Genomic DNA, 68942 nt, shown 5'->3' with positions numbered 1-68942 from the left:
CGTCCTGCTCCGCTGCCGGTTAAGCATAGCTCCTTCGCGAAGGCAACTTTCTTCTTCGTCGGAAAACGGGATCCAGCCTGCTTGCAACCGTTCCTGACAGTAGCTACGTGTTTCAAACGTCTCAATGACGCAATACGTACTTTGCCTCTACAAGCGACCGCTCGAGAAGCGGTGAAAGTTGAAGTGCTGCTACCAGCCACAACCACTACCTGTACTGCGACAACCGCGACAGCAGCGCCAGCGCCGTCTCCGCCACCGCCCGTCAACACTTGTTATGGGTGCGGTACGCCAGGCGTTGTTAGGAGCAGTTGCCCGAAGTGTGCAGTAGCTAAACACTACGGAACGCACCTACAGTCTTATGGAAGAGGGGGAGACCCAGAGACTACCCCTGTACCAGCAACCGGAAATGAACGCGGACGTGCTCCCACACTGACTACAACTCAACGTCGACTTTCCTGTCACTGCGCCGGGTCGACTGCAGTTCCAGAGGGGGAGACTGTAACGCGAACATTTACCAAAACGTATAAACTCAGTGCAAACAAGCTTAGTTTAACGGGCCGCTACTAGATGGCGCCACCGGTACTGGTTTTCCGAGTGAACTTAGCAAATATTTAAGTGTTCCCGTACTCTTAAAATTCTAAAACCTAGTGCAACATGTGTTAACGGGTGCCTAGAATTTTATAGTAATCATGTCAATACGTACCTCTTAGATAAAATTCCTCAAAATTGTTAGTTTGGCCGTCCGTCAACAGATGGCGCCACGGGTACCAATATTGTGATATTGAACTTCGGTGTTTAAATATTTAAAACATGGAACACGGTTCCCGTAACTTGTATATTTTACTGAAGTAATTAGTAAATGTAAAGATTGTAAATAAGTAAACAAACATGTAAAAAACAAACAACAATGTTAGTACTAAGATCAACTTGTCTGTTACACACAAAGCTCAATAGATGTCGCTGTGCTGTGGCGCATTTCAAAGTTAGTTGTCGCTATTAAGATTTTTCCTGGGATAACGACCTCATGTACTGAACAATGTTTTATTTGAGAATTAGCTAGGAGTCAATTGCGCACACATAGTGTACCGTTTGGGACCTTTGTAAAGCCATTTGATTACGTCTACCACGCTCCCCTTTGCGCTCGTCGGTTGTCCTCAAGGACGCTGTACGGCCTTTGGAACCTCGATAGAATAGGTATTTAGCAATTTTAGCATAGTGTTGGCTGAATAAACGCCTAAGACTGCTACACGCCGCCTTTTCCTTCGCTCACGCGCACGCCCCACCCCTCTTCGGATTTTCACCCTCTACAATAGTATATTTATTTTTATCCGAGTATTAATTCGTTTTAATCAATAGGCAACCCTATCGTCCGACGCTGCGCACGTGCGGCTCGTTTCTTTGTTAGATTTTGTAGGCATTTAAAAAGGCGGCATTTCGTGAACATCAAAGCAGTGGGCCTTCTGTACTTGTAGTATTATATATTCTATGGTAACACATATATGCGATGGTGTCAATTGGCCCAAAATCGAATAGGTATAACATTTGAGAGTTAGGGGCGTGGCTATATGAGGACGAGTGGTGGGGGTAAATAGCTTCTATAAATACAATCGTAATCATAAATTTGCACACATTTCTCTCTGACGTGTCAGACAGACAGTTTCAGTTGCAGATCATAATCGATAGTTCAATTTCTTTGAAAAATGTCTTCTGATATAATTCAAACGCGTAACACAGTGCCCCGTAAGCGGGGAAGACCCGCAGGAAGAGGTCGAGTTTCTCTTACTTTAGTAAGTTTTCACTATTTTATTTTTAATCTTTATTAATATGTGTATATATTATACTTAATGTGATTTTCTATATTTGTTACAGTATGAAAAACGAGCTCTCAATGCGTCGTATGAGAAGGAGAGAAGAGCTGCTATGAACGAAGCTCTAGAAAATTTGGCGAAAGAGGACGGTGTGCAGAGTACTGTAAGTGTCTATTTGTTTTTTGTTGTCTTATTTTTTTTTTGTATTTTTGATTTTCTAATAATTCTTGTGTTTGTTTCAGTTGTCTGTTCCGGACCTGCTAGCGGAGGTCTCGACGCTTCTACAAAAGTCGATGAAGCGCGACAAATACTGGGACGCTGAGAGACTGCGGAAAGCCAATGAGGACCTGGAATCTGAAAGTAAGTTGCCCCGCTAATGAAATAGTTTACTAAACTTAGTGTTTTCACTTAGCATTGTTCTCATGTTTTTTTCTTCCACAGTAGAAATGTTGGAGTACTGTTTTCCGACGGAAACAGAGCCTAAGAGGACATGTCCAACGAAGAGAAAAGTTGCTGATTGTGGCTGGCCGAGTCCTCCCAGCAAGCGGGTCTCGACAAGTCCATCTCAGGAGCCTGTGCCGGTTTCGACATGTCAGCGAGTGCTGCCACGACTAGTTCGGCGCGCTTCTGCACCGGACACGGGTTCCCAGCAATCCCAGCTACAGACACGCCAAGAAGAGTCCTATGCTTTCCCGTTGGCTTGTGTGGAGGAACATCTTTCACCACATTTCCCCGAAGGCGTTGGATGTTCATCTTTGGATTCTGCGCCGTCTCCAGTATACTGCAGCATTGTGGAGCCAAGTGCGAAGAATGAAAACCTGGCTGAGGTGGCCAATTTTGGTACTATAGATGCAACTGCAGGTGCACGGGTCTCCTTGAGTCAGTTCGACTTTTGGGCGACGGAAGAAGACATCGTCTCGCTTTATTTTTAAGTTGTAATTAGTATAGGATGTAAAGTTAATAGTTAAGGATGATTTTATTATTTAGTGAATAAACTATGTTTCATTTACATATTTTTTTGATTCAATCTCTTAAATCTTCACCTGTTTAGTTCTTCACTATTTAGTTCGATAAAATTTATCGCATCAGTGCATCCCTATCGCTCATATAAATAGTGTGACATGGACGGCCCTTGTATTGTTTTATTTAAATATTATAAGGTTTATTTTAACATTAAGACTAAACTAGCTGACTGTTTGTTTGGAGGGAATCATTTAGGGTAGGTAATAGTTTCCTAAATAATAGGGTACAGTTCAGTACACTCCCGTGCCCCCAGATACATAATTATGTGAGGTATGTTAATTGTGAATCTTGCTATTAAAAAAATTTTAAAACAGGTAAATGCTTTTATTATTTTTGTAATTTATCCAACTCCTGTCCTTACCGACCCATAAGCGGCAACCCACACTCAGGCGACGCACGTCGTAAGACGCGGTTTTTTTTAAATTACACTCGGGCGGCGCGTCGCTGGCGTCCGTTCCGCGTCTTACGACGTGCGTCGCCTCGCCTGTGTGTAGATAGTCCCTTAGATGACAATTAAAATCAAAACAATTAGAATATAAGTACCTCAAAACGTTAAAATGGCACATATCGCCACTACTTTTAAAAAAACTTGTATCTTCGTCTGTCAATGAAAAGAAAATTGTAGTAAGTATGTATGGAATGCATATAGGCTTACTGCGTTTTAACTTTGAGGAGCAGCGTGAGATACTAGATTTTTTCAAAGTAGTGACGATATTTGGGATTTGATCGAGATAGTTGTCATGCGAATCTTTATCAAAATACTACTTTCAATGGAAATATCTACTTAGAATAATGAACCTAAATATCAAGTTCAAAACAATTTTCCTAGAAATTCTTTATAAAGTTCTACTTTTGTGATTTTTTTCATATTTTTTAAACATATGGTTCAAAAGTTAGAGGGGGGGACGCACTTTTTTTTCCTTTAGGAGCGATTATTTGGTATATCTTTTGAGTATTATATATGCGCGGGTATTTTATAAGTATTAGTGCAATTACTTTGATATTTGGCAGGTAGCTTCTTATTATTATTTTGTTATCAGAAGAATGTGCAAGCGCAGATTACCTCCACTGTTGATAACGGGTGGGGGCGTAGCTTGCAGCGATAACGCGATGCTATTGGGCGAGATAAAAAGGGAAAGTTGCATAATTTAGTTATTATTAATAGTTATTCATTGCCACAGGTAGGCAGACAGACTTGTCAAGCCTAAAAGTTATTATTATATAACACTCCGTCGGTTTTGCATCGGAAGTTGAAAACAAGAAACTTCCTTCAAAACTATAATAAAACTGTGGGGATACACATAATATACATATACATAGATTGACATGTGTAGTGCAGTCCTTGAAACAGTACTGTTCTGACAAGAACAGTGATGTTAGTTATCGATTGTGAAACATTGAAGTTTGCTCTGAGAAGAACAGTTTTGAAGTTGCTCTGAGAAGAGCATTTTTTGGATTGCCCTGAAAAGGACAGTTTATCATCGTCCTGACAAGGACAAGACATTCATCGGAGCCTGCAGCATCCTCGTCGTGTCTTCATCTTCAGCGGAGAAACACGCAGCGGAGCGAGGCACGGCGCGCGACGACGCGATGCGCACTCCACGGCAGCCGGCGGCGAAAAGGATTCGCGCCCGGAACGAACGAGTCTTCATCGATGTGCCTCAGATGAGGTCATCGGTGGCCTTCCCATCCTTGGTTTTGGATTTTTGGCGGTTTTTGCCGCCGCCCACGACAGTGGGCGGGTCTTTTCATTGCCCTCGTTGAGAGCTGTGGCTTCTGCGAGATTGCGTCTAGCCCGTCTGACCGGGACAGGCCTGACGCAAGCTCAGTGGGTGGAGCGGGTGCCTTCTAGGCGTGGCTTCTTGTACTGGCCGCCGTTGGTGTTGGTGGCCAGTCTGCGGCTGTCAGGTGGCCTGTCAGCGGCGTAGTGGGGGCGATGGGTGCTCCATTTCCGTCGTCCTTGTGGGGTGGCTGGTGTCCTCTAGGCTTGCGTGGGTTGTCGGGGGCGACGAGGTACCCTGCTCGTCGTCCTGGGCTGTCGGCTCGTGAGGGCTGGCAGCGGTGGCGGCGTTCGTCCGGCGGGCGCGCGTGTAGCGGCGCGGCGGACTGCCGGCGGGGGCAGTGGCCGGCCGGTGGTCCGGGGCCGGTCGGGGAGACTGCGGTGGGCGCTGGGTTGGCGGGTTCCATGGTGCCCTGTGGGGGCGCCTTGAGCAAGTAGGAGCGCGTTTGGCGCCCTTGCGGGGGCCAGCGCTCGGCTTGCGTGTTCTGCGGGTGCTGGGGGCCGCGGGGGGTGCGGCCTGCTGTCCGTTTGCCACAGCGGGCGCTGCGGCGGACGCGGGGCTGCTGGTGTGTGTTGTGGCGGCGGTCGGGGTCCTGGGCTTGAGGGCCTCGGGGTGCGTTGGGGCGGCGACTGAGTCACCGCTCGCCTGCGGCAGGGGTTGCGGGGCCGTGGGCACGATCGCGGGCCTGGGAGCCGCAGGGGCGGCTGCGGCGTTGGGCGTGCTGTCGGGTCCAGGCGGGGTGGTGGCCGCGGCCCCCAGGAAGGGGGCCACTGGCCGGTCCGTGATGTCTTCCTCCTTATACGGCGCGATATACGGTGGGGGGCCGATGCTCCGGATGATCTCCGTGAACGACGGCGGCTGCTTGGTTGGGAGGCCCGGGATGGGGGCCCCGGGCCGGTCCGTGGCGTCTTCCTCCTTATATGGCGCGATAAACGGTGGGGGGCCGATGCTCCGGATGATATCCGTGAACGACGGCGGCTGCTTGGTTGGGGCTGGTGGTTTGCCCAGTAGTTCCAGCGCTTTGGCGATACTGGACTCGGGGTTGGCCTCCGCTTTGCGAAGGGCCTCGTGGTCTTCTGGCCGGAGCTCCACTTCCTCGCCGCGGAAGTATCCCTTGAGCCTATGGATCATATCCCTTGCGCGTGCCGTTATAGGCGACACGGGCAGGGACCCGGCTTTGCCCGGGCTGTCGGCCAGGATACGATCACGATCCTGGTGACTGCACGGGGGAGGCCGGAAAGGGACTTCCCGCGGGGTCGTAGAGGTGTTCGGGGTCGATGTGACGTCAGGCCTCGGCTCCGGGGAGCCAGAGGCGGGTTCTTGAAGTGGTGGTTTTTCTGTCGGTACATCGAAAAATCCGCGTTGCGGCCTACCCACCTCAACCGGCTGGTCGGGGGGGGTCGCGGTTTTCGATGCACCTCGTGCGGGTAGATGGCGGAACACGTTTCTCAAGGTACCCACCCTACCCGGGGGGCCGGGGGGGCGCCTCGGCGCGTGTTGGGGCATCGTGCGCAGTCGGGTTCAGGGGGCGGATCCGTCGCGACGCATTTTCGCCGCTCAGCGCCTAGCTTTCAGACCTCTCTCCAGGTAAGACCTAGATTGAAGTCCGTCGGCTAGGGCGATTGGCGAGGTTTCTATGGGTGCTGGGCTTCCCCTCAGGCCGGAGGCCAGGCGCGATCCCGCAGCAATTTTCTTAGAAAATTTCAGCGAGGATGGCAGAGAGCAGAGCAGGAGGAGCGTCCGAGCGACTGTTGGTGGTCCGTGTGGCTATCCTCGCGCCCGGAGGTCAATCGGTTTTATTTTATTCGCGACCCACGATCTGTCACGCATGCGCAGAGGCGCCACTGGCGCGCCGGCGCACCGTTCCCTGCGCGCATGCGCGGGATACCCTTTTCTATCTCTTTCTTTCATGTAAATATTATCTCTTTCTCTCTTGATTCAAAATTGTATATAAACAAGCGTTTTGTAAATAAAAATTCATTCCCTTCTGTACATACAACCTGGAGTTTTACTACAATACCCTAATGGCCTAACCTTCGCCATAAAACTAATAAGTTCAGTAACTTTTTTTTATGATAGTGGGATTAGCCTGTATTTCTGTAACACCAGGGGCGGCTCACTTCCGCGATTCTATCGTCGCGCTACAAGTACAAGTAATCAGGAGTGGCGCGCGTTCCCGCGGAACGCACGTTCGCAATTTCTATTGTTACTTTATGTCGCGAGTCTTTCTTAAGGTTCATATGCGATGTCCGCGTGTGGAATGGCTAATAAAGCTTAGTTAAATGGATATCACGAATAAAATAGGACAATCTTACACAGACTTACTATTGATTAAGTCCCACGGAAAATTTCAATAAGGCTTGTGATGTTGGGACTTAAACAATAATATAATAGATAGGTACTGTATATATACCTAGAAAGTACCTATCTACCCAAGACTTGAATATAATAGTATATTTATTTTTATCCGAGTATTAATTCGTTTTAATCAATAGGCAACCCTATCGTCCGACGCTGCGCACGTGCGGCTCGTTTCTTTGTTAGATTTTGTAGGCATTTAAAAAGGCGGCATTTCGTGAACATCAAAGCAGTGGGCCTTCTGTACTTGTAGTATTATATATTCTATGGTAACACATATATGCGATGGTGTCAATTGGCCCAAAATCGAATAGGTATAACATTTGAGAGTTAGGGGCGTGGCTATATGAGGACGAGTGGTGGGGGTAAATAGCTTCTATAAATACAATCGTAATCATAAATTTGCAGAAGATGGCGTTACCCTCTCAGCGCCTTCAACAGTAAGCTGAGAGTGGTATATTGGAACGCCCAATCGCTGACCAGCAAGGAAGCCCTGCTCCGCACGTTCCTTCGCGAGCAGAATATCGACATATTGCTGGTCAGCGAAACGTTCCTCAAAAAGGACCTCAAGATGGGGGGCTACATCGTGTACCAGCGGAACGAAACAAACCAGATGGGACACCCGTTCCGAGGGTTAGCCGTGATGGTCAGAAGGACCATCATCCACCAGCCTGTCGACTTCGTGCACCTCGACTCCTTCCAGGCGCTCGGAGTCGACATTAGGGTGGCAGATGGAGACCTCCGGCTCTACGCGGTGTACAGGCCCCCTCTGACCCCACTGAGGAAACTGAAGCAGGACCTGCGTACTCTTCTCCAGTCCTCGGGGCCGACCATCGCAGCCGGGGACTGGAACGCCAAACACATAGCCTGGAACGCAACCAGGAATGACGCAGCCGGGAAGGCGCTATACAGCGCAACACTGGACCAGAACTACGATGTCACAGGCCCAGGAGAACCCACACACTACGCGGACGGGCAGATGACCTGTGACATCATAGACTTCGCCATCCACAAAAACGTGGACTACGCCATCTACCACGAAGCACTGCCCCACCTACCGTCGGACCATCGCCCGGTGCTCATGGTGGTGGACGCGGCGCCCAACTCTGTGCCCAGGAGAAGAGAGAAGAAGACAACCAACTGGGAGACCTTCGCTCAAGCCCTAGAAAACCCGCAGATTGGGCCTGTAACCACAGCCGAGCAAGTGGAAACTGCTACAGCTACCATCACCCAGAACATCCAGCTGGCGCTTGAAACAGCTACGCACACCACCTCCGCGGGGGGGAGATACAAGCCTCTCCCAGCGGAGTTGAGAGACATGATCCAGCAAAAGCGCCAACTCAGGAGAAGATGGCAGCACACCAGATGCCCTACACTCAAGGCCCAGCTAAACGCCATGATCGAAGAGGTCAAGTCGAAGCTGAGACTCAACGCTGCAGCTGAGTGGGAGGCCCACATTGCGAGCATAGGCGACGAAGTCCCCTCAATTCATCGCCTGTGCAAGCAGCTGGGGACAACCGCAGAGGCAGTCAGACCACTGGTGGACGACCAAGGGACCAGCAGATACAAGGCCGAGGATCGTGCAGAACTGTTCGCCGACCACCTTGAGCGAACGTTCCAGCCCAACCCAAGCGAGTACATCCACCACACGAGGGAGGTGGAAAGAAAACTAGCAGGGTACTTTGAGCAGCAGCCGAGCGAAGACGAAGAACCGGTCTTCTTCTCACCCGGCCAAGTTAGACGCGCAACCAGAAGAGTCAACCCCAGAAAAGCCCCCGGCGCCGATTCGATCCCGAACATGGCGATCCGTCACCTGCCACAGCACACCATCGTGGCGGTGACGAGGCTGTTCAATGGGATCATGCGCTCGGGGCATTTCCCAGAGACCTGGAAACTTGGCCGGGTCATCATGCTTCCAAAGCCAGGGAAGGACAGGAGAAGACCCGGTAGTTACCGGCCCATCACCCTGCTCAGTACCCTGTCCAAGGTATTTGAGAGGCTCCTGCTCGGGAAACTACAACCACACATACAGCCGAGACCGGAACAATTCGGCTTCCGAGCAGAGCACTCAACCACGCTGCAATTGACAAGAGTAATCTCCTTTATGGCAGAGAAGATGGCGCGGGGCGAGCACGCAGTCGCGGTCTTCCTCGACATGGAGAAGGCGTTCGACAGGGTCTGGCACGAAGGACTCCTGGCCAAGCTGTCGACGTCTTCAGCTCCGAGTCGAGTGGTCCGCGTCATCCGCTCGTTCCTCACAGACAGGCGCTTCCAAGTGGCGGTTGAGGACGCTACGTCATCGGCGCGCCCCATCCTTGCTGGAGTCCCGCAGGGAAGCTGCCTCTCACCAGCGTGTTATGCATGGTACACGGACGACATCCCGGTGGTCGGCGACGTCAAGTTGGGCCTATTTGCGGACGACGCGGCATACTTCGTGTCGTCCATTTCACCGAGGCACGCCGCAACCAAGATCCAGCGCCAACTTGACGTCCTACCAGAATGGCTGGCCAAATGGAGGCTCGCCGTGAACGTGCAGAAGACCCAGGCACTCCTTACAGGAGCGACCCACCATCCGCCGCCCCTCAAGCTCCAGGGACAAGAAATTACCTGGAAGCACACAGTCAAATATCTGGGGGTTACCCTGGACAGAGGGCTAACAATGATGCAGCACACGGCAGAAGTTGTAGGACGCGCGAAGACCGCACGCACCCTCCTCAGGCCCGTGCTCACCAGCAACCTCCCCATCTCCACGAAGCTGGGGATATACAAGACGTACGTCCGCTCGAGGCTGACCTACGCTGCTCCTGCTTGGTACGCCAGGACGGCTGAGACGAACAGGAGGAAACTCAGAGCCCAGGAGACGCTCAGCCTCAGAGCGATAGTCAGAGCCCCCTACTTCGTGAGAAACGCAACACTATACCGGGACCTGAGGATGGAGAGCCTGGACGAGTTCATCGCGCTACTGGCGCGAAGAATGTTCGCCCGGGCAGACTCGTCCCATCACCCATTGCTACAGGGAATCGCGCCCCTCCACGCCCGCCCACCAGATAGTAGCAGAGCACGAGCCCAACCACGCGAGCTCGTGCAACTAGCAGAAGATACATAAGAGCAAAGATGACACTATACGAAAAAGATGCAGATAGCCACTTATGGCCATCACACAGAAAAGGGAAAGAAGAGAAAAGAGAGAAGAAACCCTATTTAAAATAGGGCCAGAAGACCGTGCTGTCGTTACAGCACGCGACAGATACAGCCAAAGAGGGCCTCGCCCTGAGATGGCCTCCTCTCTCCTCCCCAGAAAGGGGAGGAGTGCTAGATGACCCCGCATGCAATTTGCACACATTTCTCTCTGACGTGTCAGACAGACAGTTTCAGTTGCAGATCATAATCGATAGTTCAATTTCTTTGAAAAATGTCTTCTGATATAATTCAAACGCGTAACACAGTGCCCCGTAAGCGGGGAAGACCCGCAGGAAGAGGTCGAGTTTCTCTTACTTTAGTAAGTTTTCACTATTTTATTTTTAATCTTTATTAATATGTGTATATATTATACTTAATGTGATTTTCTATATTTGTTACAGTATGAAAAACGAGCTCTCAATGCGTCGTATGAGAAGGAGAGAAGAGCTGCTATGAACGAAGCTCTAGAAAATTTGGCGAAAGAGGACGGTGTGCAGAGTACTGTAAGTGTCTATTTGTTTTTTGTTGTCTTATTTTTTTTTTGTATTTTTGATTTTCTAATAATTCTTGTGTTTGTTTCAGTTGTCTGTTCCGGACCTGCTAGCGGAGGTCTCGACGCTTCTACAAAAGTCGATGAAGCGCGACAAATACTGGGACGCTGAGAGACTGCGGAAAGCCAATGAGGACCTGGAATCTGAAAGTAAGTTGCCCCGCTAATGAAATAGTTTACTAAACTTAGTGTTTTCACTTAGCATTGTTCTCATGTTTTTTTTCTTCCACAGTAGAAATGTTGGAGTACTGTTTTCCGACGGAAACAGAGCCTAAGAGGACATGTCCAACGAAGAGAAAAGTTGCTGATTGTGGCTGGCCGAGTCCTCCCAGCAAGCGGGTCTCGACAAGTCCATCTCAGGAGCCTGTGCCGGTTTCGACATGTCAGCGAGTGCTGCCACGACTAGTTCGGCGCGCTTCTGCACCGGACACGGGTTCCCAGCAATCCCAGCTACAGACACGCCAAGAAGAGTCCTATGCTTTCCCGTTGGCTTGTGTGGAGGAACATCTTTCACCACATTTCCCCGAAGGCGTTGGATGTTCATCTTTGGATTCTGCGCCGTCTCCAGTATACTGCAGCATTGTGGAGCCAAGTGCGAAGAATGAAAACCTGGCTGAGGTGGCCAATTTTGGTACTATAGATGCAACTGCAGGTGCACGGGTCTCCTTGAGTCAGTTCGACTTTTGGGCGACGGAAGAAGACATCGTCTCGCTTTATTTTTAAGTTGTAATTAGTATAGGATGTAAAGTTAATAGTTAAGGATGATTTTATTATTTAGTGAATAAACTATGTTTCATTTACATATTTTTTTGATTCAATCTCTTAAATCTTCACCTGTTTAGTTCTTCACTATTTAGTTCGATAAAATTTATCGCATCAGTGCATCCCTATCGCTCATATAAATAGTGTGACATGGACGGCCCTTGTATTGTTTTATTTAAATATTATAAGGTTTATTTTAACATTAAGACTAAACTAGCTGACTGTTTGTTTGGAGGGAATCATTTAGGGTAGGTAATAGTTTCCTAAATAATAGGGTACAGTTCAGTACACTCCCGTGCCCCCAGATACATAATTATGTGAGGTATGTTAATTGTGAATCTTGCTATTAAAAAAATTTTAAAACAGGTAAATGCTTTTATTATTTTTGTAATTTATCCAACTCCTGTCCTTACCGACCCATAAGCGGCAACCCACACTCAGGCGACGCACGTCGTAAGACGCGGTTTTTTTTAAATTACACTCGGGCGGCGCGTCGCTGGCGTCCGTTCCGCGTCTTACGACGTGCGTCGCCTCGCCTGTGTGTAGATAGTCCCTTAGATGACAATTAAAATCAAAACAATTAGAATATAAGTACCTCAAAACGTTAAAATGGCACATATCGCCACTACTTTTAAAAAAACTTGTATCTTCGTCTGTCAATGAAAAGAAAATTGTAGTAAGTATGTATGGAATGCATATAGGCTTACTGCGTTTTAACTTTGAGGAGCAGCGTGAGATACTAGATTTTTTCAAAGTAGTGACGATATTTGGGATTTGATCGAGATAGTTGTCATGCGAATCTTTATCAAAATACTACTTTCAATGGAAATATCTACTTAGAATAATGAACCTAAATATCAAGTTCAAAACAATTTTCCTAGAAATTCTTTATAAAGTTCTACTTTTGTGATTTTTTTCATATTTTTTAAACATATGGTTCAAAAGTTAGAGGGGGGGACGCACTTTTTTTCCTTTAGGAGCGATTATTTGGTATATCTTTTGAGTATTATATATGCGCGGGTATTTTATAAGTATTAGTGCAATTACTTTGATATTTGGCAGGTAGCTTCTTATTATTATTTTGTTATCAGAAGAATGTGCAAGCGCAGATTACCTCCACTGTTGATAACGGGTGGGGGCGTAGCTTGCAGCGATAACGCGATGCTATTGGGCGAGATAAAAAGGAAAAGTTGCATAATTTAGTTATTATTAATAGTTATTCATTGCCACAGGTAGGCAGACAGACTTGTCAAGCCTAAAAGTTATTATTATATAACACTCCGTCGGTTTTGCATCGGAAGTTGAAAACAAGAAACTTCCTTCAAAACTATAATAAAACTGTGGGGATACACATAATATACATATACATAGATTGACATGTGTAGTGCAGTCCTTGAAACAGTACTGTTCTGACAAGAACAGTGATGTTAGTTATCGATTGTGAAACATTGAAGTTTGCTCTGAGAAGAACAGTTTTGAAGTTGCTCTGAGAAGAGCATTTTTTGGATTGCCCTGAAAAGGACAGTTTATCATCGTCCTGACAAGGACAAGACATTCATCGGAGCCTGCAGCATCCTCGTCGTGTCTTCATCTTCAGCGGAGAAACACGCAGCGGAGCGAGGCACGGCGCGCGACGACGCGATGCGCACTCCACGGCAGCCGGCGGCGAAAAGGATTCGCGCCCGGAGGTCAATCGGTTTTATTTTATTCGCGACCCGCGATCTGTCACGCATGCGCAGAGGCGCCACTGGCGCGCCGGCGCACCGTTCCCTGCGCGCATGCGCGGGATACCCTTTTCTATCTCTTTCTTTCATGTAAATATTATCTCTTTCTCTCTTGATTCAAAATTGTATATAAACAAGCGTTTTGTAAATAAAAATTCATTCCCTTCTGTACATACAACCTGGAGTTTTACTACAATACCCTAATGGCCTAACCTTCGCCATAAAACTAATAAGTTCAGTAACTTTTTTTTATGATAGTGGGATTAGCCTGTATTTCTGTAACACCAGGGGCGGCTCACTTCCGCGATTCTATCGTCGCGCTACAAGTACAAGTAATCAGGAGTGGCGCGCGTTCCCGCGGAACGCACGTTCGCAATTTCTATTGTTACTTTATGTCGCGAGTCTTTCTTAAGGTTCATATGCGATGTCCGCGTGTGGAATGGCTAATAAAGCTTAGTTAAATGGATATCACGAATAAAATAGGACAATCTTACACAGACTTACTATTGATTAAGTCCCACGGAAAATTTCAATAAGGCTTGTGATGTTGGGACTTAAACAATAATATAATAGATAGGTACTGTATATATACCTAGAAAGTACCTATCTACCCAAGACTTGAATATAATAGTATATTTATTTTTATCCGAGTATTAATTCGTTTTAATCAATAGGCAACCCTATCGTCCGACGCTGCGCACGTGCGGCTCGTTTCTTTGTTAGATTTTGTAGGCATTTAAAAAGGCGGCATTTCGTGAACATCAAAGCAGTGGGCCTTCTGTACTTGTAGTATTATATATTCTATGGTAACACATATATGCGATGGTGTCAATTGGCCCAAAATCGAATAGGTATAACATTTGAGAGTTAGGGGCGTGGCTATATGAGGACGAGTGGTGGGGGTAAATAGCTTCTATAAATACAATCGTAATCATAAATTTGCACACATTTCTCTCTGACGTGTCAGACAGACAGTTTCAGTTGCAGATCATAATCGATAGTTCAATTTCTTTGAAAAATGTCTTCTGATATAATTCAAACGCGTAACACAGTGCCCCGTAAGCGGGGAAGACCCGCAGGAAGAGGTCGAGTTTCTCTTACTTTAGTAAGTTTTCACTATTTTATTTTTAATCTTTATTAATATGTGTATATATTATACTTAATGTGATTTTCTATATTTGTTACAGTATGAAAAACGAGCTCTCAATGCGTCGTATGAGAAGGAGAGAAGAGCTGCTATGAACGAAGCTCTAGAAAATTTGGCGAAAGAGGCCGGTGTGCAGAGTACTGTAAGTGTCTATTTGTTTTTTGTTGTCTTATTTTTTTTTTTGTATTTTTGATTTTCTAATAATTCTTGTGTTTGTTTCAGTTGTCTGTTCCGGACCTGCTAGCGGAGGTCTCGACGCTTCTACAAAAGTCGATGAAGCGCGACAAATACTGGGACGCTGAGAGACTGCGGAAAGCCAATGAGGACCTGGAATCTGAAAGTAAGTTGCCCCGCTAATGAAATAGTTTACTAAACTTAGTGTTTTCACTTAGCATTGTTCTCATGTTTTTTTTCTTCCACAGTAGAAATGTTGGAGTACTGTTTTCCGACGGAAACAGAGCCTAAGAGGACATGTCCAACGAAGAGAAAAGTTGCTGATTGTGGCTGGCCGAGTCCTCCCAGCAAGCGGGTCTCGACAAGTCCATCTCAGGAGCCTGTGCCGGTTTCGACATGTCAGCGAGTGCTGCCACGACTAGTTCGGCGCGCTTCTGCACCGGACACGGGTTCCCAGCAATCCCAGCTACAGACACGCCAAGAAGAGTCCTATGCTTTCCCGTTGGCTTGTGTGGAGGAACATCTTTCACCACATTTCCCCGAAGGCGTTGGATGTTCATCTTTGGATTCTGCGCCGTCTCCAGTATACTGCAGCATTGTGGAGCCAAGTGCGAAGAATGAAAACCTGGCTGAGGTGGCCAATTTTGGTACTATAGATGCAACTGCAGGTGCACGGGTCTCCTTGAGTCAGTTCGACTTTTGGGCGACGGAAGAAGACATCGTCTCGCTTTATTTTTAAGTTGTAATTAGTATAGGATGTAAAGTTAATAGTTAAGGATGATTTTATTATTTAGTGAATAAACTATGTTTCATTTACATATTTTTTTGATTCAATCTCTTAAATCTTCACCTGTTTAGTTCTTCACTATTTAGTTCGATAAAATTTATCGCATCAGTGCATCCCTATCGCTCATATAAATAGTGTGACATGGACGGCCCTTGTATTGTTTTATTTAAATATTATAAGGTTTATTTTAACATTAAGACTAAACTAGCTGACTGTTTGTTTGGAGGGAATCATTTAGGGTAGGTAATAGTTTCCTAAATAATAGGGTACAGTTCAGTACACTCCCGTGCCCCCAGATACATAATTATGTGAGGTATGTTAATTGTGAATCTTGCTATTAAAAAAATTTTAAAACAGGTAAATGCTTTTATTATTTTTGTAATTTATCCAACTCCTGTCCTTACCGACCCATAAGCGGCAACCCACACTCAGGCGACGCACGTCGTAAGACGCGGTTTTTTTTAAATTACACTCGGGCGGCGCGTCGCTGGCGTCCGTTCCGCGTCTTACGCCTCTTACGCCTCGCCTGTGTGTAGATAGTCCCTTAGATGACAATTAAAATCAAAACAATTAGAATATAAGTACCTCAAAACGTTAAAATGGCACATATCGCCACTACTTTTAAAAAACTTGTATCTTCGTCTGTCAATGAAAAGAAAATTGTAGTAAGTATGTATGGAATGCATATAGACTTACTGCGTTTTAACTTTGAGGAGCAGCGTGAGATACTAGATTTTTTCAAAGTAGTGACGATATTTGGGATTTGATCGAGATAGTTGTCATGCGAATCTTTATCAAAATACTACTTTGAATGGAAATATCTACTTAGAATAATGAACCTAAATATCAAGTTCAAAACAATTTTCCTAGAAATTCTTTATAAAGTTCTACTTTTGTGATTTTTTTCATATTTTTTAAACATATGGTTCAAAACTTAGAGGGGGGGACGCACTTTAAACAATAATATAATAGATAGGTACTGTATATATACCTAGAAAGTACCTATCTACCCAAGACTTGAATATAATAGTATATTTATTTTTATCCGAGTATTAATTCGTTTTAATCAATAGGCAACCCTATCGTCCGACGCTGCGCACGTGCGGCTCGTTTCTTTGTTAGATTTTGTAGGCATTTAAAAAGGCGGCATTTCGTGAACATCAAAGCAGTGGGCCTTCTGTACTTGTAGTATTATATATTCTATGGTAACACATATATGCGATGGTGTCAATTGGCCCAAAATCGAATAGGTATAACATTTGAGAGTTAGGGGCGTGGCTATATGAGGACGAGTGGTGGGGGTAAATAGCTTCTATAAATACAATCGTAATCATAAATTTGCACGGACAGCCCCCCGGATCCACTTGCTCTGCTCGGACTCTACCTGCTGCTCCTGCTGATCCTGCCGACTTTTCCTGAGCGAAAAACTCTGCTGGATAGCGCCCGGTTCGCCGGAGGGGACTACCTGCACTCCACGCTGCCCTGCCGATCGCCCCGGCTCTAGACTTCACATTTCCTAGGCCCTGCTCAAACAGAATCACCTAGGAAGAAGTCTCAGAGCTAGGTGCCGAGCGGCAGCGATGCGTCGCACTGGACCCGCCTTCTGACACCGACTGCGCCCGATGGCCGACGAACGGCCGAAGCCTCCCCGACCCCGCGGGTCGGGCGGGTACTTCGAAACTAACGATTTCCGAAGTACCCACCGCACCGACGAAGAAGCTCGCGACCCCCCCCGTCCCCGCCGATGGGGTGGGTAGATCGAAACGCGAGTTTCTCGACCTACCGACGGAAAAGTTGCCGAAGGCAGCCGACCCCCCCGCCGCCGCGGGGAAGGACGATAGCCAACTTAGCAACTTTTCCGCCCCGACCAAGGACGACGACGCCAACAGCTCTACTGGCGCCGCCGTTGAAGACGAGATCGCCGCTCTCATCAGCAACCTGGCCTACGCCACCGACACCACCACAGCTGCGGCCCTCTCCAGCCGCCCGCTCTCTCCGATCCCCGGAGAGGCCTCGCCCAGCGAGTTGTTAGCGCACACCCGTGAGCTAATAACGAAACTGGCGGAGGCGGGTTACATGCCGTACCCATTTTTTAAATGGATGGGCGCGTACCTGAGACTCCAGGCCTACTCTATCGGGGAAACCACAGAGCTGAAGCCCGAAGACGAACCGCTGCGCCGCATCCTCGACGAGCTCCAGGCGCAGGACTTCTTCTCGTCCCCATCAGGGAAGAGGAAGCTGCACGGCAGCCCCACAGCCAGGCAGGATCTGAAAAGGTCCTGCACCAACATCTCGCCGCCGACCGACCCCCGACTCCGTGCCCGCTCCGTAGCCCCCCGGCCGGAGACCTCGACTGCCTGCACCCCCGCCTACAGCCACGTGACCGCCGCGGCCCCTCCCCTGGACCCCGGACTCGCAAGCGTTGGCCCTGCGACCCTCGGCAGCAAGGCTGCCACTAATTCAAAAAAAAATAATAACTGCACCCAAAAAAATAATACCGAAGTCGCTAAAAAGAGCAATAGTGACATGCAGCCTTGCAGCGACGATGTGAGGGTAGAAAAAAAAATCAACAAACCCAAGTACCCACACATCGTTGCCGAAATCTTACCCGACTGGCCGAGGGTCTTGCGGGACATCGCGGCGAAGCTCGGGGAATCCCCCATCACCAAGAACATGGGGGCAGGTGTGCGGTTCGAGCCAGCGTCGGAAAAGGAGTACCGCCTGGTCGACCGCCATCTGAGGGACGTCAAAGCCGAAGCGTTAAGGCAGAATGAAGAGGCCAAGAAAAAAGGAGAACCCCCCGTCACCGTGCCCCTCTTCCACGTCTACGGGCTGGAGGACGAGAAGAGACACAAGGTGGCCATCAGGGGCCTCCCCGTCAACACGCCAATAGAAAACATCAAGGACGCCTTGAAGGAGAAGGGCCACCCGGTAGAATACGCCAAACAGATCAATGCGAGAGCGGGTCGACCTGGCTGCATCTACTTCGTGCAGCTAGAGGGACCCGCCAGGGACCACGCGCCAGCGATCTACGGGGTGACCGAGCTCCTCCACATCCACGGGGTCAAAGTGGAGGCATGGAGGGGCAAGAGGGGACCCAAACAGTGCCACCACTGCCAAGGCTTCAGGCACTCATCGCACGGATGCCACAGGGAGCTCGCCTGCGTCCGATGCGCCGAACCCCACCACGCCAGAGAATGCACGCGCCCTCGAGACCAAGAAGCCACCTGCAAAAACTGCAAAGGCCCTCACCCGGCCAACAGCAAAAACTGCCCCGTTTACAAGCGGGAAATGAAGAACCCAAGGGCTGGGTGCTCTGCCCTCTCAGCCCCCGTCCCGAAGAAACCAGGCCCCGCCACAAAAGCTACGATCCCCAAGCCCACGGTGGAAGAGTCGGCGCCAGCATCACTGATGGCCCCGGCCAACCCCCCCACCCAAAGGGGGGTTAGCGGATCGCAGCACAAGGCGCCGGGCCAACCGAAGGCCAAGACAACCTCCACAAAGGGAAAAAAAAAGAAGAAGAAGGGAGCTCCAGCCCCTCCCGATGCAGCCCCGAGCGCGACGTCAGCACCTCCAGCAGCATCAACAATCACGAACTCCAACCCGCCTGCCGCTACCCCGGACCTGGCCGCCCTGGTGGGGCAGCTCGCCGCAGTAGCACAGGCGCTCACTGCCGCCCTCCATACGCAGCACAGGCCTAGCTAAACTGCGTATAGTCTACTGGAACGCTCAAGGGCTGCGGCACAAGATCGGGCAACTCCGCACGTTCCTGACGTCGAGGAACGTGGATGTCATGCTCGTTCAAGAGACGTTCCTGAACAACGACACAGCACTGAAATGCCCCGGCTACGTCACCTACAGGAAGGACGAGACCCGTCCCGACGGAGGGGCGTACCGTGGCCTCGCCATCATCATCCGAAGGTCCATCGTCCACCAGCCGGTGGAATACCAGCCCCTCGACTCCCTGCAGGCGCTAGGAGTCGACATCCGAGTCTCGGGCAACGACCTTCGGATATACTCGGTCTACCGTCCCGGCGGCAAACCTGGCACCCTTTCCACGGATATCCAGCGGCTACTCAGTCCCCCAATGCCGGTCATCATGGCGGGGGACTGGAACGCCAAACACCCCGCCTGGAACTCTTCATGGCAGAACACAGAGGGACGGGCACTGTACAACGCAGCCGTGGACCACAACTTCGACATCTCAGGACCCGAAGAGCCGACTCACTACGACGTCGCGCACGGCTCCGAGGATGTCATAGACTTTGTGGTCCACAAGAACATCACCGCTGTCATGGAGCAAGAGGTGCTGATCGACCTGCCTTCAGATCACCGGCCGGTACTCCTGACCCTGGAGGAGCTGCCGGTCAAGGCACTCTCGACCAAGCCAAGGACCAAAGTCTGCTGGGAGACCTACACAGACATCCTGGAGGAGAAACTCTTCCCTATGCCAGTCTCCACGGCGGAAGAGGTAGAGGCAGCTGCAGCCCAAATCGCCACCAACATCCAGGACGCGCTTACCAAGGCCTCGCGTACCATCCAGAGCGGCGGAAGACGTCCTCTCCTGCCGCAAAGGATCAAGGATCTGATTCAGCAGAAGCACGCCCTGCGAAGGAGGTGGCAAACCACCAGATGCCCCACAATAAGAGTGGAACTCAACGCCCTCGTAAAGAAGGTCCAGAAGGAGCTCCAACTCCACGATGCCGAGAGATGGGAGAGCCACATCGCGTCGATGGTCGATGACACCCCTCCATTCATCGCCTATGCCGACAACTCGGCACGACGCGAGAGTCGGTTCGCCCTCTCCAAGACTCAGCCGGACAGCCCAAATATAAAGCGGAGGACAGGGCCGAGATCTTCGCCGAACACTTGGCCAAGCAGTTCCGCCCAAATCCCATCGGCGACCTGGAGCACCACAAAGCAGTAGAGGAACACCTGGAGAGGTACCTGGAGCAGCCGCCGACGCCAGACGAAGACCCGATCTTCTTCTCGCCCGGCCAAGTACAGCGGACACTCAGACGCTGCAAACCCCGCAAAGCCCCGGGCCCGGACTCGATCCCGAACGCGGCACTATGTCACCTACCACTACGACCCATAGTGGCAGTGACCAGCCTGTTCAACGGGATCATGCGCTCGGGGCACTACCCGAACGAGTGGAAACTTGGCCGGGTTATAATGCTGCCAAAACAAGGGAAAAACAGAGGAAGACCGGAGAGCTACAGGCCGATCACCCTGCTCAGCACCCTCTCCAAGGTGTTCGAGCGGCTCCTGCTGGGCAAGCTCCAGCCCTTCCTGGAGTTAAGACCTGAGCAGTTCGGCTTCCGTGACGGCCACAGTACCACCCTCCAGCTCACGAGGGTGATCCACCACATGGAGGAGGCGATGAACAAGAAGGAGCACACCGCAGCCTGCTGTCTAGACATGGAGAAGGCCTTCGACAGGGTGTGGCACGAGGGGCTAGTGTACAAACTGTCGAAGACCCAAGCCCCCAGACGGATCGTCAGAGTGGTGGCTTCATTCCTGACGAACCGACGCTTCCATGTCAGCGTAGAAAATGCCACTTCAGGAGAGCGCACGATCCTAGCCGGCGTGCCACAGGGCAGTGTCCTCTCTCCAGCCTGCTACTCCCTCTACACCGACGACTTCCCAGTCAGCGGAGACGTCAAGCTGGGCCTCTACGCGGACGACGCGGCACTCTTCGCCGCGTCCCTGAACCCCGCCACGCCGCCGTCAAGATCCAGAGGTCCCTCGACGCGCTCCCTAGCTGGCTGTCCAGGTGGAGGCTGGCGGTCAACGTAGGGAAGACACAGGCGATGTTCACCGGCTTCTCCAGGAAGCCCCCACCCCCTCTTCGCCTACTGGGAGAGGACATCCTATGGAAGCCGCAGGTCCGTTACCTGGGCGTCACAATAGACCAGCGGCTGACCATGAAGGCACATGTGGACGAGGTGGTTCGGCGAGCCAAGGTGGCCCGCACTCTGCTTCGCCCAGTCTTCAAGAGTAGCCTCCCGCGACGCACGAAGCTGGGGGTCTACAAAACCTATATACGGTCTCGCCTGACGTACGCAGCCCCAGCCTGGTACGCAATGGTATCAGAAACCAACAAGAAGAGGCTGCGTGCGCAGGAGAATATGACCCTCCGCACCATCCTCAACGCCCCCCGCTACGTGCGCAACGAGTCCCTGCAGGCTGGACTCAGATGGCAGAACCTGGACGCCTTCATCGCAGACCTCTCAACGCGAATGTTCGACCGCGCCGACCACTCCCACCACCAGCACCTACAGGGCATAGCGCCCCTCCACGCTCGCCCACCGGACAACCGCCGCTACCGTCAGCTGCCCAGGTCGCTGACAATTAAGGCCGACGAAGAGGAGGCTTCGTCGCCACCAACAAGAAGAAGATAGAGCGTCACAACAACGCCACAGATAGGCCACCAACCCATAGGCCTATCACCGCAGCCAAGCCTAGAGGGCAACAAAGGACCCGTCCGTAGTAGCGGACGGCGAACCAAAACCGCCAAAAATCCCCAAAGGGATGGAAAGGCCGAGATCTTCCCCCAGAAGTGGGGTCGACAAGAGAACACACGAGCAGGGGACGATCAGTCAGTTGCGAATTTGCACACATTTCTCTCTGACGTGTCAGACAGACAGTTTCAGTTGCAGATCATAATCGATAGTTCAATTTCTTTGAAAAATGTCTTCTGATATAATTCAAACGCGTAACACAGTGCCCCGTAAGCGGGGAAGACCCGCAGGAAGAGGTCGAGTTTCTCTTACTTTAGTAAGTTTTCACTATTTTATTTTTAATCTTTATTAATATGTGTATATATTATACTTAATGTGATTTTCTATATTTGTTACAATATGAAAAACGAGCTCTCAATGCGTCGTATGAGAAGGAGAGAAGAGCTGCTATGAACGAAGCTCTAGAAAATTTGGCGAAAGAGGCCGGTGTGCAGAGTACTGTAAGTGTCTATTTGTTTTTTGTTGTCTTATTTTTTTTTTGTATTTTTGATTTTCTAATAATTCTTGTGTTTGTTTCAGTTGTCTGTTCCGGACCTGCTAGCGGAGGTCTCGACGCTTCTACAAAAGTCGATGAAGCGCGACAAATACTGGGACGCTGAGAGACTGCGGAAAGCCAATGAGGACCTGGAATCTGAAAGTAAGTTGCCCCGCTAATGAAATAGTTTACTAAACTTAGTGTTTTCACTTAGCATTGTTCTCATGTTTTTTTTCTTCCACAGTAGAAATGTTGGAGTACTGTTTTCCGACGGAAACAGAGCCTAAGAGGACATGTCCAACGAAGAGAAAAGTTGCTGATTGTGGCTGGCCGAGTCCTCCCAGCAAGCGGGTCTCGACAAGTCCATCTCAGGAGCCTGTGCCGGTTTCGACATGTCAGCGAGTGCTGCCACGACTAGTTCGGCGCGCTTCTGCACCGGACACGGGTTCCCAGCAATCCCAGCTACAGACACGCCAAGAAGAGTCCTATGCTTTCCCGTTGGCTTGTGTGGAGGAACATCTTTCACCACATTTCCCCGAAGGCGTTGGATGTTCATCTTTGGATTCTGCGCCGTCTCCAGTATACTGCAGCATTGTGGAGCCAAGTGCGAAGAATGAAAACCTGGCTGAGGTGGCCAATTTTGGTACTATAGATGCAACTGCAGGTGCACGGGTCTCCTTGAGTCAGTTCGACTTTTGGGCGACGGAAGAAGACATCGTCTCGCTTTATTTTTAAGTTGTAATTAGTATAGGATGTAAAGTTAATAGTTAAGGATGATTTTATTATTTAGTGAATAAACTATGTTTCATTTACATATTTTTTTGATTCGATCTCTTAAATCTTCACCTGTTTAGTTCTTCACTATTTAGTTCGATAAAATTTATCGCATCAGTGCATCCCTATCGCTCATATAAATAGTGTGACATGGACGGCCCTTGTATGGTTTTATTTAAATATTATAAGGTTTATTTTAACATTAAGACTAAACTAGCTGACTGTTTGTTTGGAGGGAATCATTTAGGGTAGGTAATAGTTTCCTAAATAATAGGGTACAGTTCAGTACACTCCCGTGCCCCCAGATACATAATTATGTGAGGTATGTTAATTGTGAATCTTGCTATTAAAAAAATTTTAAAACAGGTAAATGCTTTTATTATTTTTGTAATTTATCCAACTCCTGTCCTTACCGACCCATAAGCGGCAACCCACACTCAGGCGACGCACGTCGTAAGACGCGGTTTTTTTTAAATTACACTCGGGCGGCGCGTCGCTGGCGTCCGTTCCGCGTCTTACGACGTGCGTCGCCTCGCCTGTGTGTAGATAGTCCCTTAGATGACAATTAAAATCAAAACAATTAGAATATAAGTACCTCAAAACGTTAAAATGGCACATATCGCCACTACTTTTAAAAAACTTGTATCTTCGTCTGTCAATGAAAAGAAAATTGTAGTAAGTATGTATGGAATGCATATAGACTTACTGCGTTTTAACTTTGAGGAGCAGCGTGAGATACTAGATTTTTTCAAAGTAGTGACGATATTTGGGATTTGATCGAGATAGTTGTCATGCGAATCTTTATCAAAATACTACTTTGAATGGAAATATCTACTTAGAATAATGAACCTAAATATCAAGTTCAAAACAATTTTCCTAGAAATTCTTTATAAAGTTCTACTTTTGTGATTTTTTTCATATTTTTTAAACATATGGTTCAAAACTTAGAGGGGGGGACGCACTTTTTTTTCCTCTAGGAGCGATTATTTGGTATATCTTTTGAGTATTATATATGTGCGGGTATTTTATAAGTATTAGTGCAATTACTTTGATATTTGGCAGGTAGCTTCTTATTATTATTTTGTTATCAGAAGAATGTGCAAGCGCAGATTACCTCCACTGTTGATAACGGGTGGGGGCGTAGCTTGCAGCGATAACGCGATGCTATTGGGCGAGATAAAAAGGGAAAGTTGCATAATTTAGTTATTATTAATAGTTATTCATTGCCACAGGTAGGCAGACAGACTTGTCAAGCCTAAAAGTTATTATTATATAACACTCCGTCGGTTTTGCATCGGAAGTTGAAAACAAGAAACTTCCTTCAAAACTATAATAAAACTGTGGGGATACACATAATATACATATACATAGATTGACATGTGTAGTGCAGTCCTTGAAACAGTACTGTTCTGACAAGAACAGTGATGTTAGTTATCGATTGTGAAACATTGAAGTTTGCTCTGAGAAGAGCATTTTTTGGATTGCCCTGAAAAGGACAGTTTATCATCGTCCTGACAAGGACAAGACATTCATCGGAGCCTGCAGCATCCTCGTCGTGTCTTCATCTTCAGCGGAGAAACACGCAGCGGAGCGAGGCACGGCGCGCGACGACGCGATGCGCACTCCACGGCAGCCGGCGGCGAAAAGGATTCGCGCCCGGAGGTCAATCGGTTTTATTTTATTCGCGACTCGCGATCTGTCACGCATGCGCAGAGGCGCCACTGGCGCGCCGGCGCACCGTTCCCTGCGCGCATGCGCGGGATACCCTTTTCTATCTCTTTCTTTCATGTAAATATTATCTCTTTCTCTCTTGATTCAAAATTGTATATAAACAAGCGTTTTGTAAATAAAAATTCATTCCCTTCTGTACATACAACCTGGAGTTTTACTACAATACCCTAATGGCCTAACCTTCGCCATAAAACTAATAAGTTCAGTAACTTTTTTTATGATAGTGGGATTAGCCTGTATTTCTGTAACACCAGGGGCGGCTCACTTCCGCGATTCTATCGTCGCGCTACAAGTACAAGTAATCAGGAGTGGCGCGCGTTCCCGCGGAACGCACGTTCGCAATTTCTATTGTTACTTTATGTCGCGAGTCTTTCTTAAGGTTCATATGCGATGTCCGCGTGTGGAATGGCTAATAAAGCTTAGTTAAATGGATATCACGAATAAAATAGGACAATCTTACACAGACTTACTATTGATTAAGTCCCACGGAAAATTTCAATAAGGCTTGTGATGTTGGGACTTAAACAATAATATAATAGATAGGTACTGTATATATACCTAGAAAGTACCTATCTACCCAAGACTTGAATATAATAGTATATTTATTTTTATCCGAGTATTAATTCGTTTTAATCAATAGGCAACCCTATCGTCCGACGCTGCGCACGTGCAGCTCGTTTCTTTGTTAGATTTTGTAGGCATTTAAAAAGGCGGCATTTCGTGAACATCAAAGCAGTGGGCCTTCTGTACTTGTAGTATTATATATTCTATGGTAACACATATATGCGATGGTGTCAATTGGCCCAAAATCGAATAGGTATAACATTTGAGAGTTAGGGGCGTGGCTATATGAGGACGAGTGGTGGGGGTAAATAGCTTCTATAAATACAATCGTAATCATAAATTTGCACACATTTCTCTCTGACGTGTCAGACAGACAGTTTCAGTTGCAGATCATAATCGATAGTTCAATTTCTTTGAAAAATGTCTTCTGATATAATTCAAACGCGTAACACAGTGCCCCGTAAGCGGGGAAGACCCGCAGGAAGAGGTCGAGTTTCTCTTACTTTAGTAAGTTTTCACTATTTTATTTTTAATCTTTATTAATATGTGTATATATTATACTTAATGTGATTTTCTATATTTGTTACAGTATGAAAAACGAGCTCTCAATGCGTCGTATGAGAAGGAGAGAAGAGCTGCTATGAACGAAGCTCTAGAAAATTTGGCGAAAGAGGCCGGTGTGCAGAGTACTGTAAGTGTCTATTTGTTTTTTGTTGTCTTATTTTTTTTTGTATTTTTGATTTTCTAATAATTCTTGTGTTTGTTTCAGTTGTCTGTTCCGGACCTGCTAGCGGAGGTCTCGACGCTTCTACAAAAGTCGATGAAGCGCGACAAATACTGGGACGCTGAGAGACTGCGGAAAGCCAATGAGGACCTGGAATCTGAAAGTAAGTTGCCCCGCTAATGAAATAGTTTACTAAACTTAGTGTTTTCACTTAGCATTGTTCTCATGTTTTTTTTCTTCCACAGTAGAAATGTTGGAGTACTGTTTTCCGACGGAAACAGAGCCTAAGAGGACATGTCCAACGAAGAGAAAAGTTGCTGATTGTGGCTGGCCGAGTCCTCCCAGCAAGCGGGTCTCGACAAGTCCATCTCAGGAGCCTGTGCCGGTTTCGACATGTCAGCGAGTGCTGCCACGACTAGTTCGGCGCGCTTCTGCACCGGACACGGGTTCCCAGCAATCCCAGCTACAGACACGCCAAGAAGAGTCCTATGCTTTCCCGTTGGCTTGTGTGGAGGAACATCTTTCACCACATTTCCCCGAAGGCGTTGGATGTTCATCTTTGGATTCTGCGCCGTCTCCAGTATACTGCAGCATTGTGGAGCCAAGTGCGAAGAATGAAAACCTGGCTGAGGTGGCCAATTTTGGTACTATAGATGCAACTGCAGGTGCACGGGTCTCCTTGAGTCAGTTCGACTTTTGGGCGACGGAAGAAGACATCGTCTCGCTTTATTTTTAAGTTGTAATTAGTATAGGATGTAAAGTTAATAGTTAAGGATGATTTTATTATTTAGTGAATAAACTATGTTTCATTTACATATTTTTTTGATTCAATCTCTTAAATCTTCACCTGTTTAGTTCTTCACTATTTAGTTCGATAAAACTTATCGCATCAGTGCATCCCTATCGCTCATATAAATAGTGTGACATGGACGGCCCTTGTATGGTTTTATTTAAATATTATAAGGTTTATTTTAACATTAAGACTAAACTAGCTGACTGTTTGTTTGGAGGGAATCATTTAGGGTAGGTAATAGTTTCCTAAATAATAGGGTACAGTTCAGTACACTCCCGTGCCCCCAGATACATAATTATGTGAGGTATGTTAATTGTGAATCTTGCTATTAAAAAAAATTTAAAACAGGTAAATGCTTTTATTATTTTTGTAATTTATCCAACTCCTGTCCTTACCGACCCATAAGCGGCAACCCACACTCAGGCGACGCACGTCGTAAGACGCGGTTTTTTTTAAATTACACTCGGGCGGCGCGTCGCTGGCGTCCGTTCCGCGTCTTACGACGTGCGTCGCCTCGCCTGTGTGTAGATAGTCCCTTAGATGACAATTAAAATCAAAACAATTAGAATATAAGTACCTCAAAACGTTAAAATGGCACATATCGCCACTACTTTTAAAAAAAATTGTATCTTCGTCTGTCAATGAAAAGAAAATTGTAGTAAGTATGTATGGAATGCATATAGACTTACTGCGTTTTAACTTTGAGGAGCAGCGTGAGATACTAGATTTTTTCAAAGTAGTGGGTAGGTTTTATTTTATTCGCGACCCGCGATCTGTCACGCATGCGCAGAGGCGCCACTGGCGCGCCGGCGCACCGTTCCTTGCGCGCATGCGCGGGATACCCTTTTCTATCTCTTTCTTTCATGTAAATATTATCTCTTTCTCTCTTGATTCAAAATTGTATATAAACAAGCGTTTTGTAAATAAAAATTCATTCCCTTCTGTACATACAACCTGGAGTTTTACTACAATACCCATATGGCCTAACCTTCGCCATAAAACTAATAAGTTCAGTAACTTTTTTTTATGATAGTGGGATTAGCCTGTATTTCTGTAACACCAGGGGCGGCTCACTTCCGCGATTCTATCGTCGCGCTACAAGTACAAGTAATCAGGAGTGGCGCGCGTTCCCGCGGAACGCACGTTCGCAATTTCTATTGTTACTTTATGTCGCGAGTCTTTCTTAAGGTTCATATGCGATGTCCGCGTGTGGAATGGCTAATAAAGCTTAGTTAAATGGATATCACGAATAAAATAGGACAATCTTACACAGACTTACTATTGATTAAGTCCCACGGAAAATTTCAATAAGGCTTGTGATGTTGGGACTTAAACAATAATATAATAGATAGGTACTGTATATATACCTAGAAAGTACCTATCTACCCAAGACTTGAATATAATAGTATATTTATTTTTATCCGAGTATTAATTCGTTTTAATCAATAGGCAACCCTATCGTCCGACGCTGCGCACGTGCGGCTCGTTTCTTTGTTAGATTTTGTAGGCATTTAAAAAGGCGGCATTTCGTGAACATCAAAGCAGTGGGCCTTCTGTACTTGTAGTATTATATATTCTATGGTAACACATATATGCGATGGTGTCAATTGGCCCAAAATCGAATAGGTATAACATTTGAGAGTTAGGGGCGTGGCTATATGAGGACGAGTGGTGGGGGTAAATAGCTTCTATAAATACAATTTGCACACATTTCTCTCTGACGTGTCAGACAGACAGTTTCAGTTGCAGATCATAATCGATAGTTCAATTTCTTTGAAAAATGTCTTCTGATATAATTCAAACGCGTAACACAGTGCCCCGTAAGCGGGGAAGACCCGCAGGAAGAGGTCGAGTTTCTCTTACTTTAGTAAGTTTTCACTATTTTATTTTTAATCTTTATTAATATGTGTATATATTATACTTAATGTGATTTTCTATATTTGTTACAGTATGAAAAACGAGCTCTCAATGCGTCGTATGAGAAGGAGAGAAGAGCTGCTATGAACGAAGCTCTAGAAAATTTGGCGAAAGAGGCCGGTGTGCAGAGTACTGTAAGTGTCTATTTGTTTTTTGTTGTCTTATTTTTTTTTGTATTTTTGATTTTCTAATAATTCTTGTGTTTGTTTCAGTTGTCTGTTCCGGACCTGCTAGCGGAGGTCTCGACGCTTCTACAAAAGTCGATGAAGCGCGACAAATACTGGGACGCTGAGAGACTGCGGAAAGCCAATGAGGACCTGGAATCTGAAAGTAAGTTGCCCCGCTAATGAAATAGTTTACTAAACTTAGTGTTTTCACTTAGCATTGTTCTCATGTTTTTTTTCTTCCACAGTAGAAATGTTGGAGTACTGTTTTCCGACGGAAACAGAGCCTAAGAGGACATGTCCAATGAAGAGAAAAGTTGCTGATTGTGGCTGGCCGAGTCCTCCCAGCAAGCGGGTCTCGACAAGTCCATCTCAGGAGCCTGTGCCGGTTTCGACATGTCAGCGAGTGCTGCCACGACTAGTTCGGCGCGCTTCTGCACCGGACACGGGTTCCCAGCAATCCCAGCTACAGACACGCCAAGAAGAGTCCTATGCTTTCCCGTTGGCTTGTGTGGAGGAACATCTTTCACCACATTTCCCCGAAGGCGTTGGATGTTCATCTTTGGATTCTGCGCCGTCTCCAGTATACTGCAGCATTGTGGAGCAAGTGCGAAGAATGAAAACCTGGCTGAGGTGGCCAATTTTGGTACTATAGATGCAACTGCAGGTGCACGGGTCTCCTTGAGTCAGTTCGACTTTTGGGCGACGGAAGAAGACATCGTCTCGCTTTATTTTTAAGTTGTAATTAGTATAGGATGTAAAGTTAATAGTTAAGGATGATTTTATTATTTAGTGAATAAACTATGTTTCATTTACATATTTTTTTGATTCAATCTCTTAAATCTTCACCTGTTTAGTTCTTCACTATTTAGTTCGATAAAATTTATCGCATCAGTGCATCCCTATCGCTCATATAAATAGTGTGACATGGACGGCCCTTGTATTGTTTTATTTAAATATTATAAGGTTTATTTTAACATTAAGACTAAACTAGCTGACTGTTTGTTTGGAGGGAATCATTTAGGGTAGGTAATAGTTTCCTAAATAATAGGGTACAGTTCAGTACACTCCCGTGCCCCCAGATACATAATTATGTGAGGTATGTTAATTGTGAATCTTGCTATTAAAAAAATTTTAAAACAGGTAAATGCTTTTATTATTTTTGTAATTTATCCAACTCCTGTCCTTACCGACCCATAAGCGGCAACCCACACTCAGGCGACGCACGTCGTAAGACGCGGTTTTTTTTAAATTACACTCGGGCGGCGCGTCGCTGGCGTCCGTTCCGCGTCTTACGACGTGCGTCGCCTCGCCTGTGTGTAGATAGTCCCTTAGATGACAATTAAAATCAAAACAATTAGAATATAAGTACCTCAAAACGTTAAAATGGCACATATCGCCACTACTTTTAAAAATCTTGTATCTTCGTCTGTCAATGAAAAGAAAATTGTAGTAAGTATGTATGGAATGCATATAGACTTACTGCGTTTTAACTTTGAGGAGCAGCGTGAGATACTAGATTTTTTCAAAGTAGTGACGATATTTGGGATTTGATCGAGATAGTTGTCATGCGAATCTTTATCAAAATACTACTTTGAATGGAAATATCTACTTAGAATAATGAACCTAAATATCAAGTTCAAAACAATTTTCCTAGAAATTCTTTATAAAGTTCTACTTTTGTGATTTTTTTCATATTTTTTAAACATATGGTTCAAAAGTTAGAGGGGGGGACGCACTTTTTTTTCCTTTAGGAGCGATTATTTGGTATATCTTTTGAGTATTATATATGCGCGGGTATTTTATAAGTATTAGTGCAATTACTTTGATATTTGGCAGGTAGCTTCTTATTATTATTTTGTTATCAGAAGAATGTGCAAGCGCAGATTACCTCCACTGTTGATAACGGGTGGGGGCGTAGCTTGCAGCGATAACGCGATGCTATTGGGCGAGATAAAAAGGGAAAGTTGCATAATTTAGTTATTATTAATAGTTATTCATTGGCACAGGTAGGCAGACAGACTTGTCAAGCCTAAAAGTTATTATTATATAACACTCCGTCGGTTTTGCATCGGAAGTTGAAAACAAGAAACTTCCTTCAAAACTATAATAAAACTGTGGGGATACACATAATATACATAGATTGACATGTGTAGTGCAGTCCTTGAAACAGTACTGTTCTGACAAGAACAGTGATGTTAGTTATCGATTGTGAAACATTGAAGTTTGCTCTGAGAAGAACAGTTTTGAAGTTGCTCTGAGAAGAGCATTTTTTGGATTGCCCTGAAAAGGACAGTTTATCATCGTCCTGACAAGGACAAGACATTCATCGGAGCCTGCAGCATCCTCGTCGTGTCTTCATCTTCAGCGGAGAAACACGCAGCGGAGCGAGGCACGGCGCGCGACGACGCGATGCGCACTCCACGGCAGCCGGCGGCGAAAAGGATTCGCGCCCGGAGGTCAATCGGTTTTATTTTATTCGCGACCCGCGATCTGTCACGCATGCGCAGAGGCGCCACTGGCGCGCCGGCGCACCGTTCCCTGCGCGCATGCGCGGGATACCCTTTTCTATCTCTTTCTTTCATGTAAATATTATCTCTTTCTCTCTTGATTCAAAATTGTATATAAACAAGCGTTTTGTAAATAAAAATTCATTCCCTTCTGTACATACAACCTGGAGTTTTACTACAATACCCTAATGGCCTAACCTTCGCCATAAAACTAATAAGTTCAGTAACTTTTTTTATGATAGTGGGATTAGCCTGTATTTCTGTAACACCAGGGGCGGCTCACTTCCGCGATTCTATCGTCGCGCTACAAGTACAAGTAATCAGGAGTGGCGCGCGTTCCCGCGGAACGCACGTTCGCAATTTCTATTGTTACTTTATGTCGCGAGTCTTTCTTAAGGTTCATATGCGATGTCCGCGTGTGGAATGGCTAATAAAGCTTAGTTAAATGGATATCACGAATAAAATAGGACAATCTTACACAGACTTACTATTGATTAAGTCCCACGGAAAATTTCAATAAGGCTTGTGATGTTGGGACTTAAACAATAATATAATACGACGCAACGGAGCCACGCTGTTACGTCGTCGCCTAAATAGAATATTGGTTTTTTTTTTGTCTGATTTTTACTGTTTTATGTGCTATACCTATTGTTTTTATTTTTTAGTTTCACAGTGCTTTGGTTTTACTGTTATGCTGTGTAACTTATTTGAATAATAAATAAATAAATAAATAATAGATAGGTACTGTATATATACCTAGAAAGTACCTATCTACCCAAGACTTGAATATAATAGTATATTTATTTTTATCCGAGTATTAATTCGTTTTAATCAATAGGCAACCCTATCGTCCGACGCTGCGCACGTGCGGCTCGTTTCTTTGTTAGATTTTGTAGGCATTTAAAAAGGCGGCATTTCGTGAACATCAAAGCAGTGGGCCTTCTGTACTTGTAGTATTATATATTCTATGGTAACACATATATGCGATGGTGTCAATTGGCCCAAAATCGAATAGGTATAACATTTGAGAGTTAGGGGCGTGGCTATATGAGGACGAGTGGTGGGGGTAAATAGCTTCTATAAATACAATCGTAATCATAAATTTGCACACATTTCTCTCTGACGTGTCAGACAGACAGTTTCAGTTGCAGATCATAATCGATAGTTCAATTTCTTTGAAAAATGTCTTCTGATATAATTCAAACGCGTAACACAGTGCCCCGTAAGCGGGGAAGACCCGCAGGAAGAGGTCGAGTTTCTCTTACTTTAGTAAGTTTTCACTATTTTATTTTTAATCTTTATTAATATGTGTATATATTATACTTAATGTGATTTTCTATATTTGTTACAGTATGAAAAACGAGCTCTCAATGCGTCGTATGAGAAGGAGAGAAGAGCTGCTATGAACGAAGCTCTAGAAAATTTGGCGAAAGAGGCCGGTGTGCAGAGTACTGTAAGTGTCTATTTGTTTTTTGTTGTCTTATTTTTTTTTGTATTTTTGATTTTCTAATAATTCTTGTGTTTGTTTCAGTTGTCTGTTCCGGACCTGCTAGCGGAGGTCTCGACGCTTCTACAAAAGTCGATGAAGCGCGACAAATACTGGGACGCTGAGAGACTGCGGAAAGCCAATGAGGACCTGGAATCTGAAAGTAAGTTGCCCCGCTAATGAAATAGTTTACTAAACTTAGTGTTTTCACTTAGCATTGTTCTCATGTTTTTTTTCTTCCACAGTAGAAATGTTGGAGTACTGTTTTCCGACGGAAACAGAGCCTAAGAGGACATGTCCAATGAAGAGAAAAGTTGCTGATTGTGGCTGGCCGAGTCCTCCCAGCAAGCGGGTCTCGACAAGTCCATCTCAGGAGCCTGTGCCGGTTTCGACATGTCAGCGAGTGCTGCCACGACTAGTTCGGCGCGCTTCTGCACCGGACACGGGTTCCCAGCAATCCCAGCTACAGACACGCCAAGAAGAGTCCTATGCTTTCCCGTTGGCTTGTGTGGAGGAACATCTTTCACCACATTTCCCCGAAGGTGTTGGATGTTCATCTTTGGATTCTGCGCCGTCTCCAGTATACTGCAGCATTGTGGAGCCAAGTGCGAAGAATGAAAACCTGGCTGAGGTGGCCAATTTTGGTACTATAGATGCAACTGCAGGTGCACGGGTCTCCTTGAGTCAGTTCGACTTTTGGGCGACGGAAGAAGACATCGTCTCGCTTTATTTTTAAGTTGTAATTAGTATAGGATGTAAAGTTAAGGATGATTTTATTATTTAGTGAATAAACTATGTTTCATTTACATATTTTTTTGATTCAATCTCTTAAATCTTCACCTGTTTAGTTCTTCACTATTTAGTTCGATAAAATTTATCGCATCAGTGCATCCCTATCGCTCATATAAATAGTGTGACATGGACGGCCCTTGTATTGTTTTATTTAAATATTATAAGGTTTATTTTAACATTAAGACTAAACTAGCTGACTGTTTGTTTGGAGGGAATCATTTAGGGTAGGTAATAGTTTCCTAAATAATAGGGTACAGTTCAGTACACTCCCGTGCCCCCAGATACATAATTATGTGAGGTATGTTAATTGTGAATCTTGCTATTAAAAAAATTTTAAAACAGGTAAATGCTTTTATTATTTTTGTAATTTATCCAACTCCTGTCCTTACCGACCCATAAGCGGCAACCCACACTCAGGCGACGCACGTCGTAAGACGCGGTTTTTTTTAAATTACACTCGGGCGGCGCGTCGCTGGCGTCCGTTCCGCGTCTTACGACGTGCGTCGCCTCGCCTGTGTGTAGATAGTCCCTTAGATGACAATTAAAATCAAAACAATTAGAATATAAGTACCTCAAAACGTTAAAATGGCACATATCGCCACTACTTTTAAAAAACTTGTATCTTCGTCTGTCAATGAAAAGAAAATTGTAGTAAGTATGTATGGAATGCATATAGACTTACTGCGTTTTAACTTTGAGGAGCAGCGTGAGATACTAGATTTTTTCAAAGTAGTGACGATATTTGGGATTTGATCGAGATAGTTGTCATGCGAATCTTTATCAAAATACTACTTTGAATGGAAATATCTACTTAGAATAATGAACCTAAATATCAAGTTCAAAACAATTTTCCTAGAAATTCTTTATAAAGTTCTACTTTTGTGATTTTTTTCATATTTTTTAAACATATGGTTCAAAAGTTAGAGGGGGGACGCACTTTTTTTCCTTTAGGAGCGATTATTTGGTATATCTTTTGAGTATTATATATGCGCGGGTATTTTATAAGTATTAGTGCAATTACTTTGATATTTGGCAGGTAGCTTCTTATTATTATTTTGTTATCAGAAGAATGTGCAAGCGCAGATTACCTCCACTGTTGATAACGGGTGGGGGCGTAGCTTGCAGCGATAACGCGATGCTATTGGGCGAGATAAAAAGGGAAAGTTGCATAATTTAGTTATTATTAATAGTTATTCATTGGCACAGGTAGGCAGACAGACTTGTCAAGCCTAAAAGTTATTATTATATAACACTCCGTCGGTTTTGCATCGGAAGTTGAAAACAAGAAACTTCCTTCAAAACTATAATAAAACTGTGGGGATACACATAATATACATATACATAGATTGACATGTGTAGTGCAGTCCTTGAAACAGTACTGTTCTGACAAGAACAGTGATGTTAGTTATCGATTGTGAAACATTGAAGTTTGCTCTGAGAAGAACAGTTTTGAAGTTGCTCTGAGAAGAACAGTTTTGAAGTTGCTCTGAGAAGAGCATTTTTTGGATTGCCCTGAAAAGGACAGTTTATCATCGTCCTGACAAGGACAAGACATTCATCGGAGCCTGCAGCATCCTCGTCGTGTCTTCATCTTCAGCGGAGAAACACGCAGCGGAGCGAGGCACGGCGCGCGACGACGCGATGCGCACTCCACGGCAGCCGGCGGCGAAAAGGATTCGCGCCCGGAGGTCAATCGGTTTTATTTTATTCGCGACCCGCGATCTGTCACGCATGCGCAGAGGCGCCACTGGCGCGCCGGCGCACCGTTCCCTGCGCGCATGCGCGGGATACCCTTTTCTATCTCTTTCTTTCATGTAAATATTATCTCTTTCTCTCTTGATTCAAAATTGTATATAAACAAGCGTTTTGTAAATAAAAATTCATTCCCTTCTGTACATACAACCTGGAGTTTTACTACAATACCCTAATGGCCTAACCTTCGCCATAAAACTAATAAGTTCAGTAACTTTTTTTTATGATAGTGGGAATAGCCTGTATTTCTGTAACACCAGGGGCGGCTCACTTCCGCGATTCTATCGTCGCGCTACAAGTACAAGTAATCAGGAGTGGCGCGCGTTCCCGCGGAACGCACGTTCGCAATTTCTATTGTTACTTTATGTCGCGAGTCTTTCTTAAGGTTCATATGCGATGTCCGCGTGTGGAATGGCTAATAAAGCTTAGTTAAATGGATATCACGAATAAAATAGGACAATCTTACACAGACTTACTATTGATTAAGTCCCACGGAAAATTTCAATAAGGCTTGTGATGTTGGGACTTAAACAATAATATAATAGATAGGTACTGTATATATACCTAGAAAGTACCTATCTACCCAAGACTTGAATATAATAGTATATTTATTTTTATCCGAGTATTAATTCGTTTTAATCAATAGGCAACCCTATCGTCCGACGCTGCGCACGTGCGGCTCGTTTCTTTGTTAGATTTTGTAGGCATTTAAAAAGGCGGCATTTCGTGAACATCAAAGCAGTGGGCCTTCTGTACTTGTAGTATTATATATTCTATGGTAACACATATATGCGATGGTGTCAATTGGCCCAAAATCGAATAGGTATAACATTTGAGAGTTAGGGGCGTGGCTATATGAGGACGAGTGGTGGGGGTAAATAGCTTCTATAAATACAATCGTAATCATAAATTTGCACACATTTCTCTCTGACGTGTCAGACAGACAGTTTCAGTTGCAGATCATAATCGATAGTTCAATTTCTTTGAAAAATGTCTTCTGATATAATTCAAACGCGTAACACAGTGCCCCGTAAGCGGGGAAGACCCGCAGGAAGAGGTCGAGTTTCTCTTACTTTAGTAAGTTTTCACTATTTTATTTTTAATCTTTATTAATATGTGTATATATTATACTTAATGTGATTTTCTATATTTGTTACAGTATGAAAAACGAGCTCTCAATGCGTCGTATGAGAAGGAGAGAAGAGCTGCTATGAACGAAGCTCTAGAAAATTTGGCGAAAGAGGCCGGTGTGCAGAGTACTGTAAGTGTCTATTTGTTTTTTGTTGTCTTATTTTTTTTTGTATTTTTGATTTTCTAATAATTCTTGTGTTTGTTTCAGTTGTCTGTTCCGGACCTGCTAGCGGAGGTCTCGACGCTTCTACAAAAGTCGATGAAGCGCGACAAATACTGGGACGCTGAGAGACTGCGGAAAGCCAATGAGGACCTGGAATCTGAAAGTAAGTTGCCCCGCTAATGAAATAGTTTACTAAACTTAGTGTTTTCACTTAGCATTGTTCTCATGTTTTTTTCTTCCACAGTAGAAATGTTGGAGTACTGTTTTCCGACGGAAACAGAGCCTAAGAGGACATGTCCAATGAAGAGAAAAGTTGCTGATTGTGGCTGGCCGAGTCCTCCCAGCAAGCGGGTCTCGACAAGTCCATCTCAGGAGCCTGTGCCGGTTTCGACATGTCAGCGAGTGCTGCCACGACTAGTTCGGCGCGCTTCTGCACCGGACACGGGTTCCCAGCAATCCCAGCTACAGACACGCCAAGAAGAGTCCTATGCTTTCCCGTTGGCTTGTGTGGAGGAACATCTTTCACCACATTTCCCCGAAGGCGTTGGATGTTCATCTTTGGATTCTGCGCCGTCTCCAGTATACTGCAGCATTGTGGAGCCAAGTGCGAAGAATGAAAACCTGGCTGAGGTGGCCAATTTTGGTACTATAGATGCAACTGCAGGTGCACGGGTCTCCTTGAGTCAGTTCGACTTTTGGGCGACGGAAGAAGACATCGTCTCGCTTTATTTTTAAGTTGTAATTAGTATAGGATGTAAAGTTAATAGTTAAGGATGATTTTATTATTTAGTGAATAAACTATGTTTCATTTACATATTTTTTTGATTCAATCTCTTAAATCTTCACCTGTTTAGTTCTTCACTATTTAGTTCGATAAAATTTATCGCATCAGTGCATCCCTATCGCTCATATAAATAGTGTGACATGGACGGCCCTTGTATTGTTTTATTTAAATATTATAAGGTTTATTTTAACATTAAGACTAAACTAGCTGACTGTTTGTTTGGAGGGAATCATTTAGGGTAGGTAATAGTTTCCTAAATAATAGGGTACAGTTCAGTACACTCCCGTGCCCCCAGATACATAATTATGTGAGGTATGTTAATTGTGAATCTTGCTATTAAAAAAATTTAAAACAGGTAAATGCTTTTATTATTTTTGTAATTTATCCAACTCCTGTCCTTACCGACCCATAAGCGGCAACCCACACTCAGGCGACGCACGTCGGAAGACGCGGGTTTTTTTTAATTACACTCGGGCGGCGCGTCGCTGGCGTCCGTTCCGCGTCTTACGACGTGCGTCGCCTCGCCTGTGTGTAGATAGTCCCTTAGATGACAATTAAAATCGAAACAATTAGAATATAAGTACCTCAAAACGTTAAAATGGCACATATCGCCACTACTTTTAAAAAAAATCTTGTATCTTCGTCTGTCAATGAAAAGAAAATTGTAGTAAGTATGTATGGAATGCATATAGACTTACTGCGTTTTAACTTTGAGGAGCAGCGTGAGATACTAGATTTTTTAGTGGGTAGGTTTTATTTTATTCAAAGTAGTGGTTCATATGCGATGTCCGCGTGTGGAATGGCTAATAAAGCTTAGTTAAATGGATATCACGAATAAAATAGGACAATCTTACACAGACTTACTATTGATTAAGTCCCACGGAAAATTTCAATAAGGCTTGTGATGTTGGGACTTAAACAATAATATAATAGATAGGTACTGTATATATACCTAGAAAGTACCTATCTACCCAAGACTTGAATATAATAGTATATTTATTTTTATCCGAGTATTAATTCGTTTTAATCAATAGGCAACCCTATCGTCCGACGCTGCGCACGTGCGGCTCGTTTCTTTGTTAGATTTTGTAGGCATTTAAAAAGGCGGCATTTCGTGAACATCAAAGCAGTGGGCCTTCTGTACTTGTAGTATTATATATTCTATGGTAACACATATATGCGATGGTGTCAATTGGCCCAAAATCGAATAGGTATAACATTTGAGAGTTAGGGGCGTGGCTATATGAGGACGAGTGGTGGGGGTAAATAGCTTCTATAAATACAATCGTAATCATAAATTTGCACACATTTCTCTCTGACGTGTCAGACAGACAGTTTCAGTTGCAGATCATAATCGATAGTTCAATTTCTTTGAAAAATGTCTTCTGATATAATTCAAACGCGTAACACAGTGCCCCGTAAGCGGGGAAGACCCGCAGGAAGAGGTCGAGTTTCTCTTACTTTAGTAAGTTTTCACTATTTTATTTTTAATCTTTATTAATATGTGTATATATTATACTTAATGTGATTTTCTATATTTGTTACAGTATGAAAAACGAGCTCTCAATGCGTCGTATGAGAAGGAGAGAAGAGCTGCTATGAACGAAGCTCTAGAAAATTTGGCGAAAGAGGCCGGTGTGCAGAGTACTGTAAGTGTCTATTTGTTTTTTGTTGTCTTATTTTTTTTTGTATTTTTGATTTTCTAATAATTCTTGTGTTTGTTTCAGTTGTCTGTTCCGGACCTGCTAGCGGAGGTCTCGACGCTTCTACAAAGGTCAATGAAGCGCGACAAATACTGGGACGCTGAGAGACTGCGGAAAGCCAACGAGGACCTGGAATCTGAAAGTAAGTTGCCCCGCTAATGAAATAGTTTACTAAACTTAGTGTTTTCACTTAGCATTGTTCTCATGTTTTTTTTCTTCCACAGTAGAAATGTTGGAGTACTGTTTTCCGACGGAAACAGAGCCTAAGAGGACATGTCCAACGAAGAGAAAAGTTGCTGATTGTGGCTGGCCGAGTCCTCCCAGCAAGCGGGTCTCGACAAGTCCATCTCAGGAGCCTGTGCCGGTTTCGACATGTCAGCGAGTGCTGCCACGACTAGTTCGGCGCGCTTCTGCACCGGACACGGGTTCCCAGCAATCCCAGCTACAGACACGCCAAGAAGAGTCCTATGCTTTCCCGTTGGCTTGTGTGGAGGAACATCTTTCACCACATTTCCCCGAAGGCGTTGGATGTTCATCTTTGGATTCTGCGCCGTCTCCAGTATACTGCAGCATTGTGGAGCCAAGTGCGAAGAATGAAAACCTGGCTGAGGTGGCCAATTTTGGTACTATAGATGCAACTGCAGGTGCACGGGTCTCCTTGAGTCAGTTCGACTTTTGGGCGACGGAAGAAGACATCGTCTCGCTTTATTTTTAAGTTGTAATTAGTATAGGATGTAAAGTTAATAGTTAAGGATGATTTTATTATTTAGTGAATAAACTATGTTTCATTTACATATTTTTTTGATTCAATCTCTTAAATCTTCACCTGTTTAGTTCTTCACTATTTAGTTCGATAAAATTTATCGCATCAGTGCATCCCTATCGCTCATATAAATAGTGTGACATGGACGGCCCTTGTATGGTTTTATTTAAATATTATAAGGTTTATTTTAACATTAAGACTAAACTAGCTGACTGTTTGTTTGGAGGGAATCATTTAGGGTAGGTAATAGTTTCCTAAATAATAGGGTACAGTTCAGTACACTCCCGTGCCCCCAGATACATAATTATGTGAGGTATGTTAATTGTGAATCTTGCTATTAAAAAAAATTTAAAACAGGTAAATGCTTTTATTATTTTTGTAATTTATCCAACTCCTGTCCTTACCGACCCATAAGCGGCAACCCACACTCAGGCGACGCACGTCGTAAGACGCGGTTTTTTTTAAATTACACTCGGGCGGCGCGTCGCTGGCGTCCGTTCCGCGTCTTACGACGTGCGTCGCCTCGCCTGTGTGTAGATAGTCCCTTAGATGACAATTAAAATCAAAACAATTAGAATATAAGTACCTCAAAACGTTAAAATGGCACATATCGCCACTACTTTTAAAAAAAATTGTATCTTCGTCTGTCAATGAAAAGAAAATTGTAGTAAGTATGTATGGAATGCATATAGACTTACTGCGTTTTAACTTTGAGGAGCAGCGTGAGATACTAGATTTTTTCAAAGTAGTGGGTAGGTTTTATTTTATTCGCGACCCGCGATCTGTCACGCATGCGCAGAGGCGCCACTGGCGCGCCGGCGCACCGTTCCTTGCGCGCATGCGCGGGATACCCTTTTCTATCTCTTTCTTTCATGTAAATATTATCTCTTTCTCTCTTGATTCAAAATTGTATATAAACAAGCGTTTTGTAAATAAAAATTCATTCCCTTCTGTACATACAACCTGGAGTTTTACTACAATACCCATATGGCCTAACCTTCGCCATAAAACTAATAAGTTCAGTAACTTTTTTTATGATAGTGGGATTAGCCTGTATTTCTGTAACACCAGGGGCGGCTCACTTCCGCGATTCTATCGTCGCGCTACAAGTACAAGTAATCAGGAGTGGCGCGCGTTCCCGCGGAACGCACGTTCGCAATTTCTATTGTTACTTTATGTCGCGAGTCTTTCTTAAGGTTCATATGCGATGTCCGCGTGTGGAATGGCTAATAAAGCTTAGTTAAATGGATATCACGAATAAAATAGGACAATCTTACACAGACTTACTATTGATTAAGTCCCACGGAAAATTTCAATAAGGCTTGTGATGTTGGGACTTAAACAATAATATAATAGATAGGTACTGTATATATACCTAGAAAGTACCTATCTACCCAAGACTTGAATATAATAGTATATTTATTTTTATCCGAGTATTAATTCGTTTTAATCAATAGGCAACCCTATCGTCCGACGCTGCGCACGTGCGGCTCGTTTCTTTGTTAGATTTTGTAGGCATTTAAAAAGGCGGCATTTCGTGAACATCAAAGCAGTGGGCCTTCTGTACTTGTAGTATTATATATTCTATGGTAACACATATATGCGATGGTGTCAATTGGCCCAAAATCGAATAGGTATAACATTTGAGAGTTAGGGGCGTGGCTATATGAGGACGAGTGGTGGGGGTAAATAGCTTCTATAAATACAATCGTAATCATAAATTTGCACACATTTCTCTCTGACGTGTCAGACAGACAGTTTCAGTTGCAGATCATAATCGATAGTTCAATTTCTTTGAAAAATGTCTTCTGATATAATTCAAACGCGTAACACAGTGCCCCGTAAGCGGGGAAGACCCGCAGGAAGAGGTCGAGTTTCTCTTACTTTAGTAAGTTTTCACTATTTTATTTTTAATCTTTATTAATATGTGTATATATTATACTTAATGTGATTTTCTATATTTGTTACAGTATGAAAAACGAGCTCTCAATGCGTCGTATGAGAAGGAGAGAAGAGCTGCTATGAACGAAGCTCTAGAAAATTTGGCGAAAGAGGCCGGTGTGCAGAGTACTGTAAGTGTCTATTTGTTTTTTGTTGTCTTATTTTTTTTTGTATTTTTGATTTTCTAATAATTCTTGTGTTTGTTTCAGTTGTCTGTTCCGGACCTGCTAGCGGAGGTCTCGACGCTTCTACAAAAGTCGATGAAGCGCGACAAATACTGGGACGCTGAGAGACTGCGGAAAGCCAATGAGGACCTGGAATCTGAAAGTAAGTTGCCCCGCTAATGAAATAGTTTACTAAACTTAGTGTTTTCACTTAGCATTGTTCTCATGTTTTTTTCTTCCACAGTAGAAATGTTGGAGTACTGTTTTCCGACGGAAACAGAGCCTAAGAGGACATGTCCAACGAAGAGAAAAGTTGCTGATTGTGGCTGGCCGAGTCCTCCCAGCAAGCGGGTCTCGACAAGTCCATCTCAGGAGCCTGTGCCGGTTTCGACATGTCAGCGAGTGCTGCCACGACTAGTTCGGCGCGCTTCTGCACCGGACACGGGTTCCCAGCAATCCCAGCTACAGACACGCCAAGAAGAGTCCTATGCTTTCCCGTTGGCTTGTGTGGAGGAACATCTTTCACCACATTTCCCCGAAGGCGTTGGATGTTCATCTTTGGATTCTGCGCCGTCTCCAGTATACTGCAGCATTGTGGAGCCAAGTGCGAAGAATGAAAACCTGGCTGAGGTGGCCAATTTTGGTACTATAGATGCAACTGCAGGTGCACGGGTCTCCTTGAGTCAGTTCGACTTTTGGGCGACGGAAGAAGACATCGTCTCGCTTTATTTTTAAGTTGTAATTAGTATAGGATGTAAAGTTAATAGTTAAGGATGATTTTATTATTTAGTGAATAAACTATGTTTCATTTACATATTTTTTTGATTCAATCTCTTAAATCTTCACCTGTTTAGTTCTTCACTATTTAGTTCGATAAAATTTATCGCATCAGTGCATCCCTATCGCTCATATAAATAGTGTGACATGGACGGCCCTTGTATTGTTTTATTTAAATATTATAAGGTTTATTTTAACATTAAGACTAAACTAGCTGACTGTTTGTTTGGAGGGAATCATTTAGGGTAGGTAATAGTTTCCTAAATAATAGGGTACAGTTCAGTACACTCCCGTGCCCATAATTATGTGATATTGATATGATACATAATTATGTGAGGTATGTTAATTGTGAATCTTGCTATTAAAAAAATTTTAAAACAGGTAAATGCTTTTATTATTTTTGTAATTTATCCAACTCCTGTCCTTACCGACCCATAAGCGGCAACCCACACTCAGGCGACGCACGTCGTAAGACGCGGTTTTTTTTAAATTACACTCGGGCGGCGCGTCGCTGGCGTCCGTTCCGCGTCTTACGACGTGCGTCGCCTCGCCTGTGTGTAGATAGTCCCTTAGATGACAATTAAAATCAAAACAATTAGAATATAAGTACCTCAAAACGTTAAAATGGCACATATCGCCACTACTTTTAAAAAAACTTGTATCTTCGTCTGTCAATGAAAAGAAAATTGTAGTAAGTATGTATGGAATGCATATAGACTTACTGCGTTTTAACTTTGAGGAGCAGCGTGAGATACTAGATTTTTTCAAAGTAGTGACGATATTTGGGATTTGATCGAGATAGTTGTCATGCGAATCTTTATCAAAATACTACTTTGAATGGAAATATCTACTTAGAATAATGAACCTAAATATCAAGTTCAAAACAATTTTCCTAGAAATTCTTTATAAAGTTCTACTTTTGTGATTTTTTTCATATTTTTTAAACATATGGTTCAAAAGTTAGAGGGGGGGACGCACTTTTTTTTCCTTTAGGAGCGATTATTTGGTATATCTTTTGAGTATTATATATGCGCGGGTATTTTATAAGTATTAGTGCAATTACTTTGATATTTGGCAGGTAGCTTCTTATTATTATTTTGTTATCAGAAGAATGTGCAAGCGCAGATTACCTCCACTGTTGATAACGGGTGGGGGCGTAGCTTGCAGCGATAACGCGATGCTATTGGGCGAGATAAAAAGGGAAAGTTGCATAATTTAGTTATTATTAATAGTTATTCATTGCCACAGGTAGGCAGACAGACTTGTCAAGCCTAAAAGTTATTATTATATAACACTCCGTCGGTTTTGCATCGGAAGTTGAAAACAAGAAACTTCCTTCAAAACTATAATAAAACTGTGGGGATACACATAATATACATATACATAGATTGACATGTGTAGTGCAGTCCTTGAAACAGTACTGTTCTGACAAGAACAGTGATGTTAGTTATCGATTGTGAAACATTGAAGTTTGCTCTGAGAAGAACAGTTTTGAAGTTGCTCTGAGAAGAGCATTTTTTGGATTGCCCTGAAAAGGACAGTTTATCATCGTCCTGACAAGGACAAGACATTCATCGGAGCCTGCAGCATCCTCGTCGTGTCTTCATCTTCAGCGGAGAAACACGCAGCGGAGCGAGGCACGGCGCGCGACGACGCGATGCGCACTCCACGGCAGCCGGCGGCGAAAAGGATTCGCGCTCTCGTGAGCTCTCTTGTCGACCCCACTTCTGGGGGAAGATCTCGGCCTTTCCATCCCTTTGGGGATTTTTGGCGGCTTTGGTTCGCCGTCCGCTACTACGGACGGGTCCTTTGTTGCCCTCTAGGCTTGGCTGCGGTGATAGGCCTATGGGTTGGTGGCCTATCTGTGGCGTTGTTGTGACGCTCTATCTTCTTCTTGTTGGTGGCGACGAAGCCTCCTCTTCGTCGGCCTTAATTGTCAGCGACCTGGGCAGCTGACGGTAGCGGCGGTTGTCCGGTGGGCGAGCGTGGAGGAGCGCTATGCCCTGTAGGTGCTGGTGGTGGGAGTGGTCGGCGCGGTCGAACATTCGCGTTGAGAGGTCTGCGATGAAGGCGTCCAGGTTCTGCCATCTGAGTCCAGCCTGCAGGGACTCGTTGCGCACGTAGCGGGGGGCGTTGAGGATGGTGCGGAGGGTCATATTCTCCTGCGCACGCAGCCTCTTCTTGTTGGTTTCTGATACCATTGCGTACCAGGCTGGGGCTGCGTACGTCAGGCGAGACCGTATATAGGTTTTGTAGACCCCCAGCTTCGTGCGTCGCGGGAGGCTACTCTTGAAGACTGGGCGAAGCAGAGTGCGGGCCACCTTGGCTCGCCGAACCACCTCGTCCACATGTGCCTTCATGGTCAGCCGCTGGTCTATTGTGACGCCCAGGTAACGGACCTGCGGCTTCCATAGGATGTCCTCTCCCAGTAGGCGAAGAGGGGGTGGGGGCTTCCTGGAGAAGCCGGTGAACATCGCCTGTGTCTTCCCTACGTTGACCGCCAGCCTCCACCTGGACAGCCAGCTAGGGAGCGCGTCGAGGGACCTCTGGATCTTGACGGCGGCGTGGCGGGGGTTCAGGGACGCGGCGAAGAGTGCCGCGTCCTGTTCCTTATCTACATAAATGACTTGCCATTCCTTGTAAAGACCCACCATGATATAGTATTGTTTGCAGACGACACCTCACTTATTTTCAAACTCAAACGACAGCAACAAGCTCACAGTGATGTAAACAATGCTATCTCTAAAGTAGTGAACTGGTTCAATGCTAATAATTTATTATTAAATGAAAAAAAGACTAAATGTATTAAGTTTGTCACTAATAGTAACGTAAGGAATGAGCAAACAAGTGTCGTTGTGAAGGATGAGGAATTAGAACTGGTAGATAGTACAGTTTTTCTTGGTATAACTTTAGATTCTAAACTTCAGTGGGGTCCCCACATTGTTAACCTCTCGAATAGACTTAGTTCTGCAGCTTTTGCAGTGAGCAAGATCCGTCAGTTAACAGACGTGAAAACAGCTCGATTAGTTTATTTTAGTTACTTTCACAGCATTATGTCATATGGTATTTTACTTTGGGGCAGTGCTTCAGAGATAAATACCATATTTATTCTGCAGAAGAGGGCTATTCGAGCAATATATAAAATGAACCATAGAGACTCACTTAGAGATAAATTTAAGGACATTAATATAATGACAGTGCATTGTCAATATATTTATGAGAATATTATGTATGTACATAAAAACATTTGTAATTTTAAGAAAAACTGTGATGTACATAATATAAATACTAGAAATAAACATAAACTCGCGGTGCCCTTCACACGGCTCTGTAAAATTAAAAAATCATTCATGGGTAATTGTGTTCGATTTTATAATAAACTTCCGAATCATATTACTGACTTGTCAATTAATAAATTTAAGAATCATGTAAAGCGTGTACTCATTTCCAAAGCTTATTATACAACACAAGACTACATGAATGATAAAACAACGTGGGATTAATTGTTATTCGAAATGGTTTCTTATTTTTACGTTTATTATTATTATTATTGTGGATGAAATTAATATTGTATTTTTTTGGACATTGGATTTTTCCTAGAAATATTCTAGACATGTATTTTTATATATACATATACCTAATTATATATTTTTTGTTTAACGATTATTTTTATATGAAATTGTATATTATAGACTCAATATTATTATGAACAATAATTTACAACAATAAATTGCTCTGATAATTAGGTTAGATTAAGATCATAATATATATGTAATGAACTATTCATAAGAGCTTGTAACTAGGCCTACATGAATAAAGATATTTTGAATTGAATTGAATTGAATTGCGTCGTCCGCGTAGAGGCCCAGCTTGACGTCTCCGCTGACTGGGAAGTCGTCGGTGTAGAGGGAGTAGCAGGCTGGAGAGAGGACACTGCCCTGTGGCACGCCGGCTAGGATCGTGCGCTCTCCTGAAGTGGCATCTTCTACGCTGACATGGAAGCGTCGGTTCGTCAGGAATGAAGCCACCACTCTGACGATCCGTCTGGGGGCTTGGGTCTTCGACAGTTTGTACACTAGCCCCTCGTGCCACACCCTGTCGAAGGCCTTCTCCATGTCTAGACAGCAGGCTGCGGTGTGCTCCTTCTTGTTCATCGCCTCCTCCATGTGGTGGATCACCCTCGTGAGCTGGAGGGTGGTACTGTGGCCGTCGCGGAAGCCGAACTGCTCAGGTCTTAACTCCAGGAAGGGCTGGAGCTTGCCCAGCAGGAGCCGCTCGAACACCTTGGAGAGGGTGCTGAGCAGGGTGATCGGCCTGTAGCTCTCCGGTCTTCCTCTGTTTTTCCCTTGTTTTGGCAGCATTATAACCCGGCCAAGTTTCCACTCGTTCGGGTAGTGCCCCGAGCGCATGATCCCGTTGAACAGGCTGGTCACCGCCACTATGGGTCGTAGTGGTAGGTGACATAGTGCCGCGTTCGGGATCGAGTCCGGGCCCGGGGCTTTGCGGGGTTTGCAGCGTCTGAGTGTCCGCTGTACTTGGCCGGGCGAGAAGAAGATCGGGTCTTCGTCTGGCGTCGGCGGCTGCTCCAGGTACCTCTCCAGGTGTTCCTCTACTGCTTTGTGGTGCTCCAGGTCGCCGATGGGATTTGGGCGGAACTGCTTGGCCAAGTGTTCGGCGAAGATCTCGGCCCTGTCCTCCGCTTTATATTTGGGCTGTCCGGCTGAGTCTTGGAGAGGGCGAACCGACTCTCGCGTCGTGCCGAGTTGTCGGCATAGGCGATGAATGGAGGGGGTGTCATCGACCATCGACGCGATGTGGCTCTCCCATCTCTCGGCATCGTGGAGTTGGAGCTCCTTCTGGACCTTCTTTACGAGGGCGTTGAGTTCCACTCTTAATGTGGGGCATCTGGTGGTTTGCCACCTCCTTCGCAGGGCGTGCTTCTGCTGAATCAGATCCTTGATCCTTTGCGGCAGGAGAGGACGTCTTCCGCCGCTCTGGATGGTACGCGAGGCCTTGGTAAGCGCGTCCTGGATGTTGGTGGCGATTTGGGCTGCAGCTGCCTCTACCTCTTCCGCCGTGGAGACTGGCATAGGGAAGAGTTTCTCCTCCAGGATGTCTGTGTAGGTCTCCCAGCAGACTTTGGTCCTTGGCTTGGTCGAGAGTGCCTTGACCGGCAGCTCCTCCAGGGTCAGGAGTACCGGTCGGTGATCTGAAGGCAGGTCGATCAGCACCTCTTGCTCCATGACAGCGGTGATGTTCTTGTGGACCACAAAGTCTATGACATCCTCGGAGCCGTGCGCGACGTCGTAGTGAGTCGGCTCTTCGGGTCCTGAGATGTCGAAGTTGTGGTCCACGGCTGCGTTGTACAGTGCCCGTCCCTCTGTGTTCTGCCATGAAGAGTTCCAGGCGGGGTGTTTGGCGTTCCAGTCCCCCCGCCATGATGACCGGCATTGGGGGACTGAGTAGCCGCTGGATATCCGTGGAAAGGGTGCCAGGTTTGCCGCCGGGACGGTAGACCGAGTATATCCGAAGGTCGTTGCCCGAGACTCGGATGTCGACTCCTAGCGCCTGCAGGGAGTCGAGGGGCTGGTATTCCACCGGCTGGTGGACGATGGACCTTCGGATGATGATGGCGAGGCCACGGTACGCCCCTCCGTCGGGACGGGTCTCGTCCTTCCTGTAGGTGACGTAGCCGGGGCATTTCAGTGCTGTGTCGTTGTTCAGGAACGTCTCTTGAACGAGCATGACATCCACGTTCCTCGACGTCAGGAACGTGCGGAGTTGCCCGATCTTGTGCCGCAGCCCTTGAGCGTTCCAGTAGACTAGGATTCGCGCCCGGAGGTCAATCGGTTTTATTTTATTCGCGACCCGCGATCTGTCACGCATGCGCAGAGGCGCCACTGGCGCGCCGGCGCACCGTTCCTTGCGCGCATGCGCGGGATACCCTTTTCTATCTCTTTCTTTCATGTAAATATTATCTCTTTCTCTCTTGATTCAAAATTGTATATAAACAAGCGTTTTGTAAATAAAAATTCATTCCCTTCTGTACATACAACCTGGAGTTTTACTACAATACCCTAATGGCCTAACCTTCGCCATAAAACTAATAAGTTCAGTAACTTTTTTTTATGATAGTGGGATTAGCCTGTATTTCTGTAACACCAGGGGCGGCTCACTTCCGCGATTCTATCGTCGCGCTACAAGTACAAGTAATCAGGAGTGGCGCGCGTTCCCGCGGAACGCACGTTCGCAATTTCTATTGTTACTTTATGTCGCGAGTCTTTCTTAAGGTTCATATGCGATGTCCGCGTGTGGAATGGCTAATAAAGCTTAGTTAAATGGATATCACGAATAAAATAGGACAATCTTACACAGACTTACTATTGATTAAGTCCCACGGAAAATTTCAATAAGGCTTGTGATGTTGGGACTTAAACAATAATATAATACGACGCAACGGAGCCACGCTGTTACGTCGTCGCCTAAATAGAATATTGGTTTTTTTTTTGTCTGATTTTTACTGTTTTATGTGCTATACCTATTGTTTTTATTTTTTAGTTTCACAGTGCTTTGGTTTTACTGTTATGCTGTGTAACTTATTTGAATATAAATAAATAAATAAATAATAGATAGGTACTGTATATATACCTAGAAAGTACCTATCTACCCAAGACTTGAATATAATAGTATATTTATTTTTATCCGAGTATTAATTCGTTTTAATCAATAGGCAACCCTATCGTCCGACGCTGCGCACGTGCGGCTCGTTTCTTTGTTAGATTTTGTAGGCATTTAAAAAGGCGGCATTTCGTGAACATCAAAGCAGTGGGCCTTCTGTACTTGTAGTATTATATATTCTATGGTAACACATATATGCGATGGTGTCAATTGGCCCAAAATCGAATAGGTATAACATTTGAGAGTTAGGGGCGTGGCTATATGAGGACGAGTGGTGGGGGTAAATAGCTTCTATAAATACAATCGTAATCATAAATTTGCACACATTTCTCTCTGACGTGTCAGACAGACAGTTTCAGTTGCAGATCATAATCGATAGTTCAATTTCTTTGAAAAATGTCTTCTGATATAATTCAAACGCGTAACACAGTGCCCCGTAAGCGGGGAAGACCCGCAGGAAGAGGTCGAGTTTCTCTTACTTTAGTAAGTTTTCACTATTTTATTTTTAATCTTTATTAATATGTGTATATATTATACTTAATGTGATTTTCTATATTTGTTACAGTATGAAAAACGAGCTCTCAATGCGTCGTATGAGAAGGAGAGAAGAGCTGCTATGAACGAAGCTCTAGAAAATTTGGCGAAAGAGGACGGTGTGCAGAGTACTGTAAGTGTCTATTTGTTTTTTGTTGTCTTATTTTTTTTTGTATTTTTGATTTTCTAATAATTCTTGTGTTTGTTTCAGTTGTCTGTTCCGGACCTGCTAGCGGAGGTCTCGACGCTTCTACAAAAGTCGATGAAGCGCGACAAATACTGGGACGCTGAGAGACTGCGGAAAGCCAATGAGGACCTGGAATCTGAAAGTAAGTTGCCCCGCTAATGAAATAGTTTACTAAACTTAGTGTTTGCACTTAGCATTGTTCTCATGTTTTTTTTTCTTCCACAGTAGAAATGTTGGAGTACTGTTTTCCGACGGAAACAGAGCCTAAGAGGACATGTCCAATGAAGAGAAAAGTTGCTGATTGTGGCTGGCCGAGTCCTCCCAGCAAGCGGGTCTCGACAAGTCCATCTCAGGAGCCTGTGCCGGTTTCGACATGTCAGCGAGTGCTGCCACGACTAGTTCGGCGCGCTTCTGCACCGGACACGGGTTCCCAGCAATCCCAGCTACAGACACGCCAAGAAGAGTCCTATGCTTTCCCGTTGGCTTGTGTGGAGGAACATCTTTCACCACATTTCCCCGAAGGCGTTGGATGTTCATCTTTGGATTCTGCGCCGTCTCCAGTATACTGCAGCATTGTAACTTTTAAGCGCTTGGTGTTAACTGTAAGCTTATCTGTGAATAAATAAATTGAAATTGAAATTGAATTGTGGAGCCAAGTGCGAAGAATGAAAACCTGGCTGAGGTGGCCAATTTTGGTACTATAGATGCAACTGCAGGTGCACGGGTCTCCTTGAGTCAGTTCGACTTTTGGGCGACGGAAGAAGACATCGTCTCGCTTTATTTTTAAGTTGTAATTAGTATAGGATGTAAAGTTAATAGTTAAGGATGATTTTATTATTTAGTGAATAAACTATGTTTCATTTACATATTTTTTAGATTCAATCTCTTAAATCTTCACCTGTTTAGTTCTTCACTATTTAGTTCGATAAAATTTATCGCATCAGTGCATCCCTATCGCTCATATAAATAGTGTGACATGGACGGCCCTTGTATTGTTTTATTTAAATATTATAAGGTTTATTTTAACATTAAGACTAAACTAGCTGACTGTTTGTTTGGAGGGAATCATTTAGGGTAGGTAATAGTTTCCTAAATAATAGGGTACAGTTCAGTACACTCCCGTGCCCCCAGATACATAATTATGTGAGGTATGTTAATTGTGAATCTTGCTATTAAAAAAATTTTAAAACAGGTAAATGCTTTTATTATTTTTGTAATTTATCCAACTCCTGTCCTTACCGACCCATAAGCGGCAACCCACACTCAGGCGACGCACGTCGTAAGACGCGGTTTTTTTTTAATTACACTCGGGCGGCGCGTCGCTGGCGTCCGTTCCGCGTCTTACGACGTGCGTCGCCTCGCCTGTGTGTAGATAGTCCCTTAGATGACAATTAAAATCAAAACAATTAGAATATAAGTACCTCAAAACGTTAAAATGGCACATATCGCCACTACTTTTAAAAAAACTTGTATCTTCGTCTGTCAATGAAAAGAAAATTGTAGTAAGTATGTATGGAATGCATATAGACTTACTGCGTTTTAACTTTGAGGAGCAGCGTGAGATACTAGATTTTTTCAAAGTAGTGACGATATTTGGGATTTGATCGAGATAGTTGTCATGCGAATCTTTATCAAAATACTACTTTGAATGGAAATATCTACTTAGAATAATGAACCTAAATATCAAGTTCAAAACAATTTTCCTAGAAATTCTTTATAAAGTTCTACTTTTGTGATTTTTTTCATATTTTTTAAACATATGGTTCAAAAGTTAGAGGGGGGGACGCACTTTTTTTTCCTTTAGGAGCGATTATTTGGTATATCTTTTGAGTATTATATATGCGCGGGTATTTTATAAGTATTAGTGCAATTACTTTGATATTTGGCAGGTAGCTTCTTATTATTATTTTGTTATCAGAAGAATGTGCAAGCGCAGATTACCTCCACTGTTGATAACGGGTGGGGGCGTAGCTTGCAGCGATAACGCGATGCTATTGGGCGAGATAAAAAGGGAAAGTTGCATAATTTAGTTATTATTAATAGTTATTCATTGCCACAGGTAGGCAGACAGACTTGTCAAGCCTAAAAGTTATTATTATATAACACTCCGTCGGTTTTGCATCGGAAGTTGAAAACAAGAAACTTCCTTCAAAACTATAATAAAACTGTGGGGATACACATAATATACATATACATAGATTGACATGTGTAGTGCAGTCCTTGAAACAGTACTGTTCTGACAAGAACAGTGATGTTAGTTATCGATTGTGAAACATTGAAGTTTGCTCTGAGAAGAACAGTTTTGAAGTTGCTCTGAGAAGAGCATTTTTTGGATTGCCCTGAAAAGGACAGTTTATCATCGTCCTGACAAGGACAAGACATTCATCGGAGCCTGCAGCATCCTCGTCGTGTCTTCATCTTCAGCGGAGAAACACGCAGCGGAGCGAGGCACGGCGCGCGACGACGCGATGCGCACTCCACGGCAGCCGGCGGCGAAAAGGATTCGCGCTGCTCGTGTCATCTTACACTCCTCTCCTTTCTGGAGGGGTGTGAGGAGGCCATTTCAGGGCGAGGCCCTTTTTGGCTGCATCTTGCGCGTGCCGCAATGGCGGCACGATCTGTCGCTTAGCCAGTGGTTTGGCTTTCTTTCTTCTTCTTCTTGGTTGGTGTTTGATTGGCCATCATGGCTTTTGGTCATGTTGGCCAGTCTGCGGCTTTTTGGCTACGAAGCTAGGTCCTCGGCATGAGCTCCCGTGGTTGGGCTCTCTGCCGGCGTGCGTCTGGTGGGCGGGCGTGGAGGGGGGCTATCCCTCTCAAAATCTCGTGTCGTGACATGTCGGCACTGGTGAACATTTTGCTTGCCAGCTGGCTCACAAACTCGTCCAGCTTCTGGTGCTTCAGGTCTCGGAAGATTGTCGCATTCCGCACGTAGCGTGGGGCTCTTACTATTGTCCTGAGGCTTAGCGTCTCTTGAGCCCTGAGTCTCCGCCTATTAGACTCAGCCGTCCTGGAGTACCAGGCCGGAGACGCGTAGGTCAGTCTTGACCGTATGTAAGCCTTATAGATCCCCAGTTTGGTGCGGAATGGGAGGCTGCTGGAGAGGACTGGTCGGAGTTTAGCGCGGGCGGTCTTCGCTCGCTGCACCACTTCGTCCACGTGGTATTTCATCGTGAGGCCTCGATCGATCGTGACCCCCAGATACTTTGCCGTGTGCTGCCACTGGATCTCTTCGCCAAGGAGCTTGAGTGGCGGCGGGTGGTTCTTGGCTCCAGATAGGAGCGCCTGTGTTTTTCCGACGTTTACCGCGAGCTTCCATTTGGTCAGCCAGTCAGGTAGGACGTCAAGCTGTCGTTGGATCTTGCGGGCGGCGTGGGCTGGTGAGATTGATGCCACGTAGTACACAGCATCGTCAGCAAACAGTCCCAGCTTGACGTCGCCGACCACCGGGATGTCGTCGGTAAATCTCGCGTACAGGGCTGGTGAGAGGCAGCTGCCTTGCGGAACGCCCGCCAGGATTGGGCGTTCGGAGGAGATCTTATCTTCCACTGCCACGTGGAAGCGCCGCTGGGTCAGGAAGGAGTGTAGTACGCGCATCACTCGACGTGGGGCCGAAGACGTCGACAGTTTGTCCAGCAAGCCCTCGTGCCAGACCCTGTCGAAGGCCTTCTCCATGTCGAGGAACACTGCCACCACATGCTCCTTCCGGTCCATGCGCTCTGCCATGAAAGATAGCACGCGCGTCAGCTGGAGGGTCGTTGAGTGCTCCGATCGGAATCCAAACTGCTCCGGCCTGGGCTCGATGTGTGGTTGGAGCTTGGCCAGGAGCAGTTTCTCGAATACCTTCGACAAGGTACTCAGCAGCGTGATCGGCCTGTAGCTAGCCGGTTTCCTTCGGTCCTTTCCCGGTTTGGGGATCATTATGACCCGGCCAAGTTTCCAGGACGTTGGGAAGTGCCCCGTGCGCAGTATCCCATTGAAGAGTCGCGTCGTCGCCGCTATGGTGTGCTGCGGCAGGTGACGCAGTGCCTCGTTCGGGATTGAGTCGGGGCCTGGGGCCTTCCTGGGGTTGCTCTTCTGTAATGCTCTCTTGACTTGGCCGGGGGTGAAAAAGACCGGATCTTCGTCTTCTTCTTCCTCGCTCGGCGGCTGCTGGAAGTACCTTGCCACTCTTTGCTCCACTTCCCTCGTGTGGTCCAGGTTAAGAGTCGGGTTTGGTTGGAACTGTCGTTCCAGACTGTCTGCGAACAGTTCTGCTCTCTCTCTGCCCTGTATCGAAGGACCCTCCTTCGTCGTGCAGCGGTCGCACAGGGTCTGCGGTTTGTCCCATTTGTCTGCAGAGACGGTGGATTGAGGGCGGCATGGTGCCGTCAATGCTGGCGATATGGGTCTCCCACTCCTGTGCTCTGTGGTTCCGAATCTTGAGTTTAGCGAGCTCCACCAGATGGTTTAGCTCCGTCTTCATTGTTGGGCAGCGGGTGTTTTGCCACCTCCGTCGCAGCTGGCGCTTTTCTATCAGTAGGTCCCTGATCTCCTGGGGCAGTGGTTTGCACCTTTCGCCTGCGGGGATGGTTTGCGAGGTGGATTCTATCGCCAGCTGGATATTGGTGGCAATGGCGTTCGCTGCTGCTTCTACGTCCTCGGCTGTGTTGATGGGCCCAGTGGTGGGGTTGGTTAGGGCCTCCGAGAACGCCTCCCAGTCTGTCTTCCGTCTCGGCTTCCTCTTCGGGACGGAGTTTGGGGCTGTGTCCAGTGTTAGTAGTATCGGTCGGTGGTCAGAGGGGAGGTCGGGGAGAACCTCCTGTGTCATGGCAGCTGCTACGTCTTTGTGGACTACAAAGTCGATGATGTCGCAGGTGCTGTGATTATCAGGGAAGTGCGTTGGCTCTTCAGGTCCTGATATGTCGAGGTTGTAGTCCACTGCTGCAGAGTAGATCACGCGTCCGGTATGGTCGATCTTGGAGGAATTCCAAGCTACGTGCTTGGCGTTCCAATCTCCTGCCATGATGGTCGGCACCGGGTGTTGGAACAGGGCGCGTAGCTCAGCCTTCAGTCGTGCCGTTGGGGTTTGAGGTGGGCGGTAGGTGGTGTACAGCCGGAGGTCACCATCGGCCACCCGGATGTCGACGCCGAGCGCCGAGAAGGAGTCTCGGTGGACGAAGTCGACTGGCTGGTGGACGATCGTTCTTCGGACCATCACGGCGAGCCCACGGAACGGGTGTCCCTGCTGGTTTATCTCGTTTCGTTGGTACACCATGTAGCCCCCCATCTTCAGCTCCTTTTTTGCGTGGGTTTCGCTGACCAGCAAGATGTCCACGTTCTGGTTTCGGAGGAAGACTCGAAGGAGGCCCTCTTTGCCGGTCAGCGTCTGGCAATTCCAGTAGACAATCCTTAGTTTGCGGGTGAAGGTAGGGCCGTAGGTAAGGCTGTCTTGAGGGCTTTAGAGACCGCTTCTGGTCCCTGGGCGGCCGCTGCTTGGAGGAGCGCGGCAATCATGGTGGCCAGGTCGCCCTGGCCCGCTGGGGGTGTAGGAGCAGCGGTTGGTGCTTTGTCCTGGCTAGGAGTATTCGCCTGGGCTCTCTGGGCTTCCTGTGCCGCGTCTGTTGGCTTCTTCTTCTTCTTTGGCTTCTTCTTTTCCCCGCACCTTGGGAGTCTCCGGGGGCGCCCCTTTGTTTGGGGGCGTTGGCCGGCGCCATTAGGGAAGCCGGCGCCGTCTCTGCCACCGTGGGCTTGGGGACTGTTGCCTTGGTGTCGGGCCCACGCTTCGTAGGCACCGTGTGCGCCTTGGTGCCTGCTTTCCTCCAGTTCCTGGCCTCTCGAATGTAGACCGGGCACTTTCTGTAGTTTGCAGGGTGGGGGCCCCTGCAGTTTGCGCATGTGCACTTTTCCTCGTCCGGCAGGTCGCATTTCTTGCCCTTGTGGTCTTTGGCACAGCGGACGCATCTTTGGGGCCTGTGACAGCCCTTGGAGTGGTGCCTGAACCCCTGACAGTTGTGACATTGTGGGGGTCCAGACTTCCCCTTCCATGCTTCAATCTTCACTGACGTCATGCAGAGCAGTTCTTTCAGCGAATATATCTTCGTGAAGTCCCTCGGGGGGCCTGCCAGCTGGAGGAAGTAGACGCAGCCTGGTCTGCCCTCCCTGGCGTTTATCTGTTTTACGTGGACTACAGGGTACCCCATTTCCACGCAGGCCGCTTGGATTTCTTCCGTTGGTGTGTCTGATGGTAGTCCACGCAGGGCCACCTTCATTTGGCGATCCTTCTCCAGCTGGTAGACATGCCACTCAATGGATTGGCCCAGGCTTTCCAGGTGGTCGTAGACCACCCTGTACTCCTCGGCAGTGGCAGGTAGGAAGATGATGCCTCTCCCCGTAGGTTTGTTGTTGGCTGCTCTTCCTAGCTTTTCCTTTATGGCTGCCAGCTCCTTAGTCCAGTTTGGGAAGACCGGGACCGACATGGTCGGGTACTTCTCCTTCTTTGGTTGGGGGGCTTGCTGCTGCTCCTTCTTCTTGTCGGTCGTCGCCTGAGAGGGCGCGGCTGCTTTGTCAGCGTAGGTCCCCTTGCCAGCTGGTGCGATGGGGGGATCTTTGCTGTTGTCTGCAGTGGTTGGGGCCTTTGCTGGAGGCCCTGTTGTGGCTGTTGTTGATGCAGCTGGTGGGTCCTGAGTTCCTGGCCTGGTGCTTGGGCGGCTCCTGGCTGGGTCTCGCTGGGGTTTGGGCTCGTCAGGTGGTGTGGGGCCTGGTGGCGGCGGTTGGTCCCTGGATTCCGGGGCCTCCCGCGTCAGCGGCTCCGGTGGATGGGTGCTTTTCTGCGTCTCAGGTAGATCTATGTCGATGAAGGGGACTGAGGGGTCCGGGCCCCTGGGGGTCCCCTCCTCCGGTTGGGGCTGCTGAGGTGGTTTCGTTGTTTCCTCCGTTGGAGGCAGTGTCCTAGCGTCAGGTTGCTCTTCTATTTCTTTTTCTGACTGGGGCATCAATGAGGTGGGGGGGGTGGCGGCGGCCAGAGATGTCCAGTCTCCGCAATACCACCCCCGCGAATCCCATTTTCCCGATCGTTGAGGTCGGGGAGGGGGCCCTCCATGGTGGCTCCGTAGTGGGTTGATGGGTGCTTTGTGGTGTCGCAAGTGAGGGCCCCTCCAGCGACCTTGATCGGCGACGCAATCTCGGGTCCCGGGGTTTGCCTGGGGGTTGGTTGTCTGCAGGTCCTCTTCTCGGGGGCTGCGGGGGCGTCTGGGGAGTCTCTCCTCCTCTTGTCCGATCTCAGGTTTGGGATTGGATGCGCTCTGAGGAAGGTGATGAAGTTATGGTCCTCCGGGAGTAGCTCGGTCTCAAAGCCGAGTTCGTGTTCCGTGATACGGACGTACGCGGCCATCCAGGCTATCAGGCCGTCTGACAGCCCTGGGCGTGACTCCATAAAATTGGCAACGGCAACCGTGTCATGGTGCAGTTGGTCAATCAGGTCGCCTGGCTGTTCTCCGTGCGCGAAGAAGATGGGTCGCGTCGTCGGGACCGGGAGTGGTATCTTGTCCTGTTCTGGTTCTCTGCTTGCAGGGCCTGGAGCAGGCTCTGGTGCTGTCTCCGCTGTTTCCGCGGGGCGGGGGGCGGGGGCTTCGCCGGCGGTGTCCTCCGCCGTATCGAATTCGTCGCTGCCTGCGATCGAACCGGGGGCATAGTTGGGGGGTAGAGGGAGAAAACCGTCCTCCCAGCTACCCACCTCGTCCCCGGGCGGCAGCGGTGTCCTCCCCCCGCTCCGCGACTGGTGTCTTGATTTGGGGGGTAGGCCGCGAGATCGAGATCTCGACCTACCCGCACGTTTTTTCTTCCGCTCGTCCATGGGCGGGCGGTCCTGCAGGGTCTTAGCGACGCTCGTCGACGCCAGCTGGTGCCAGTCCCCGCATTCCCTCGTCCGGAGCGTCCTTTTTAGAGGGACCGGGGTCAGAAATGCGGCGAGGGCGACTGGCGTCGATGGTTCTGCTTCGCTGTAATCCCCTCCGGCTAGGAGCCGGGCCGCTGTATTCCTTATATTATTTTCTACAAATAATTATGGAATTCGCGATTTGATCCGAAGGCGTCCGAACTGTTACGACTGCTGCTACTATCCAGGATTCGCGCCCGGAGGTCAATCGGTTTTATTTTATTCGCGACCCGCGATCTGTCACGCATGCGCAGAGGCGCCACTGGCGCGCCGGCGCACCGTTCCTTGCGCGCATGCGCGGGATACCCTTTTCTATCTCTTTCTTTCATGTAAATATTATCTTTTTCTCTCTTGATTCAAAATTGTATATAAACAAGCGTTTTGTAAATAAAAATTCATTCCCTTCTGTACATACAACCTGGAGTTTTACTACAATACCCTAATGGCCTAACCTTCGCCATAAAACTAATAAGTTCCGTAACTTTTTTTTATGATAGTGGGATTAGCCTGTATTTCTGTAACACCAGGGGCGGCTCACTTCCGCGATTCTATCGTCGCGCTACAAGTACAAGTAATCAGGAGTGGCGCGCGTTCCCGCGGAACGCACGTTCGCAATTTCTATTGTTACTTTATGTCGCGAGTCTTTCTTAAGGTTCATATGCGATGTCCGCGTGTGGAATGGCTAATAAAGCTTAGTTAAATGGATATCACGAATAAAATAGGATAATCTTACACAGACTTACTATTGATTAAGTCCCACGGAAAATTTCAATAAGGCTTGTGATGTTGGGACTTAAACAATAATATAATAGATAGGTACTGTATATATACCTAGAAAGTACCTATCTACCCAAGACTTGAATATAATAGTATATTTATTTTTATCCGAGTATTAATTCGTTTTAATCAATAGGCAACCCTATCGTCCGACGCTGCGCACGTGCGGCTCGTTTCTTTGTTAGATTTTGTAGGCATTTAAAAAGGCGGCATTTCGTGAACATCAAAGCAGTGGGCCTTCTGTACTTGTAGTATATTATATATTCTATGGTAACACATATATGCGATGGTGTCAATTGGCCCAAAATCGAATAGGTATAACATTTGAGAGTTAGGGGCGTGGCTATATGAGGACGAGTGGTGGGGGTAAATAGCTTCTATAAATACAATCGTAATCATAAATTTGCACACATTTCTCTCTGACGTGTCAGACAGACAGTTTCAGTTGCAGATCATAATCGATAGTTCAATCGTGACATGTCGGCACTGGTGAACATTTTGCTTGCCAGCTGGCTCACAAACTCGTCCAGCTTCTGGTGCTTCAGGTCTCGGAAGATTGTCGCATTCCGCACGTAGCGTGGGGCTCTTACTATTGTCCTGAGGCTTAGCGTCTCTTGAGCCCTGAGTCTCCGCCTATTAGACTCAGCCGTCCTGGAGTACCAGGCCGGAGACGCGTAGGTCAGTCTTGACCGTATGTAAGCCTTATAGATCCCCAGTTTGGTGCGGAATGGGAGGCTGCTGGAGAGGACTGGTCGGAGTTTAGCGCGGGCGGTCTTCGCTCGCTGCACCACTTCGTCCACGTGGTATTTCATCGTGAGGCCTCGATCGATCGTGACCCCCAGATACTTTGCCGTGTGCTGCCACTGGATCTCTTCGCCAAGGAGCTTGAGTGGCGGCGGGTGGTTCTTGGCTCCGGATAGGAGCGCCTGTGTTTTTCCGACGTTTACCGCGAGCCTCCATCTGGTCAGCCAGTCAGGTAGGACGTCAAGCTGTCGTTGGATCTTGCGGGCGGCGTGGGCTGGTGAGATTGATGCCACGTAGTACACAGCATCGTCAGCAAACAGTCCCAGCTTGACGTCGCCGACCACCGGGATGTCGTCGGTAAATCTCGCGTACAGGGCTGGTGAGAGGCAGCTGCCTTGCGGAACGCCCGCCAGGATTGGGCGTTCGGAGGAGATCTTATCTTCCACTGCCACGTGGAAGCGCCGCTGGGTCAGGAAGGAGTGTAGTACGCGCATCACTCGACGTGGGGCCGAAGACGTCGACAGTTTGTCCAGCAAGCCCTCGTGCCAGACCCTGTCGAAGGCCTTCTCCATGTCGAGGAACACTGCCACCACATGCTCCTTCCGGTCCATGCGCTCTGCCATGAAAGATAGCACGCGCGTCAGCTGGAGGGTCGTTGAGTGCTCCGATCGGAATCCAAACTGCTCCGGCCTGGGCTCGATGTGTGGTTGGAGCTTGGCCAGGAGCAGTTTCTCGAATACCTTCGACAAGGTACTCAGCAGCGTGATCGGCCTGTAGCTAGCCGGTTTCCTTCGGTCCTTTCCCGGTTTGGGGATCATTATGACCCGGCCAAGTTTCCAGGACGTTGGGAAGTGCCCCGTGCGCAGTATCCCATTGAAGAGTCGCGTCGTCGCCGCTATGGTGTGCTGCGGCAGGTGACGCAGTGCCTCGTTCGGGATTGAGTCGGGGCCTGGGGCCTTCCTGGGGTTGCTCTTCTGTAATGCTCTCTTGACTTGGCCGGGGGTGAAAAAGACCGGATCTTCGTCTTCTTCTTCCTCGCTCGGCGGCTGCTGGAAGTACCTTGCCACTCTTTGCTCCACTTCCCTCGTGTGGTCCAGGTTAAGAGTCGGGTTTGGTTGGAACTGTCGTTCCAGACTGTCTGCGAACAGTTCTGCTCTCTCTTCTGCCCTGTATCGAAGGACCCCTCCTTCGTCGTGCAGCGGTCGCACAGGGTCTGCGGTTTGTCCCATTTGTCTGCAGAGACGGTGGATTGAGGGCGGCATGGTGCCGTCAATGCTGGCGATATGGGTCTCCCACTCCTGTGCTCTGTGGTTCCGAATCTTGAGTTTAGCGAGCTCCACCAGATGGTTTAGCTCCGTCTTCATTGTTGGGCAGCGGGTGTTTTGCCACCTCCGTCGCAGCTGGCGCTTTTCTATCAGTAGGTCCCTGATCTCCTGGGGCAGTGGTTTGCACCTTTCGCCTGCGGGGATGGTTTGCGAGGTGGATTCTATCGCCAGCTGGATATTGGTGGCAATGGCGTTCGCTGCTGCTTCTACGTCCTCGGCTGTGTTGATGGGCCCAGTGGTGGGGTTGGTTAGGGCCTCCGAGAACGCCTCCCAGTCTGTCTTCCGTCTCGGCTTCCTCTTCGGGACGGAGTTTGGGGCTGTGTCCAGTGTTAGTAGTATCGGTCGGTGGTCAGAGGGGAGGTCGGGGAGAACCTCCTGTGTCATGGCAGCTGCTACGTCTTTGTGGACTACAAAGTCGATGATGTCGCAGGTGCTGTGATTATCAGGGAAGTGCGTTGGCTCTTCAGGTCCTGATATGTCGAGGTTGTAGTCCACTGCTGCAGAGTAGATCACGCGTCCGGTATGGTCGATCTTGGAGGAATTCCAAGCTACGTGCTTGGCGTTCCAATCTCCTGCCATGATGGTCGGCACCGGGTGTTGGAACAGGGCGCGTAGCTCAGCCTTCAGTCGTGCCGTTGGGGTTTGAGGTGGGCGGTAGGTGGTGTACAGCCGGAGGTCACCATCGGCCACCCGGATGTCGACGCCGAGCGCCGAGAAGGAGTCTCGGTGGACGAAGTCGACTGGCTGGTGGACGATCGTTCTTCGGACCATCACGGCGAGCCCACGGAACGGGTGTCCCTGCTGGTTTATCTCGTTTCGTTGGTACACCATGTAGCCCCCATCTTCAGCTCCTTTTTTGCGTGGGTTTCGCTGACCAGCAAGATGTCCACGTTCTGGTTTCGGAGGAAGACTCGAAGGAGGCCCTCTTTGCCGGTCAGCGTCTGGCAATTCCAGTAGACAATCCTTAGTTTGCGGGTGAAGGTAGGGCCGTAGGTAAGGCTGTCTTGAGGGCTTTAGAGACCGCTTCTGGTCCCTGGGCGGCCGCTGCTTGGAGGAGCGCGGCAATCATGGTGGCCAGGTCGCCCTGGCCCGCTGGGGGTGTAGGAGCAGCGGTTGGTGCTTTGTCCTGGCTAGGAGTATTCGCCTGGGCTCTCTGGGCTTCCTGTGCCGCGTCTGTTGGCTTCTTCTTCTTCTTTGGCTTCTTCTTTTTCCCCGCACCTTGGGAGTCTCCGGGGGCGCCCCTTTGTTTGGGGGCGTTGGCCGGCGCCATTAGGGAAGCCGGCGCCGTCTCTGCCACCGTGGGCTTGGGGACTGTTGCCTTGGTGTCGGGCCCACGCTTCGTAGGCACCGTGTGCGCCTTGGTGCCTGCTTTCCTCCAGTTCCTGGCCTCTCGAATGTAGACCGGGCACTTTCTGTAGTTTGCAGGGTGGGGGCCCCTGCAGTTTGCGCATGTGCACTTTTCCTCGTCCGGCAGGTCGCATTTCTTGCCCTTGTGGTCTTTGGCACAGCGGACGCATCTTTGGGGCCTGTGACAGCCCTTGGAGTGGTGCCTGAACCCCTGACAGTTGTGACATTGTGGGGGTCCAGACTTCCCCTTCCATGCTTCAATCTTCACTGACGTCATGCAGAGCAGTTCTTTCAGCGAATATATCTTCGTGAAGTCCCTCGGGGGCCTGCCAGCTGGAGGAAGTAGACGCAGCCTGGTCTGCCCTCCCTGGCGTTTATCTGTTTTACGTGGACTACAGGGTACCCCATTTCCACGCAGGCCGCTTGGATTTCTTCCGTTGGTGTGTCTGATGGTAGTCCACGCAGGGCCACCTTCATTTGGCGATCCTTCTCCAGCTGGTAGACATGCCACTCAATGGATTGGCCCAGGCTTTCCAGGTGGTCGTAGACCACCCTGTACTCCTCGGCAGTGGCAGGTAGGAAGATGATGCCTCTCCCCGTAGGTTTGTTGTTGGCTGCTCTTCCTAGCTTTTCCTTTATGGCTGCCAGCTCCTTAGTCCAGTTTGGGAAGACCGGGACCGACATGGTCGGGTACTTCTCCTTCTTTGGTTGGGGGGCTTGCTGCTGCTCCTTCTTCTTGTCGGTCGTCGCCTGAGAGGGCGCGGCTGCTTTGTCAGCGTAGGTCCCCTTGCCAGCTGGTGCGATGGGGGGATCTTTGCTGTTGTCTGCAGTGGTTGGGGCCTTTGCTGGAGGCCCTGTTGTGGCTGTTGTTGATGCAGCTGGTGGGTCCTGAGTTCCTGGCCTGGTGCTTGGGCGGCTCCTGGCTGGGTCTCGCTGGGGTTTGGGCTCGTCAGGTGGTGTGGGGCCTGGTGGCGGCGGTTGGTCCCTGGATTCCGGGGCCTCCCGCGTCAGCGGCTCCGGTGGATGGGTGCTTTTCTGCGTCTCAGGTAGATCTATGTCGATGAAGGGGACTGAGGGGTCCGGGCCCCTGGGGGTCCCCTCCTCCGGTTGGGGCTGCTGAGGTGGTTTCGTTGTTTCCTCCGTTGGAGGCAGTGTCCTAGCGTCAGGTTGCTCTTCTATTTCTTTTTCTGACTGGGGCATCAATGAGGTGGGGGGGTGGCGGCGGCCAGAGATGTCCAGTCTCCGCAATACCACCCCCGCGAATCCCATTTTCCCGATCGTTGAGGTCGGGGAGGGGGCCCTCCATGGTGGCTCCGTAGTGGGTTGATGGGTGCTTTGTGGTGTCGCAAGTGAGGGCCCCTCCAGCGACCTTGATCGGCGACGCAATCTCGGGTCCCGGGGGTTTGCCTGGGGGGTTGGTTGTCTGCAGGTCCTCTTCTCGGGGGCTGCGGGGGCGTCTGGGGAGTCTCTCCTCCTCTTGTCCGATCTCAGGTTTGGGATTGGATGCGCTCTGAGGAAGGTGATGAAGTTATGGTCCTCCGGGAGTAGCTCGGTCTCAAAGCCGAGTTCGTGTTCCGTGATACGGACGTACGCGGCCATCCAGGCTATCAGGCCGTCTGACAGCCCTGGGCGTGACTCCATAAAATTGGCAACGGCAACCGTGTCATGGTGCAGTTGGTCAATCAGGTCGCCTGGCTGTTCTCCGTGCGCGAAGAAGATGGGTCGCGTCGTCGGGACCGGGAGTGGTATCTTGTCCTGTTCTGGTTCTCTGCTTGCAGGGCCTGGAGCAGGCTCTGGTGCTGTCTCCGCTGTTTCCGCGGGGCGGGGGGCGGGGGCTTCGCCGGCGGTGTCCTCCGCCGTATCGAATTCGTCGCTGCCTGCGATCGAACCGGGGGCATAGTTGGGGGGTAGAGGGAGAAAACCGTCCTCCCAGCTACCCACCTCGTCCCCGGGCGGCAGCGGTGTCCTCCCCCCGCTCCGCGACTGGTGTCTTGATTTGGGGGGTAGGCCGCGAGATCGAGATCTCGACCTACCCGCACGTTTTTCTTCCGCTCGTCCATGGGCGGGCGGTCCTGCAGGGTCTTAGCGACGCTCGTCGACGCCAGCTGGTGCCAGTCCCCGCATTCCCTCGTCCGGAGCGTCCTTTTTAGAGGGACCGGGGTCAGAAATGCGGCGAGGGCGACTGGCGTCGATGGTTCTGCTTCGCTGTAATCCCCTCCGGCTAGGAGCCGGGCCGCTGTATTCCTTATATTATTTTCTACAAATAATTATGGAATTCGCGATTTGATCCGAAGGCGTCCGAACTGTTACGACTGCTGCTACTATCCAGGATTCGCGCCCGGAGGTCAATCGGTTTTATTTTATTCGCGACCCGCGATCTGTCACGCATGCGCAGAGGCGCCACTGGCGCGCCGGCGCACCGTTCCTGCGCGCATGCGCGGGATACCCTTTTCTATCTCTTTCTTTCATGTAAATATTATCTTTTTCTCTCTTGATTCAAAATTGTATATAAACAAGCGTTTTGTAAATAAAAATTCATTCCCTTCTGTACATACAACCTGGAGTTTTACTACAATACCCTAATGGCCTAACCTTCGCCATAAAACTAATAAGTTCCGTAACTTTTTTTATGATAGTGGGATTAGCCTGTATTTCTGTAACACCAGGGGCGGCTCACTTCCGCGATTCTATCGTCGCGCTACAAGTACAAGTAATCAGGAGTGGCGCGCGTTCCCGCGGAACGCACGTTCGCAATTTCTATTGTTACTTTATGTCGCGAGTCTTTCTTAAGGTTCATATGCGATGTCCGCGTGTGGAATGGCTAATAAAGCTTAGTTAAATGGATATCACGAATAAAATAGGATAATCTTACACAGACTTACTATTGATTAAGTCCCACGGAAAATTTCAATAAGGCTTGTGATGTTGGGACTTAAACAATAATATAATAGATAGGTACTGTATATATACCTAGAAAGTACCTATCTACCCAAGACTTGAATATAATAGTATATTTATTTTTATCCGAGTATTAATTCGTTTTAATCAATAGGCAACCCTATCGTCCGACGCTGCGCACGTGCGGCTCGTTTCTTTGTTAGATTTTGTAGGCATTTAAAAAGGCGGCATTTCGTGAACATCAAAGCAGTGGGCCTTCTGTACTTGTAGTATATTATATATTCTATGGTAACACATATATGCGATGGTGTCAATTGGCCCAAAATCGAATAGGTATAACATTTGAGAGTTAGGGGCGTGGCTATATGAGGACGAGTGGTGGGGGTAAATAGCTTCTATAAATACAATCGTAATCATAAATTTGCACACATTTCTCTCTGACGTGTCAGACAGACAGTTTCAGTTGCAGATCATAATCGATAGTTCAATTTCTTTGAAAAATGTCTTCTGATATAATTCAAACGCGTAACACAGTGCCCCGTAAGCGGGGAAGACCCGCAGGAAGAGGTCGAGTTTCTCTTACTTTAGTAAGTTTTCACTATTTTATTTTTAATCTTTATTAATATGTGTATATATTATACTTAATGTGATTTTCTATATTTGTTACAGTATGAAAAACGAGCTCTCAATGCGTCGTATGAGAAGGAGAGAAGAGCTGCTATGAACGAAGCTCTAGAAAATTTGGCGAAAGAGGCCGGTGTGCAGAGTACTGTAAGTGTCTATTTGTTTTTTGTTGTCTTATTTTTTTTTGTATTTTTGATTTTCTAATAATTCTTGTGTTTGTTTCAGTTGTCTGTTCCGGACCTGCTAGCGGAGGTCTCGACGCTTCTACAAAAGTCGATGAAGCGCGACAAATACTGGGACGCTGAGAGACTGCGGAAAGCCAATGAGGACCTGGAATCTGAAAGTAAGTTGCCCCGCTAATGAAATAGTTTACTAAACTTAGTGTTTTCACTTAGCATTGTTCTCATGTTTTTTTTTCTTCCACAGTAGAAATGTTGGAGTACTGTTTTCCGACGGAAACAGAGCCTAAGAGGACATGTCCAATGAAGAGAAAAGTTGCTGATTGTGGCTGGCCGAGTCCTCCCAGCAAGCGGGTCTCGACAAGTCCATCTCAGGAGCCTGTGCCGGTTTCGACATGTCAGCGAGTGCTGCCACGACTAGTTCGGCGCGCTTCTGCACCGGACACGGGTTCCCAGCAATCCCAGCTACAGACACGCCAAGAAGAGTCCTATGCTTTCCCGTTGGCTTGTGTGGAGGAACATCTTTCACCACATTTCCCCGAAGGCGTTGGATGTTCATCTTTGGATTCTGCGCCGTCTCCAGTATACTGCAGCATTGTGGAGCCAAGTGCGAAGAATGAAAACCTGGCTGAGGTGGCCAATTTTGGTACTATAGATGCAACTGCAGGTGCACGGGTCTCCTTGAGTCAGTTCGACTTTTGGGCGACGGAAGAAGACATCGTCTCGCTTTATTTTTAAGTTGTAATTAGTATAGGATGTAAAGTTAATAGTTAAGGATGATTTTATTATTTAGTGAATAAACTATGTTTCATTTACATATTTTTTGATTCAATCTCTTAAATCTTCACCTGTTTAGTTCTTCACTATTTAGTTCGATAAAATTTATCGCATCAGTGCATCCCTATCGCTCATATAAATAGTGTGACATGGACGGCCCTTGTATTGTTTTATTTAAATATTATAAGGTTTATTTTAACATTAAGACTAAACTAGCTGACTGTTTGTTTGGAGGGAATCATTTAGGGTAGGTAATAGTTTCCTAAATAATAGGGTACAGTTCAGTACACTCCCGTGCCCCTCACATAATTATGTGAGGTATGTTAATTGTGAATCTTGCTATTAAAAAAATTTTAAAACAGGTAAATGCTTTTATTATTTTTGTAATTTATCCAACTCCTGTCCTTACCGACCCATAAGCGGCAACCCACACTCAGGCGACGCACGTCGTAAGACGCGGTTTTTTTTAAATTACACTCGGGCGGCGCGTCGCTGGCGTCCGTTCCGCGTCTTACGACGTGCGTCGCCTCGCCTGTGTGTAGATAGTCCCTTAGATGACAATTAAAATCAAAACAATTAGAATATAAGTACCTCAAAACGTTAAAATGGCACATATCGCCACTACTTTTAAAAAAACTTGTATCTTCGTCTGTCAATGAAAAGAAAATTGTAGTAAGTATGTATGGAATGCATATAGACTTACTGCGTTTTAACTTTGAGGAGCAGCGTGAGATACTAGATTTTTTCAAAGTAGTGACGATATTTGGGATTTGATCGAGATAGTTGTCATGCGAATCTTTATCAAAATACTACTTTGAATGGAAATATCTACTTAGAATAATGAACCTAAATATCAAGTTCAAAACAATTTTCCTAGAAATTCTTTATAAAGTTCTACTTTTGTGATTTTTTTCATATTTTTTAAACATATGGTTCAAAAGTTAGAGGGGGGACGCACTTTTTTTCCTTTAGGAGCGATTATTTGGTATATCTTTTGAGTATTATATATGCGCGGGTATTTTATAAGTATTAGTGCAATTACTTTGATATTTGGCAGGTAGCTTCTTATTATTATTTTGTTATCAGAAGAATGTGCAAGCGCAGATTACCTCCACTGTTGATAACGGGTGGGGGCGTAGCTTGCAGCGATAACGCGATGCTATTGGGCGAGATAAAAAGGGAAAGTTGCATAATTTAGTTATTATTAATAGTTATTCATTGCCACAGGTAGGCAGACAGACTTGTCAAGCCTAAAAGTTATTATTATATAACACTCCGTCGGTTTTGCATCGGAAGTTGAAAACAAGAAACTTCCTTCAAAACTATAATAAAACTGTGGGGATACACATAATATACATAGATTGACATGTGTAGTGCAGTCCTTGAAACAGTACTGTTCTGACAAGAACAGTGATGTTAGTTATCGATTGTGAAACATTGAAGTTTGCTCTGAGAAGAACAGTTTTGAAGTTGCTCTGAGAAGAGCATTTTTTGGATTGCCCTGAAAAGGACAGTTTATCATCGTCCTGACAAGGACAAGACATTCATCGGAGCCTGCAGCATCCTCGTCGTGTCTTCATCTTCAGCGGAGAAACACGCAGCGGAGCGAGGCACGGCGCGCGACGACGCGATGCGCACTCCACGGCAGCCGGCGGCGAAAAGGATTCGCGCCCGGAGGTCAATCGGTTTTATTTTATTCGCGACCCGCGATCTGTCACGCATGCGCAGAGGCGCCACTGGCGCGCCGGCGCACCGTTCCCTGCGCGCATGCGCGGGATACCCTTTTCTATCTCTTTCTTTCATGTAAATATTATCTCTTTCTCTCTTGATTCAAAATTGTATATAAACAAGCGTTTTGTAAATAAAAATTCATTCCCTTCTGTACATACAACCTGGAGTTTTACTACAATACCCTAATGGCCTAACCTTCGCCATAAAACTAATAAGTTCAGTAACTTTTTTTATGATAGTGGGATTAGCCTGTATTTCTGTAACACCAGGGGCGGCTCACTTCCGCGATTCTATCGTCGCGCT

General features: G+C 46.9%; 8 protein-coding genes across 8 annotated transcripts; 6 read left to right on the top strand and 2 right to left on the bottom strand.

The window, feature by feature from the left end:
* Positions 1 to 4747: 4747 nt before the first annotated feature.
* LOC125232766 (proline-rich extensin-like protein EPR1) lies at positions 4748 to 6118 on the bottom strand. The gene has a single exon (XM_048138537.1). The coding sequence runs from the start codon at positions 6116 to 6118 to the stop codon at positions 4748 to 4750; it is 1371 nt and encodes a 456-aa protein (XP_047994494.1).
* Positions 6119 to 28623: 22505 nt separating this feature from the next.
* LOC125232764 lies at positions 28624 to 30996 on the top strand. The gene is made up of 5 exons (XM_048138533.1): positions 28624 to 28746; positions 28829 to 28930; positions 29009 to 29126; positions 29209 to 29567; positions 30970 to 30996. Exons 1-5 carry the CDS (start codon positions 28660 to 28662, stop codon positions 30994 to 30996), a joined length of 693 nt encoding a protein of 230 aa, XP_047994490.1. The 5' UTR covers positions 28624 to 28659.
* A 1620-nt stretch (positions 30997 to 32616) lies between these two features.
* Positions 32617 to 33692, top strand: LOC125232763. Its single transcript, XM_048138532.1, has 4 exons — positions 32617 to 32739; positions 32822 to 32923; positions 33002 to 33119; positions 33202 to 33692. The coding sequence occupies exons 1-4, from the start codon at positions 32653 to 32655 to the stop codon at positions 33690 to 33692; spliced, it is 798 nt and encodes a 265-aa protein (XP_047994489.1). The 5' UTR covers positions 32617 to 32652.
* Positions 33693 to 36454: 2762 nt separating this feature from the next.
* LOC125232356 lies at positions 36455 to 37560 on the top strand. The gene is made up of 4 exons (XM_048137988.1): positions 36455 to 36577; positions 36660 to 36761; positions 36840 to 36957; positions 37039 to 37560. The coding sequence occupies exons 1-4, from the start codon at positions 36491 to 36493 to the stop codon at positions 37527 to 37529; spliced, it is 798 nt and encodes a 265-aa protein (XP_047993945.1). The 5' UTR covers positions 36455 to 36490; the 3' UTR covers positions 37530 to 37560.
* A 1360-nt stretch (positions 37561 to 38920) lies between these two features.
* On the top strand, positions 38921 to 39440 carry LOC125232762. The gene is made up of 3 exons (XM_048138531.1): positions 38921 to 39043; positions 39126 to 39227; positions 39306 to 39440. The coding sequence occupies exons 1-3, from the start codon at positions 38957 to 38959 to the stop codon at positions 39438 to 39440; spliced, it is 324 nt and encodes a 107-aa protein (XP_047994488.1). The 5' UTR covers positions 38921 to 38956.
* A 10560-nt stretch (positions 39441 to 50000) lies between these two features.
* Positions 50001 to 52309, top strand: LOC125232760. Its single transcript, XM_048138530.1, has 5 exons — positions 50001 to 50087; positions 50170 to 50271; positions 50350 to 50467; positions 50551 to 50900; positions 52244 to 52309. Exons 1-5 carry the CDS (start codon positions 50001 to 50003, stop codon positions 52307 to 52309), a joined length of 723 nt encoding a protein of 240 aa, XP_047994487.1.
* A 10412-nt stretch (positions 52310 to 62721) lies between these two features.
* On the bottom strand, positions 62722 to 64819 carry LOC125232750 (proteoglycan 4-like). The gene is made up of 3 exons (XM_048138516.1): positions 64816 to 64819; positions 64464 to 64687; positions 62722 to 64413 (listed from the first exon to the last, which is right to left on the bottom strand). Exons 1-3 carry the CDS (start codon positions 64817 to 64819, stop codon positions 62722 to 62724), a joined length of 1920 nt encoding a protein of 639 aa, XP_047994473.1.
* A 973-nt stretch (positions 64820 to 65792) lies between these two features.
* On the top strand, positions 65793 to 66899 carry LOC125232352. Its single transcript, XM_048137981.1, has 4 exons — positions 65793 to 65915; positions 65998 to 66099; positions 66178 to 66295; positions 66379 to 66899. The coding sequence occupies exons 1-4, from the start codon at positions 65829 to 65831 to the stop codon at positions 66867 to 66869; spliced, it is 798 nt and encodes a 265-aa protein (XP_047993938.1). The 5' UTR covers positions 65793 to 65828; the 3' UTR covers positions 66870 to 66899.
* The last annotated feature ends 2043 nt before the right edge of the window (positions 66900 to 68942 follow it).

This window comes from Leguminivora glycinivorella, chromosome 13 (genome assembly GCF_023078275.1).
Source record: "Leguminivora glycinivorella isolate SPB_JAAS2020 chromosome 13, LegGlyc_1.1, whole genome shotgun sequence".
NCBI classification, from domain to species: domain Eukaryota; kingdom Metazoa; phylum Arthropoda; class Insecta; order Lepidoptera; family Tortricidae; genus Leguminivora; species Leguminivora glycinivorella.
Note: the sequence above shows the minus strand (reverse complement) of the source record. Positions and strands in the feature narration are given on the sequence as shown.

Coding starts and splice junctions, on each gene's coding strand:
- LOC125232766 (XM_048138537.1), bottom strand. CDS start 6,118: ATGCCCCAACACGCGCCGAGGCGCCCCCCCGGCCCCCCGGGTAGGGTG.
- LOC125232764 (XM_048138533.1), top strand. CDS start 28,660: ATGTCTTCTGATATAATTCAAACGCGTAACACAGTGCCCCGTAAGCGG. Junction 28,747..28,828: donor GTCGAGTTTCTCTTACTTTA/GTAAGTTTTCAC, acceptor TATTTGTTACAG/TATGAAAAACGAGCTCTCAA. Junction 29,127..29,208: donor TGAGGACCTGGAATCTGAAA/GTAAGTTGCCCC, acceptor TTTCTTCCACAG/TAGAAATGTTGGAGTACTGT.
- LOC125232763 (XM_048138532.1), top strand. CDS start 32,653: ATGTCTTCTGATATAATTCAAACGCGTAACACAGTGCCCCGTAAGCGG. Junction 32,740..32,821: donor GTCGAGTTTCTCTTACTTTA/GTAAGTTTTCAC, acceptor TATTTGTTACAG/TATGAAAAACGAGCTCTCAA. Junction 33,120..33,201: donor TGAGGACCTGGAATCTGAAA/GTAAGTTGCCCC, acceptor TTTCTTCCACAG/TAGAAATGTTGGAGTACTGT.
- LOC125232356 (XM_048137988.1), top strand. CDS start 36,491: ATGTCTTCTGATATAATTCAAACGCGTAACACAGTGCCCCGTAAGCGG. Junction 36,762..36,839: donor AGGCCGGTGTGCAGAGTACT/GTAAGTGTCTAT, acceptor TGTTTGTTTCAG/TTGTCTGTTCCGGACCTGCT. Junction 36,958..37,038: donor TGAGGACCTGGAATCTGAAA/GTAAGTTGCCCC, acceptor TTTCTTCCACAG/TAGAAATGTTGGAGTACTGT.
- LOC125232762 (XM_048138531.1), top strand. CDS start 38,957: ATGTCTTCTGATATAATTCAAACGCGTAACACAGTGCCCCGTAAGCGG. Junction 39,044..39,125: donor GTCGAGTTTCTCTTACTTTA/GTAAGTTTTCAC, acceptor TATTTGTTACAG/TATGAAAAACGAGCTCTCAA. Junction 39,228..39,305: donor AGGCCGGTGTGCAGAGTACT/GTAAGTGTCTAT, acceptor TGTTTGTTTCAG/TTGTCTGTTCCGGACCTGCT.
- LOC125232760 (XM_048138530.1), top strand. CDS start 50,001: ATGTCTTCTGATATAATTCAAACGCGTAACACAGTGCCCCGTAAGCGG. Junction 50,272..50,349: donor AGGACGGTGTGCAGAGTACT/GTAAGTGTCTAT, acceptor TGTTTGTTTCAG/TTGTCTGTTCCGGACCTGCT. Junction 50,901..52,243: donor CTCCAGTATACTGCAGCATT/GTAACTTTTAAG, acceptor TTTTGTTATCAG/AAGAATGTGCAAGCGCAGAT.
- LOC125232750 (XM_048138516.1), bottom strand. Junction 64,414..64,463: donor AGCGGAAGAAAAACGTGCGG/GTAGGTCGAGAT, acceptor TCAAGACACCAG/TCGCGGAGCGGGGGGAGGAC.
- LOC125232352 (XM_048137981.1), top strand. CDS start 65,829: ATGTCTTCTGATATAATTCAAACGCGTAACACAGTGCCCCGTAAGCGG. Junction 66,100..66,177: donor AGGCCGGTGTGCAGAGTACT/GTAAGTGTCTAT, acceptor TGTTTGTTTCAG/TTGTCTGTTCCGGACCTGCT. Junction 66,296..66,378: donor TGAGGACCTGGAATCTGAAA/GTAAGTTGCCCC, acceptor TTTCTTCCACAG/TAGAAATGTTGGAGTACTGT.